Raw genomic sequence first — 72,089 nt, 5'->3', positions numbered from 1 at the left:
CTCTATGTACAGGTCAAGGTCAAGATCATTATCAATCAATCATATTTATTTTGACAGGTCTAGGTCAAAAAGGGTAATCACCAACGTCATTGGACAGATGTACTTAAAGATATTTATTGATCCATATTCTTAGCTATGAATTAATCATTGATTTTGAAAAGCCTAGGTCAAAAAGGTCATCACCAACGTCACTGGACAGACGTAGTTAAAGACTACCAGTTTATCAATAGTAAACATTAAATCCGGTTCCGGTCCATTCACACACACACACACACACACACACACACACACAGAAGATAGGTCTAGGTCAAAAAAGGTCATTACCAACGTCATTGGACAGATGTAGTTAAAGATATCTATTGATCCATATTCTTAGCTATAGATTAATCATTGATTTTGACAAGCCTAGGTCAAAAAGGTCCTCACCAACGTCATTGGACAGACGAAGTTAAAGATGCATATCAGTAGTAAACTTTAAATCCGGTTTCCGGTGCATTCCCACACACACAAACACACAAGTTCTTTCACATAGAATGTATTCATACATAGTATGGTCATGTGCATTCCACACACGCGCGCGCACACACACACACACACACACACCCCTGACCAATCAGAACAAAAGAAATTAAAATTGCTCCAACCGGTAGGTTTCGGTATAAACACCGCAAGTTTATAGAAGAAGAAGGACTCAACCACCCTCTAGGTTTAAAATACTCTGTACTTCGAACATCGTGTGTGATCTTACAACATGGCTGATTCTTGTCCTAATGCCCCAAAAAAAACACTCACTCTTTTTGGGAAGAATAGAGAAATGTTAGAGCATGAAAAAATTCAATATTAGAAGCTGTGCTACTGACACACGCAAGTTTTTTGATATTATTTAACCTCTTTTACCGGTAGCCAAAAAATGGCATTTTTGTCTGTTTTGGGGGTACCTGTGTTCAGCATTGATTTGTTTTGTGATCTCACACACCACAGTAGTGGTTAGTGGCTCATATGAAAGTAGACACTTAAGACTTTAAGGTTTAGCAGTTATTTCAAGTATTTCTTCTTTGACCTAGATTTAAAAAAAATTTTTAACTTTTAACACAAATGTTATATCTTCCCAGCAAATGTTGATATCAACCCCATTCCTGGTCTCAAAGATGCCCCAAGTACTTGTCCATGAACACCCAAAATATGAGGAAGTTATCTCTAACCACTAAAATTGTGTGTAAGGTTATCCAAACACAGGTAAAAACCTCTCCAAAATGACACAAAACGGGGGGGGGGGGGGGGGGGGGGTTAGATAGAGCCCCTCAACTCAATCCACATAGTCTTTCCCCAAAAAAAAAAAAAAAAAAAAAAAAAAGCCACTCGGAAATACCTGCTGTGTACTTTATTTTATTTTCGGAAATAACTGCTCCAGAATTTGTGACGCATTCAGGCTTTTTCGGGAGCACGCCGCCGCTATAACACGCCGATAAATCGCACGCTGAGCGAAAACCAGTAGAAAACCAGCGATCAGAAAAAAACTGCCAAACATGCAAAAACCTGCTGTATAAAGTTTTGCAGGAAGACCGCTTAAGCGGAGCTGCCATTTCCTGATAGTTTCTCTGCACGGCCCTGTAGCGCTGTGCTGATTGGCCTGTACCCGCTGACACACAACTCAAGACGCACGCGTAAAAGGTTTGGTTGTGCTGATTACGCGTTTGATTTTCTCAGCCTCTGAGTGGTCAATCATGTCGAGTTTGGGGTCGTTTGAAAGCTAGAAGTATCTACAATTGGTCCAAGTGGGTGTCAATCAAGTTAGACTGCCAGGATTATAATTTAGGAGGCGGATTGTTCAGCATAGCCAAAACAGATTAGCTTTTTTTTTTTTTTAAGATGGTGTCTCAATTCAGTTTATGGCTAATTACTAAATTCCAGAGGGGTGGGATACCAAAAGACTTAATGCATTTTGAAGAGGACATTTGAGACTAAATATGGAACTTTGCATTTGTTTTCTTCAATAAAGCTGATGGACTTTATACCAATGGAAATGTGCATGATTTATAAAACCGCGAGCGAACTGGATTTTCGTCTATGTCGTATTGTAAGGTAGTAAACGTTTATACAAGTCCGATCTTTGGTTTAAATGTTATAATTTTATTGTGGCAGTTGTATACGGTGTTTTACTATCAAAAAAGCCTTAGTCGTGCTCTCCAATTTATCTCTGTCCCAGTGTTTTTATGGAGAGGTGTGAATTGTTTGCCCAGTAGGGAGCTCAAACTCCGCCCCTTTCTCATCCCCCTGCTCACCAGCAGTTAAGCACACAGACCTAAAACTACACATACAGAAAGCCACAAGTGTCCTGACTAATCTTGTACCAGAACTGCGGTGATACAATAACTCATTTGTTTATACTAATTGAAAATGTCCGATAAGTCGTTTTCCATTCCGCCGGCGGAATGAACGCTAGTGTCGGGGCGAAAGGGGTTAAAAGGAAATAGCTTTCCCACAAATATCCCCTGTTTAGGCTAAAGCTCATGAGTCAGGCCTAGGTCAAAAAGGTCATCACCCATCTGGACAGACGAAGTTAAAGATAATTATTGTTGCACGTTCTTAGCTATAGATTAATTGATTTTGACAAAAAGGTCATCAACAACGTTATTATCTGGACAGACAAAGTTAAAGATGCATATCAGTAGTAAACTTTAAATCCGGTTCTGGTGCGCACACACATACACACACACACATGACCCTGTATATAAAAGTGAGCACTCTGTTAGTTGGACAATCAGCAAAGGTTTGACAGAATTTCCAGACTCTATCCTTCAAAATTTCCAGACACCACGGATTTCTCAGCAGGTAAGAAGATGTATTTTAAACAATTAAAATAGTTAATTATAAATTGAAATAGAATGTTTATGTAATTATCCATTTGATATTGATATAACCCTAAAACTAATCTTTCTGAGTACAACAATCATCATCCTTATCTGATCATTATGTAATCTGGTACGATACTGTTAGATTTCCATGTATCTCAGGAATCTCCAAATCTCAGATTATGTCTTCCAGACCTCCGTCAGCCCTTTCAGCCTGTTCTACACTTATTAACTATTAGTTCTGTGCTGCTATGAGCTAGAAAGTGTGGTTTACCACAGAGAGTTCCGGTGCACCTGGAGGAGTCTCAATGAACACATACTGACACATGCTATTCACAGAGACTTCTCGTCTATTTCGTCTAGAGCAGGAGTTTTTATACACATTGATAACAACAGTGCGTGGACCCTACTGGTTCAGGGGCCAGACAGATAGACAAAACAAAACACACAGTGAAAATAAGTCTTTTCAAGAGACAGAAAATACATGTACCAGCTATAAGAAAGGATGGCAGTTGATCAGCTTATTTAAAGAGGTAATTAAATGTATACATTAATCATAGGTATTTAATAGCACAGAGACACACAAACAGAAACTATAAGCCAGTATTCCCCGTATGCAAGTTGTCTTAATACAGTTCAAAATATGAGAGTACATGATATAAGAGAATTCCCTTTCATTCCTCTCTTTTATTCTAGTGTAGCATAGAATAAACCAAAAGGAATTCTCTAAAGTCATAGGTTAACATCACCCGTCCACAGAAAAGTCATGATATTGGTTTTGTGATGAGAGCTAATACAGGAAAAACTGTATGTATATGTGTAAAATGTGAATCAGGACAGCCAGCAGGACAGGACTTCCTTCTTTTGTAGACACGTTCACCGATGCTCAGACCTCGTCAGGGGTACAGGTATGTTCCCGAATGGGCAACCTGTCATAGAGAATAGGTGGAGGAAAAATAGAATGGGCAGAGCTCATTTGTTAACATCTTTTAACCAAATTGCATGTCTCTGGATCGGTCCTTCTGAGGTCATAACACCTGGTCTCCTGGAACAAAAGGAGGTGTGGGTTACTGTGAGGGATAAAGGTAATTTTAATTTAGCACGTACTTGCATGTCAAGCAATTTAGACACGTAGTCTTCTAGATGAATATCGACACCACTTCCTGTGGACTGAGAAAGGTTAGTAGACATTTTCCAAGCCATGGGGAAAGTCGACCGAATAAATAACACCTCAAAGGATGAAATGCCTGTGGTTTTAGATGGCGTCATTCGAATTTCAGTAAGAACGGCAGGTAAAAGGTCAGGCCAGGCAGTACTCTTTCGCCAAAATCCTGACGACAGTTTTAGCATTTCCCCTCGCACACGGAAAAGCCTCAACCCATTTAGAGAAACAGTCTACAATGACCAACAACATTCTATGCGGTCCAAACAGTTGGCATATGGGAAAAATCGACCTGCAGAAATTCAAAAGGCATCAAAAGGCCTCTGCTTACAGCAGAACCAGTGGCGTTGTTTTGTAGACATATCAAACATCGTGAGAGATGTGTGTTTATTTGAGGACGTAAGTCACGTATACAAAATTTGGAGGTCATATTAGACAACACTCCTGATAGAGAACGATGTGAGACGCCGTCTTTGTTTTTACGATCATGAGAGCTGTTGGTTTAGCACAGGAAGAGATTAGATTGTCGACTAGTATGGAATTTGAGATTGCCGGACTTAGAACACGATCCGTCTACAAAAACATACTTACTGTTAAACAAAGGAGTATCAGACAGATCAGATTGAATGCTACATGAAGAACCAATATCTTTTAAACAATCATGATTTTCAGGTAAATGAATGGTGTCATCCTGTGAATTTAGCAGACAAATTTAATGGTCAAATTTGTGGTAGCACAGAGAATAGTTTCATAACCACTTGTGCACTGAGCCGTCATGTGTTGTCTTTCAATGTTGGATAATACTAGTTTCACCTGATGGGCCGTGTGCAACACCAAAGGGTGTGACGACCAATCGTTCTGCATCTATTACCTACAGAGCGCTACTCCCAGCCACTGCCCAGCCACTGCCCACAGACAGCCAGGTAGTCCAGCATGTTCTTGTGCCAGAACGCCTGAGGTCACACTCCAGAGTGTTCATGAGTGGGCAGATGGTAAGGTTCCGTGTAGTCTCCAGGGCTAGAGAGGAACATAAAGCATTTTTTGCATAGTATGTGTCCCAGGAGTCAAAAGTGGATCAAATGTTCTACGATGGCCCTGAGCTGTTTTGTATCGGCCAGCTGAGAAGTCATCACAAGCAACATCCGGCCATCCGACAGCCTTCTCTGTCCTTTTGATAAGAGAAAACCCAAACATTTGACTTCTGTTTTACATAGGTTCAATTTTGTACGTGAAACCTTGAATCCATTGTGAGCCAGATGTTAAGCAGCCTCAAGGTTGCAGTTCAGCAGCTTCTGACTCAGCAGTGATAAGCAGATCGTCCAGTATTGCAGTACACAGATGTCGTCATGGAGATCTTGCAAGGAGTCTCACCACACGAGAAAACACGGGGTCAATGTAGCCCTTTGGCAGGCGTGTCCAGGTCAGCTGGCGTCCCAGAGCATGAATGCAAACAGTGGCTGAACACTGAAACAACAGAGCACAAATCCACCACGCTAAATCACGCATGGTGTGAAGGTATTAATGTAATGTAATAATAGAAGGCACATTAGAACAATAGGAGAAATACAACATTGAAATACAACTTCCGCCTGAGGTCCTGTGTTGAACAGGCTTGGGAACAGGATTTAACAGGCGTGTTATACGGGCTTACACAGGGCTTCAAAACACCGTGCTGTAACAGAGAATTAACAATAACATCATCAATGCCAAGGGTTTTCGATTCAGATAAGGGATATTGTTTTACATACACAGGATGAGAATATTTTTGACTTAGCTGATAGGACATTGCATGTCCTTGTGATCAGATCAGCCCACAGAGAATTAGGCAGTGTCTGTAACCTTCAATCTGATTTTGTGATAGAACAGAGAGAATGAGAGACATTGAACACATTGAACAGCTGATTTAGTATGGTTTACTGCGTTTCCACAATCAGAGGTTTAGAAATTTAGAGCCCGAGAATGCAAAATTAAAAGGACACTCTGGCATGTTTACACATTCATGCGTGAAAATTAATTCATGATCAAACGTTATAATAATTTGTACTCATATTCATAACAGTCCCTGAATATTATATATAATGGCAATAATAAGAAAGTCTTTCGTTTGCGTTAAAATGATGTATCAGCGTTAAAATGACATATCAGCACGCTGTTCTATCCGCGAGAGCAGCAGCAGAACACACATGTCTCTCCCTCTAGATGGGTGTGGGGGCCCCCTCCTAGAGTTCACCAGTGACATGAACATTGAGACAGTGTCCAGTAAGCTTCTGTACAAAGCCTGCGTGAAAGTTTTAAATAAGAAAAAACTGAATGGGAGAGTAGACACCCCATGGCGAAGTGTATTGGGTTTTAATGATGATATTAAACCAGAGTGGAGGGCACTATACAAACCACCGTTAACCAAAAAATTGGCTGACCACCAGTGGAGGATTTTACATGGAATTGTTTCTGTAAATTCTTTTATTTCCATTTTAAACCCTGAGGTCACACAGGAAAGTCCATTTTGTTCAGAGAGAGAGAGAGACTGTTTTTCATGCTTTTATACATTGCTCCAGGTTGCAGCCATTGTGTTTTTTTTTTCTTTTTTTAAACAACCTGAGGTCATTTTATGTGGATTTTACTTTTCAGTTTTACATCAGAAGGAACAGGTTCAAGTGTCAGCTGATCAATTTTATCGTTGGTCGTCAGGCAAAAATGGCGATATACCTGAGCAGAAAAACAAAGTGGCACAAAACACAGACTGTGATGCCATAAAAGTCCTCTCCAGACTGATAAAATCAAGAATTCTGATTGATTTTAACTTTTACAGAAGTTTGTTTTTTTATTAATGCTCCTTTAAATATTTATTTATATATTGAGTCACCTCGACTTTAATGGGTATAGTGTGACGTTTGATAAATAAAAGATTGTAAAAAGTAAAAAAAAAAAAAAATCTCGCGCGCGTGCTCTCCCTCTCTCACGCGCGCTCTCTCCCTCGCTCTGTGTTTAGATTAACATCATCATGGATTTCAAAACTCTTTCATTAAGTTTCCAAACAGGGAAACACACGGAATTAAAATTAAAAGAATTAAAAGCTACGTTTAAGTATAATCGGCACAATGGGTCACAAGAGCTCTGTGGGCATCCCTATTGATTGTGATAATAAGAAGGAGGAGGTGGTGGAAACGTATCTGATTGATGGTCTGGTTGGGACCTCGCCATCCCTGCAGCAGCGGGGACGGAAGGTGGGCCATACATATGAGGAGCGGGCTGATTTTGACCAGGCTGATAATATGGGACAGATTGTGCAGGAAAATACTGCAGGCCACCTCTTACCATAGAACCACGACCACAGCCACCTCTTCCTTGCTGCTGATCTCGTTTTTTAGCACGACAGTCGCGAGCCCAATGGCCAGGTTTCTTACAATAATGACATGATGTGCCTAAACAATAATCCAGACCGGTCAATTGGAGAAGAGCATGATAGGACAGCGCTCGCGCTGTGTATCTGGGCGGTTTAGCATGAGTGCGTTTTTGCTTCGAAATTGGAGCAGCAGCGGCGCTGGAATTATACGAAAGTGGAACTTTTAGTTCTACGTGGTGGTGCGCGAGGTGTCTCATAATCCCAATCCAGATCACCTTCCCCGTCATAAATCATTCGTTTGATCTGAGCAAATACACGTGGCTCAAAGGAGCCACGGAGTGAAATTATTTGAAGCTGCGGCGAGCATGCCTCTGACCAGCCGTGCAAACAATCTAAATATGGAACCGTATAGAATCCGCCTAACACGGTCTCAATCCAGTCTCTTGGTGTCATGCCAGGAGACGGAAGAGCCAGGCTGGACGGAGACCCTCCTATAACTTGTAAAACAACACGCACAATAACACAATAATAGTAAACAAACAATATAGCACTTGTAGGCAAACCACACAGACAATTTTGCAAATTATTCTACAAATATAAAATACAATATTAGGCAGGCATGACGTTACAGAGGATCATAGACCAGAGTACAGATTATTGACAAACAGAGATAATCACTCAATTCAATTTATTTATAATTATGGGTTTGGAATTACACCGCACCAGGGAAGAAAGAAAAACACTCACCCTGGTCCGGAGTAATCGCACTTCTTGACACCAAATTGTTCGATTTCCATGTATCTCAGGAATCTCCAAATCTCAGATTGTCTTCCAGACCTCCGTCAGCCCTTTCAGCCTGTTCTACACTTATTAACTATTAGTTCTGGGCTGCTATGAGCTAGAAAGTGTGGTTTACCACAGAGAGTTCAGGCGTACCTGGAGGAGTCTAAATGAACACACACTGACACATGCTATTCACAGAGACTTCTCATTTATTTCGTCTAGAGCAGGAGTTTTTATACACATTGATAACAACAGTTCGTGGACGGTTTCTACTGGTGCAGGGGCCAGACAGATAGGCAAAACAAAACACACAGCACACTATGAAAATAAGTCTTTTCAAGAGACAGAAAATACATGTACCAGCTATAAGAAAGGATGGCAGTTGATCAGCTTATTTAAAGAGGTAATTAAATGTATACTTTCATCATAGGTATTTAATAGCACAGAGACACACAAACAGAAACTATAACCCAGTATTCCCCATATCCAAGGTGTCTTAATACAGTACAAAATATGAGAGTACATGATATGAGAATTTCCTTTCAGATACTATATCTAAAATTTATTCTTCAATACACTTATATTACAGTGCAAGACCGAGATAAACTCATCTGATTCTAGTGTATAGGTAATTAAAATTTGTCTCTTAGATCTGTGTAGTGAGCTAAAAGGGAAATGTTAAGTTATTAAAAGTGTGTTTTATTAGCTTTACTGTTTTTAGACAACAGCGGCGTAATTATTTCTGATGATGAATTTTCCGAGACATCTGATCTAGGCCATTTGAATCTGAGCTCTACTAGTAAGTCATAACATTAAATTATGAATGTTTCATGCTGTAAAGTCTTTCATACGTGTATATATATTTTTGTTTGTATCAAACAAATGCGTTTCTAGTAGGTAATTAAAATTTGTCTCTTAGTTCTGTGTAGTGAGCTAAAAGGCGGACTGTTACGTTACTAATAGTATATTTTATTTGCTTCACTGTTTTTAGACAACAGCACCGTGAATATTGCTGGTGATGAGATTCCCGAAACAAACGCTCAAGACCTTTTGAATCTGAGCTCCACACGTAAGTCATATCATAAAATCATGAATGTTTCATGCAGTAAAGTCTTTCATACGTAATTATAACTTTGTTTGTGTCATATTCAGAAGTTGAGGACATCATGACTATCAGTGCTTACGATGGAGATATTTCAGGTGAGATGACGTATATTTTACCTTCTATTTACCCAGCACAAAAATATAAAACAAACAAACAAACAAAAAAAAATACAACCTCTTTCACATGTTCTGTGACTTATAGATACAAGTGATGCAATAGAAGACCAAGAGGAATTCAACTCGGAAGCCGACATTCAACCCGACCTCGAATTACAGGAGATCTGCACAGCGTGGCGTGAATTCTTCCAAGCAAAGACTGTTTTATTGGAAAACTTGGACAGCTTGATAATACATTTGAATCTTGTCGAGGTACAGAATTTGTCCCTTTACTGTACAACACACTTGAAAATTTGAATAGTTGCCTCACAGTGAAAAAAGTTTATTAGAAAATTGTATGATAGATATGGCGCAGAAACAACCGAAATGCAGTTTGGATATAGTGACTAAAAAAATTCTCCATTACCCAATGATTTCTATTATGATGGAAACCAGAGTTCTTCAAATGGTCCGTTACATCATGATCCATACACAAGCCTGAACCCATGTTTAACTGAAGCGATCAACCGGCTGAATGAAAGTTTAATTCCATCACAAAGGTTGTTAGTCAGAGACCTAATCAGAGTCCAAATTACGACGCATCAAACACACAGATGATGCCATACAATATATTTTCTGAATTAAATCAATGTCTGCTAGAGTTACAAAATAACCTAAATGAACAATTAAACCCTGATCTAATCGATGCAGTCAATCAGTTGAATGAAAATTTAAGATCGTCAGACCACAATACTCAAAATGAAAACCCCAGCCGAAATTCCAGTCAAACTGTATCAAGTACGCTGGTGACGCCACATGACATATATTTTGAATTAAATCAATGTCTGTTAGAGTTACAAAATAACCTAATCGAACAAAGAGAATCTATGCATATAAATCCTTGTTTAATAGATGCGGTGAATCAACTCAATGAAAATATGGCATTATCTCCTGATCAGAATATCGTCTCAACTCCAGAAAACGCTCAGGAACCTAGACCGTTATCTTCTCATAATATAATATATGAACTTAATCAAAGTCTTATGAGGATAAATGACAGTCTGGTTAACTTAATCGAAAACCCCACAAATATTCCACAAAATTCGGAAAACGATAATGAGTACAACCGTCCAATGGAAAACATGCAATCGTCTGATATCCAAGATTCTCAAATGGAAAACATGCAATCGCCCGATATCCAAGATTCTCAAATGGAAAACATGTAATCGCCTAATATCCAAGTTGAGCAAGATGAGGATGGGTTAGATCCTAATATTAGAATAATTAATTGTGAAAGATTCAACAACACTGAGATTAGGAGAAGAGTGAATTTTTCTTTGCAGATTTTTATAATTATGTTTTAGAGATTTTAAACAGTGTGATTGAAATCGCTAACAATTTAATTTCTGCTGAGGATTTCGTCACCGTTGAAATCAGAGGTGATACGATCAATGTTTCATCACGCGTTCAATTAGACAACAGTGTCATCGATTTCCATTCTTTTCTGACCATGCCCGAAAATGCAATTCAGAGTAAACGTGAAATTTTTACCGGTAATACCCTTGAAATAGTCGTCCAAATCGTCCGACCACCTCGGGGTGGTGGAATTAGAAGGAAAATAGGCCAAATATTCAAATCAGAAACCATACAGAAGAAAATGAAGCATCTATGCATTTTTCACAACAGAGACAACATGTGTTTCACCTTGTGCGTTACACAACTTTTGAATCGTGAAAAAAAATTATTTTGAAACTGAACAAATCGCTAGACAATTACAACACGATGTGGGATTATCCGTAAACACCGCAGTCAGCTTTGCTGACGTATCGAGATTTGAGAGACATTTGAATTGTAAAATTGCAATCGTACACTGTTCTGCTAGCAAAGCCGGATACTCTTTCTTTCAAACTTGCAAGACTCCCCACGAAAAAACGATTTACTTGTTTTTGCATGACACCCACTATTATGGGGTTAAAAGTATCACTGGACTTTTAGGAACGAGTCATGTTTGTCATTTCTGCCACTCGGGGTTTGACATTTTATGGAAACATAAATGCGATTATATCTGCAACGTTTGTCATGATACCGATTGTTACAAGCACCCTAAGAATGTAACTAAATGTCCAGAGTGTCAGAGACTATGTAGATCACAATACTGTTTTGTGAGGCATAAAGCAAAGATTCAGTCGAGCAAAGGCGAAAATTTCTATGTGTGAAACGGATTCTACTGTGCTAAATGTAAAGGTGTGATATGGGATAAACCTTCTAATCGTGAGAAACACGTGTGTGCACATTCGAAATGCATACTCTGTGGCCAAAAACTCGACGAAGATATCGAGCATAGATGTTTTATAGAGAGGGCTAGGAAAGAACGCGAAAAAACGGATTATATGTTTTACGATTTCGAGACTAGGCAGGAAACAGGAACTCATGTAGCTTATTTTCATATGCTGTATTGATTTTAAGGGATAAGAGTGGGTGGCTGAAGGGGATGATTGCGCCTGTGCCTTCTTTAAGAAGTTTCGGTGTAATACATACAACGGTTATACGTTTATAGTGCATAATGCTAGAGGGTTCGATTCATACCTTTTGTTAAACCATTTAGTGAAAGAAGGAATCACACCCGAAATCATAGCGCAAGGCGGTAAAATTTTGTGCTTCATCGATACCGCGTTTCGCCAGTCCTACAGTGATAGTCTATTGTTCTTACCCATGAAGTTGAGCAGCATACCAAAAGCCATGGGGTTTTCGGGAAAGCAAGAAAGGCTATTTTCCCCATTTCTGGAACACGGTAGAACAGTAGGACATACGTAGGACCGTATCCTGACCCTAAGTTTTATGGTGAAAAACTGTTGGCGCCTAAGGATAGAGAAGAATTCTTTAAGTGGTACAGAACGGTTTCTGACAAAGTCTTTGATTTCAAGAAAGAGATGGCCGAATACTGTGTGAATGGCGCAGAAATTTTGAGAAAGGGCTGTATAGCTTTCAGAGAAGAAATTCTGGAAAGTACAAAGGTCGATCCTTTTAAATGCATAACGATCGCATCTGTGTGCATGAAAATCTTTAGAACCAAGTTTCTGCGTAAAGACACTTTAGCTATTCCGCCACTTGATAATTACATCACCGGTCAGAAATCTTTCTCAACACCTTCCATACAATGGCTCGAATATGTTTCTAAAATGCAAAACCTACCCATTCGCCACGCATTGAATGAAGGTGAAGTCAGGTTTGGCACCTATTACGTAGATGGTTACTGTGAGGATTGGGAAAACCGTAAGGTTTTTGAGTTTCATGGATGTTTTTTTATTTTTATTTTTTAATATTTTATTTTTATTTTTTATTTTAAGTTGTCTTTAATTTATTTATTCATTTTCATATGGTTCATTTACATGAGATTCATTTACATGTGATTCATTTTCATGAGATTCATATTCAAGTGATACATTTTCATGTGATTTCATGGATGTTTTTATCACGGCTGTGAAAAGTGTTTTCCCTCAATGACCCCGCATCCTCTTAGCTCATCCAATACTACCTTCGGAGATGTCCGTCGAAAATCGATGGAGAGAATTAAGAATTTGCAAGACACTCTCAATTTGCAAGTCACTCTGATGTGGGAACACGAGTGGAATGAAATGAAGAAAAACCACAACCGCTTGCTAAACTTTCTAAAAGACTTTGACTTTCCTAACTTTTCCTAAAGATGTCAAACAAACACGTTACATTTGCATTATGTAGCTCAGCCCGGTGAGAGAATCGATTATTTCGATTTTACCTCTCTTTAATCATTTGTAAATAAGACAAAGACGTACCCGATCGATCACCCTATCATCATTTATCGTGACTTTAAACCTCTGAAATATTACTTCGGTATCGTCAGAGCCAAAGTATTACCGCCTAGGGGTCTGTGGGCACCTGTTCTACCGTTTCGTGTAAAAAGCAAACCCCTCTTTCCTCTATGTAGAACGTGCGCTGAGCATCAGCTAAAACAATCAGGAGAGAGATCTTACCGGAACATGGGCATCTATCGAAATTGAGAAAGCTGTCGAAAAAGTTTACAAAATTCTAAAAGTGTTTGAAGTGTGGCACTTTCCTAAAAAGTCTGATAAGCTTTTTACGAGATACACTATCTCACAAAAGTGAGTACACCCCTCACATTTTTGTAAATATTTGATTATATCTTTTAATGTGACCACACTGAAGAAATGACACTTTGCTACAATGTAAAGTAGTGAGTGTACAGCTTGTATCACAGTGTAAATTTGCTGTCCCCTCAAAATAACTCAACACACAGCCGTTAATGTCTAAACCGCTGGCAACAAAAGTGAGTACACCCCTAAGTGATAATGTCCAAATTGGGCCCAAAGTGTCAATATTTTGTGTGGCCACCATTATTTTCCAGCACTGCCTTAACACTCTTGGGCATGGAGTTCACCAGAGCTTCACAGGTTGCCACTGGAGTCCTCTTCCACTCCTCCATGATGACATCACGGAGCCGGAGGATGTTGGAGACCTTGTGCTCCTCCACCTTCCGTTTGAGGATGCCCCACAGATGCTCAATAGGATTTAGGTCTGGAGACATGCTTGCCCAGTCCATCACCTTCACCCCCAGCTTCTTTAGCAAGGCAGTGGTCATCTTGGAGGTGTGTTTGGGGTCGTTATCATGCTGGAATACTGCATACTGATCATGCTCTGCTTCAGTATGTCACAGTACTTGTTGGCATTCATGGTTCCCTCAATGAACTGTAGCTCCCCAGTGCCGGCAGCACTCATGCAGCCCCAGACCATGACACTCCCTCCACCATGCTTGACTGTAGGCAAGACACACTTGTCTTTGTACTCCTCACCTGGTTGCTGCCACACACGCTTGACACCATCTGAACCAAATAAGTTTATCTTGGTCTCATCAGACCACAGGACATGGTTCCAGTAATCCATGTCCTTAGTCTGCTTGTCTTCAGCAAACTGTTTGCGGGCTTTCTAGTGCATCATCTTTAGAAGAAGCTTCCTTCTGTGACGACAGCCATGCAGACCAATTTGATGCAGTGAGCGGCATATGGTCTGAGCACTGATAGACTGACCCCCCACCCCTTCAACCTCTGCAGCAATGCTGGCAGCACTCATACGTCTATTTTCCAAAGACAACCTCTGGATATGACCCTAGGCACGAGCACTCAACTTCTTTGGTCGACCATGGCGAAGCCTGTTCTGAGTAGAACCTATCCTGTTAAACCGCTGTATGGTCTTGGCCACTGTGCTGCAGCTCAGTGTCAGGGTCTTGGCAATCTTCTTATAGCCTAGGCCATCTTTATGTAGAGCAACAATTCCTTTTTTCAGATCCTCAGAGAGTTCTTTGCCATGAGGTGTCATGTTGAACTTCCAGTGACCAGTATGAGGGAATGTGAGAGCGATGACACCAAATTTAACACACCTGCTCCCCATTTACACATGAGACCTTGTAACACTAACAAGTCACATGACACCAGGGAGGGAAAATGGCTAATTGGGCCCAATTTGGACATTTTCACTTAGGGGTGTACTCACTTTTGTTACCAGCGGTTTAGACATTAATGGCTGTGTGTTAAGTTATTTTGAAGGGACAGCAAATTTACACTGTTACACAAGCTGTACACTCACTACTTTGCCTTGTAGCAAAGTGTCATTTCTTCAGTGTTGTCACATGAAAAGATATAATCAAATATTTACAAAAATATGAGGGGTGTACTCACTTTTGTGAGATACTGTATATTAAAATGTTCCTCAAGACTAAACAGGAATGTTCAGGTTATCCGTCCTGGGTCATTGATGAATCCTCTAAACGTGAGTACATTCACAAATATAAGGAGCACGAAGGGATCACGTTGGATCCGAAATTTATCACCGTTAATCCTGCCAAAAGATCCATGGCTAAACTTGCACTAAATTCGTTGTGGGGTAAGATGTGTCAAAGACCAGACAGATCAAACACGACCTAAATCCTGCCGAGTTTTCACAGTTCATGTTCTCCGATATTTATAATGTGAGTCAGTTCTCTTTTTTGAATGAGAAGGTGGCGATGGTGCAGTGGCGTTACACAGACGAGAGACTGATTAAACCGCTGAACGCTGATGTATTCATCGGCATTTTCACTACCGCATACGCTAGACTTGAGCTGTACAATTTGATTGATCGATTGGATCAGCGTTGTTTGTACACAGACACCGACAGTGTCATTTTTAAAAATAAGGAAGGTGACTGAATGCCACCCTTAAGCGATTACTTGGGTGGTCTTATCAGCGAACTAGATGATGGCGATCAAATCATAGAATTCATAAGTGCAGGTCCTAAAACCTACGGTAACAAAACCATAAAAGGAAAAACAACCATGAAAGCTAAAAGCATTACTTTAAATTATATCAATTCTGCAATTGTCAATTTTAAATCACTGACAGAACTGGTGGACGAGCGAGTGAAAAATCCGGTCAATCGGATCAAACCGATCAACTCGTAACCACGCATAACCAAATCGTGAGAGATAAAAAGGGGTTTCATTTGAGAAACAAATCACAGTTGAAAAGGTTTGGGGTTGTGTACGATAAGCGTGTTTTATTATCTGATTTTACAACTCTCCCTTACGGATATTAAGACTATTCCTGTATATAGTTTCTGTTGATGTGTTTTGTAATGGAAAATATGAATGTGACTGCTTTTGACGCTAGGATGCAACTTCCCTTTTCATGTATCGTATGTGGACCGAGTAATAGCGGAAAATCTTATTTTATCAAAATGTTGTTGGAAAACTGTAAAGAGGCAATGTCGGTAGTTCCCGAAAACATTGTCTGGTGTTATATGTGTTGGCAACCTCTGTACGATGAATTGATGACCAGAATAAATATAAAATTTCTTCAAGGAATCCCTGATTCTTTGTGTGATGACGAACTACTTCCTCCCAATAAGATAAACTTGTTGGTAATCGATGACTTGATGGAATCCGCCAATAAAAACGGCGAAGTAGAAAAGGCTTTTACAAAATACACCCACCACAGAAATCTGAGCGTCATCTACCTCGTTCAAAACTTGTTTTTTCAAGGCAAGACTGGTAGAACAATCAACCTGAACACCAACTACATGGTTCTTTTAAAAAACCCTATAGATAAATTACAGATCAGCATACTGGCTCATCAAATGTATCCGGGTAACGGCAAGTATTTTTTAGAATGCTTTCTCGATGCCGTCTCTAGACCTTATGGGTATTTATTTGTTGACCTGAAAGCACAAACACGAGAAGAACTTCGTCTCCGGTCGGGGTTGTTTCCGGGAGAGAATCCGGTTGCGTATGTTCGAAGAAGGAAAAAAAACTTTAAAGTATCGGCAACAAATGTCTGAAAAAAACCTTCCCATTACTGAAATCATTACATCTGTCTCCACCCCAAAGGAGAAAAGATATATTACGTGATGCACCCACAGATCTCATCCTGAGCATATGTGAACTAGCTTTAAACGTGCTCAGGGGAAACATACCGCTGACGACAAAACAGTACCGGGTTTTAAAAAAACAAAAAAAATGGATCAAACTATTTGCGCATAAAAGAGCGTCCGTAGAAAGAAAAAAGAAAGTTATTAATCAATCCAGAGGATTTCTTCTACCTTTGCTCAGTGTAGCCATTCCTTTTATAAGCAGCTTTAATTGCATCCCGCAACAATTAACATGGAGACCACAGAGAAAATGTATTTAGTCCCTCAACATCAGCTCGATAAACTTAGAAACATCACCACAGAGAAGGAAAGCTTAAGAAAGACTGTCGAAAACAACTTGGACGATGCAATACGAGGTATTTTGTCAAGGACTGATCTGAACGATTACGATAAGGCGAAACTCTACGCGTCGGCGCTACAAAATTTTTTAAACTTGGTTAAACTAGGAGAGCAGGAAACCGTTCAACTGACGCTATCCCTACCTAAAATACCGGAAAGCAAAACGGAAGCAGTGGTGACCAAGCTGCCCAAAGACGAGATCGTACAAGAGGTGCTCACTAACATTTCTGCGAGAAACAAAAGAAACGCCTCGTACGTTATGGAAAAACTTTGAAAAGCCGGTGCTTCATGGAACGATAACAGTGAATTTATTTTTAAAGGAAACACTATGAAAGTATTTCACATGGTGAATTTATTTTAAAATCTCATGGCTCCTCATCGAATATATGATGAACGGAGGCCTTTAGGCTGGAAAGAGTTCTTACAGACAATAGCCAACCTAAATATACCCTTTTCAACAATACCTAATGGAGGTGTTTGATGCAAAATATCTGACATAAAAAGATCTAAAGATACCTCTCACCTTGTTTCCCCACCTAAAAGCAAAGACTATGATTCTGAGACAGTTTTCAAATCCCCCATTTTTAACAGTTCTGACTGGTTTGGTTTTTGAAATGACGAGGGACAGTGAATGTTATATTGTGTTACCCTTTATTTCAATAAAATAACTTTTGTTTAAAAATTTTCTTGTGAAACGTCGTCATTTAACATTCCATTACACATGCAAATGAAACATATCTAGAGGGTTAACACTGTACACAAGTAAATAAATGCTTTTTATTTAATCTAGGGTACATTTTTTTAACAAAAGACACAACAGCATTCTCATTTCTATTTAAATCTTCGTTATACATAGACATAATACGGTTAAACGAAAAACCTTTAGCTTTGTGACACAGAAAAAACACACAGTGTTGCCCGCAGCAAACTGAAGTAAAGTTTTGAACTTGTACAGGGTTGTATTTTATTTTACAACAGTTCTTTGTCAAAAAATAATGAATTGAACAAGGAAAGCGTTCGTAGTCTGGAGGGTTTCCGTACGAGTCAAAAATTCTCCGGTGTTTTCGTAATTAAGGCATAAAGCTAGCCAGTGTCTTGGATGTGTGTTTACGATGAACAAAGCAGGAAACTTTCTCAGTGTACTCGCAGATAGTTCGTCACTGGCCATCACGCCGTGAAATATTTTATCTATTTCAGGACAACTTCTCATAACCTCCATTAGTTCTCTGGTATCCATGCGTTACTGGTAATCGATGAGCACGTTTGTTCGATTGTTTATTTCTAGAATACTGTCGAAACTGGCGTACACGATTAGATTCACCGTGCTTGGAATATAGATTCACCGTGCTCCAGTCGCATATTTCCCGACTTTATTAATGACAAATGTTGCCCACAATCGTCATCAGGATTCAGGTTGAATGCGAATAAAGTATATCCGTTCATGTACTCTTCTTTGTTTATTGACAAAGCCTGATCTTTCAGCTGCTTTCCTGATGCTAAAATTAAAGAATGGAATTCACGGACCACGTTACTGGACTGAAAAACAGGCTGAAACAGTTTTGCAGGATATTGAGTACCCTCTATGTAGAGCGCGATAAACTCTGCATCGTAATGTTTAAAATTAAAAGTGTTTTTATTGTATGACCTGCTGAAGGCATCGTTGTCTACCATCCCAAAGATAATGGTTTTAGGTAAAGGGCCGAGGAAAACCAGCTAGACTGAAGGTCTTCAAACAGACTCTTTCAATCAATCGGTACTTGACTGTGGCACTGAGAAGTGCTTGCCCGTGACTGATTTTTATAGACGGTGAGACGGTTACTTTCTTCCCAAAAAGAGAAACATTGAGTATTTTCAGAATGAAATTTGCATTTCCTTCCTACATCAAGCAGAATTCAGCTTTGCTGCGAACCATTTTAATCCTCAAATCGATACCGTTCAGTAAAAGTTTATTCTGAAAAAATATATCCGAGTGAATGTGTCCAATCAGGTCAAAGGTGTTGCTTTCAGCACTGAAACTGGCCCTTTTTTGAAACCTTCGTTTCGGCCGTCAGGGTCTGTGGCATCCATATGCCCGGCTGTGTGCTTGTAGAATAGCTCGGTGCAAAATTGTGTTTCCAGGGTATCTTTTCCATAGTTGAGAAGACTTTCAAAGGTAGCACGGTATGGGTATGTACTACTAGACTGAGAAATAAGATGATCCCCGAGCATGACATCCACTTGCGAAAAAAGTGAGGCTATGGGATAGTTAACGACCCCAACCTTTGCATTGTTAGCTAAGTTGGAACCGTCGGGTTCACGATTTTACAGGCCAGATGTAAAAAAGTGTTGTTCAAGTCGAGGTAATCCTCCCCATTTCCAGCCATGTAGAACTCCAGGGGCCCGTTGTCCGTAAGAGCGGAAAGTGAAGGTATTTCGACATAAGTGTACTTTTCAATACTCGTTTGGGTATAAGGTAATGTGAAAATATCCAATTCTGTCTTGGTACACTCTGAGGATAAACTGTGTAAGAAAGCCATGATGTTAGAAAATGTTCAGCCGCTTTCTCTTGTGAGAGATGGAAGGATGCCTGTTGCCTCTCTGCTCGGTCTTTTTCACACTGGTCTTGAGTTTAGTAACCATACGTCTTTTATTCGGAATCACGTGTCGATGTCCTGGGAGCCTTTAACATTTTTTACCCGCAATCAATGCAAGGTGCGATCCGTCTTGATTTTGTGTCTTGCTCATAATGTTTCTCACTACGTCACTTACGAAACCTTTAGCCGCTGTTTTTAAATGAGGTTTTGCAATAGCAAATCCCCTTTTGAGGAACGGAACCGCCATTCTAAAAAGACCCTTGAACAGACCTCCTGACCCCAGATCCATACATGGTGGGGATGCCTTGAAACCCCGGAAGGGGTTTCCAGCCTGGTGGACATAATAATCCACGTAGGTCTGTGGATGAACGTAGCCCCTATCCACCATTTACATACGGAACAAATGTTTAGCGGGTCTAAAGTGTAGTTTAGCTATAAATTTCCCATAAATAAAAGGTATAGGCTTGTCAAAATCAATGATTAATCTATAGCTAAGAATATGGAACAATAGATATCAATAACTACGTCTGTTCAATGATGTTGGTGATGACCTTTTTTGGACTTGGACCTGTCACAATAAATATGATTAACCTATAGCTAAGAATATGGAACAATAGATATCTTTAACTACATCTGTCCAATGACGTTGGTGATGACCTTTTTTGACCTAGACCTATCTTCTGTGTGTGTGTGTGTGTGTGTGTGTGTGTGTGTGTGTGTGTGTGTGTGTGTGAGTGAGTGAATGCACCGGAACTGGATTTAAAGTTTACTACTGATAAATTAGTAGTCTTTAACTACGTCTGTCCAATGACGTTGGTGATGACCTTTTTGACCTAGGCTTGTCAAAATCAATGATCAATCTATAGCTAAGAATATGGAACAATAGATATCTTTAAGTACATCTGTCCAATGACGTTTGTGATTACCTTTTTTGACCTAGACCTGTACAGAGAGTAATGTGTATCTTTTTCACCTTTGACCTAGACCTGTGAAAAATAAGGTTACAATATATACCAACTATTCATCTCTCTAACATACAAGTCAACCAAGGAAGACGCCAAACATCGGATAGAAAACTCACAGCAATATGCCTTGAAAAAACAACAACGATTCCAATAAAGTTGGGACACTATAAAATGTAAATAAAAACAGAATGCAATGATTTGCAACTCTCATAAACCCATATGTTTGTCACAATAGAACATAGAAAACATATAAAATGTTTAAACTTAGTAAATGTACCATTTTAAGAAAAAAAATAAGTTAATTTTGAATTTCATTCCCAACACCTCTCAAAAAAGTTCAGACAGGGCAACAAAAGGCTGAAAAAGTAAGTGTTATTAAAAAGAAACAGCTGGAGGTTAATTGGCAACAGGTCAGTAACATGATTGGGTATAAAAAGAATATCTTAGAGAGGCAAAGTCTTTCAGAAGTAAAGATGGGCAGTGGTTCACCAATCTGCAAAAATCTGCATCTACAATTTGTGGAACAATTTCAGAATAATGTTCCTCAACGTAAAATTGTGAAGACTATGAATATCTCATCATCTACAGTACATAATATCATCAAAAGTTTCCAAGATCTTCACCAAGATGTTATTCACCAAGATTGTGAATAACATGAGAGTTTATGAGATTTGCAATTCATTGCATCCTGTTTTTATTTACATTTTATACAGCAACCTTTTTTGGAATTGGGGTTGTAGAAAATGCACAACAAAAATGAAAAAAAAGAGGGCAGAAACAGGAGTCAATGTTTGTGACAGAACTGTAAGAAACTGGCTGAATGAAATGGGATTTATATTTATTTATTTTATTTGTTTATCCTTTATTTAACCAGGAAGATCCCATTGAGATATCACAAGCTCTTCTTCCAGGGAAACCTGGTCAAGACGGCAGCACATATTTTCACACAGAGATAATCACAGAAAACAATGAGTAAAATCATGAAAAGCACTTACAACACTCGTTTCACACTGTATTCAAAAGCCGTTCAAAAGTATTCAGAGGTGGCAATATCTCTAGTTTTACTACATTTTGTAGATTGTTCCAGGCCCAGGGAGCATAAGAAGAAAAAGCATGTTTGCCAAATTCTTAGTATACCTTCGGGACTTTTAACTGAATGTGTGATTGAGATCTACTACAATAACTATTTGTATAAAAAGTTAAGAGATTAGAAATATAAGAGGGCAATTTACCTAGAAGTGCCTTAGCAATGAACATATACATATGCAATTTCCTCCGATGATGCAAAGATGTCCATGCCAAGGGTTCATATAGTATACAGTGATGAGTACGTGAATCTGCACCACAAACAAAGCGTAATGCTGCATGATAGAGTCCAGTTTCCTTAATAAAGATAAACCTGCATGTATATAAACAAGGTCACCATAATCAATTACAGATTAAAAAAAACAAACAACTCTCCACTATTTTCATTCTAGCCTCATAAGGAAAGCAGTTTTTTAAAACGATTAAAGAACCCCAATTTTGGTTTAAGCTTCTTCAACAGATTATGTGTACATTAAAAGCTAGTTTTTCATCCAACCATATACCTAAGTATTTATAAGCGCTAACTCTTTCAATTGTCGTTCCATCCATATATAGAAAAGGTAAATGAAAACCAGCACCAACACCTAAACAGAAGAAAAAAAGGTTACAGTGGGCTAAAGAGAAGCAATCATGGCATGTGGATGATTGGATGTGATATTCAGTGCTGAATCATGAATCTGCATTGCCAAGGAGATGAAGCTGGAACTTTTATCTTTTGCGGTTCTAATGAAACATATAAAGAGGACTGGCTGCAGAAAACAATAAAATTTCCCCCACACATTTATGATATGGGGTTGCATGTCAGGTAAAGGACCAGAGGAGACCTCAACAGTCAAAGCACAGGTGTACACTAAAATTTTGGACACTTTACTCGTTCCATTGATAGAAAATAGGTTTGGTGATGAAGTCGTTTTTCAGGATGATAATGCATCTTGCCACAGAGCAAAGAGTGTTAAACTTTTCTTCAGGACAGGCATATCAACTCAATGACGTTAATTTTTTTTTGTTGATGATTCCATAATTCTCTCCTCTACTTGATCTTGGAAAAAATGCCATTAATTAAAACAATTTAATTTAATTTATTTTGTTTGAGGTATGTTTCATGAAGCCAGAATGTTCAGCTATTAAACAAAAATTGTTTGTCTCATATCTGTGATTTGTTTATTTATTATGAAATAAAAAAGCCGGGATGAGCATCCTCGAAGGGTGGTGATTCCATAATTTTTGCCAGGGGTTGTACTATGGCGCACTTAGCCTGTAAGAACACAAACTTTAATTTAAGAACAAATTAACACAGTCTGCTTTTCTACAGATATGCATTTAATACAACTGCTCAATATTAGTCATGAAATGATTTCAAACAGCACAGAAATTACAAACCAGAAGTAGAGTTCCATCACACATTTTTCATTAGTACTAGCAGCAGTCACTAAGTTCCATTATTGTGTGTACACTCGTGTAATGTTATTATATTTGCCATCAGGGGCCTCTTGGTTTGGAATAGGTGGAGTATAGCAGGGACCATGGTGCTGGAAGGGGAAAAGACTACTGTCAGGGCTGACTGCTGCTTTGTAAAGCTCTTCTGATTCCAGCTGAAGCTCTTTTAAAGCTTTTGTCTGGGCCTTTAGAGCCTCTTCAATAGCTGCCATCTCAGCCTGGTGCTGGGAGTTCTTGTATCTGGACCATTCCTTAAGCAGCAGTCCCCTTCGCTCACTCTCTTCAAAAGACAATTGGGGAGGGCTGCGGACTCTGAAAGAAGACAATACTGAAATTATTTAATGCAAAAGTTCAGCTCCACCCAAACTACCTTTGATCTACTGAGAAAATTCTGACTCTGATCCACCTTTAAATATTGGGTCTTTATCCAGTCTGTACAGGATTTTGTGGAGTTTTTTTTATGCTTGATTTTGACAGTTGTAAGTTAATGTGGATAAATAGATGAAAATATTTTTCATTGTAGTAACATTTAGTTATGACCACTAATGTCTCAAGCACAACCAACTGCCAATAATTCTCTTTCAATAATTCTGTTTAATATGCAAAATATCCATTTTCATTCATGTTGGAGTAGACCCATATGACTTACTTTTTTCTGCAGAAACCAAACTGTGTTATTCTGAAGATTTGTATCTCCACTCCTTCCCATGTAATTTCAGGGAGCTTTGAAGTGTCAGAAGAATTCAAATACCATAAAAGTTTTATAAAAAATAGTCTATCAGTGAATAACAATTAATTCTGTTCATCACACGAAGATATTGTATGACTTCAAAACACTTGTAATATATGCAAAATGTGACAAAAGATGTTGCTTATTTTAACCAACAAAATCCTGTGATTTTGTTTTCTTTATTGTCCCTGTAAACTACATTTGTTATTTTTGTCTTTCAGGTGCATTTCCTAAGAACTTTTAAATAAGAGAAAGAAAGAAACAAGTAACCTAGATTACCACTTATAACTAGAATTTACATTAGTGGTTCTCAAACCTTTTCAGCATGAGGCCCCCCCTCGTGTATGGCGCATCACTTTGTGGCCCCCTAGAGTAATCAAATTTTTGCAGTTTAATTTTTTTCACACTAGGCTCTTCTGTATGAACTTTCTCAGATAAGAGACTACACCTGTATCTAAAAACTTATCCATTTTAAATAGTCATTTTAAATAAATCAGCATGTGGCTAACAGTACTGTAACACTAGTATATCAACAGATGTCTCTGTTTGGTGTGGGTCTTAATGTGCTGTGTATAATTGATTTCATTTATTAATATTTCTCATTTTTATGTACATCATAGTGTAAAGGTTCACAATCCTGACATACATTTAAAAAAATAAATAATTTTTTTTTTAAAAATTCTAGAATTTCTGTGTGGCCCCCGGGTACCATCCCATTCCAAAGAAATCTGCAGAGGTATTTAATGGAGTTCTACAAATGGCCATTCTGTGATGCCATTAAGTGTACAATACCCAAGTGCCTGAAACATTTACAACTTCTTCAACACCAGCGAGACTTCAAAATAGTATGTAATATATAGGGGTGTAAGAGAAGCTACAAGACTGGTCCTAGTTTTAGAAACCACATCTACTACAACCATGCAACCTATAGGGGCTGAGCATGTGCTGAGCCACTTATAACATTTGGGAATGCAACATGTGGCAAGTTCAGTGTTTCCCATACATAGGCTCTACTTGGGCATGGCCCACCCAGGTAGATAAAATCCAAATCCCAATTTTTCTTTTTAATCAAGACGCGCAATTGTCAGTTCATAATGAACACAAACCAGCAGACCGTCAACCCCCCGCCACTCAAGACAATGCTGCGATTCAGTTGGTATTCAACAGCAGCAGCAACTTTTTTCCTAACTCGTGTCGCGACGGACCGACAGCCGGCGCGCATGGTAGGAAAGTCGCTCCTTCCCACAACCGGAAGGCCTGTCATGATGGGGCGGAGCCGCCGACACAACCCCGGCCGTCGATTAGGGAGTCGGGCGGGAGAATTCCACCACTCAGCAGACGGGGGAAGGGTATAACAGGACGCTCTTCCGCCCGTGCGAATTTGAGCAACAGCTCGCATGACATGTGCAAGTCGCTTCTCCTTAATCTTCCCGATATCCATACTTCTGCATTTTTTTCTAATCGCTCTCTCTCTCTCTCTTTCCAGAAGACTCGGGTGTAGACGAGAACGCAGCTTGGTGAGCTCGCACGCGGCGTTTACCGACGGCACGAGAAAGCCCTCAAGCTTCAGGGAAGTCCCGACACGCCCTGGAGAGCGCTGCCACGCCAGCCTCACACAAACCCTCACACACTCACACCCCCGCGCACCTCCTCACTTCTGACATCACCCGAGTAAGAAAAAATAAAAGTTAAACCCTTGGTCACTGCATCCAACGTCTCCTGCGTGTCTGTGCTCCGCCCCTCACGGGCTATTTCCCTACACTCGATAATAAAAACACCACACTTAGCAGTTTGTGTATTGGATGCCTAAAAAAAAGAATGCTTTTTCACATTTAACATGTTAATGTTAAGCGTTATTTTAACTTACGAGGGTACAGTAACGTTAGTTGGTCTGACTAGCTAGCTGTCTAAGGTTAGCGCTAGCTTCGACACCGAACTGAACACTCAATGCAAAGTGACGTAGCTCTAACGTTATCGATAAGTTAAGTCAACAGCTTACTGATGTTGGGTAACATTATCAAGAGTGTACAACTACCAACTTTTGTGGATGTTTTATTTTTCCCATTCACCAGCTTTCTCGCTACCACCACTCGCTCTCTTCATTCACTTTCTAGCTCGCTCAACCACCACTGCTCTCGTTCCCTCTATCGCTCCACGCTGTCAGCTCGCTTTCTCATCTTTTTAAAAATGAGTCAGGAAGCCAACAACAAGCCTGACTTTACTTTTAACGTTATCAAACGAAGAGAGACGTCCTCCCTTCGTCCTAGTAACATCTTTGTACTCATGACAGGGTTGTATTGCTCTGATCAGTCTGATTGCTAAACTCTGTTGTGACTACTGCTGTGGACAGTCATGGAGCAGACACTATAATTGTAGCATCCATCATCCAAATAAGTACTGATAATACACTTAGTATTTTACAAATTAGAGGTTTTTTTACTTGATAAATGTGGGTGTTGATACGCAAAATTAACTAAACTGGTTTTATTTCTATTTTTAAAAATAAGGAAAACGATGGTGGGCAAGCAGCGTAATCAGTTTATGGCCGAATACCTCAGAATCTCCATCAATGGGCCTGCCCCTGAAGCATACCCCTACAGATAGGCCTTGGAAAAGTTTTTTTTTCCAAGCCAAGGAAAATTAAATATTCCAGCAAGCAATGACAACTGTGCAAACAGGAACATTTGAAAATGTATTCCATAATGTAAATAGCTATTTATTTTCAAAGTTATTTATTTTAATATGTTCATCAAAAATCAGTCTGTGTTTTGTTCTTTAATATATTTTGAAAATGGAAAATATATTTTAATATGTAGTTATGCATTTCTTAATAGTTATTTATGCTGACAGATAGTTAGTTATTTTGAGTAGTTATTCGTTTGCAATAAATAGTTCATTCATAAACCTTTGTTTGACTAATTTATTACAGAAACCGCACCGTCATATGCTGCGCATCAACCACCACAACAAATAAATTCTCAACCTGTGGGAAACACTGAGGTTCAGTTGACATAATTGAGAACAAGATCAAACTTGATGAGTGTACATGTTCACTGTACATTATCCTTTACAAATATCCTTTTATAGTTCGTTTCAAACTGTGTGCCAAGAACATATGTTTTGTTTTTATGTTTACACTGATGTTGCGGATGTGGAGAAGAATGCTGCACTGCTCATTTTACCATCTTTATTTCAAGATAGCAAGTTTCTATTCTGTCTGGTCAATGTAAGTTTTGAGTGGTCTTGTTTCTGTTTTTTTTTATGCTAAAAATGAGAAAACTAAGAAAATTCTGTCATTTTCTCAACCTCATTTTATCTTGTATTTTTCTTTGATAAGTAGATGTTTGAGATCACAGAATTTTAAGGAATTGACAGCCACAGTCACCATTCACTTTGATTGTATGGAAAGAAGGATGCATTAAAAGTAAAATTATGGTGTCCAGGAAGGGTTAACTAAGTTTTGTTTTGGCCACAACATTTTAACTTATGGGAACGTGATATGTCGTTCCCTCAACACAAGATCTCTAGGCCACAACTTCACATTGCGTAGACATAACTTAAGGACGCAGTTACCTTGACAAAATGATCTTGGGCCTCAAAATATTATCTCGCGGCCACAACAGATCACGTTCCCATGAGTTAATATATCGTGCCCACAACAAAACTAAGTGAACTGATCCTGGCCCTTCCTGGGCACCATAAAAATGACTGAGGCCATCATTCTGTCCAAGATATTTTGTCTCACCAAAGGGGAAAAAAGAGTCAGGTTTGGGATGAAATGGGTTTGACTAAATGATAATTGAGTTTTGATTGTTGGTGAAAAATCCCTTTAACTCAAAGGACTTTATTGTATTCTCAGTTAATCAACAGATCTGTTCAATATTTTTCCCAATTTACAGAAATCAGCAAATCCAAAACCCACAATCATTTTTCATGGAGCTTCAAACCCGCTTGATGTGAAAAGAGCCAGCATCAGAATGGATGGTGTCAATATCATGACTGAAGACATGGAAGTGCAGAGGCAGTGGAGTGTCTCTTTGCTATCTATTTCATGTTCAGTGTGACCTATCCAAAACCCATCATTCGCACAATGAATTTCATTGTTTAAACATTCCAGTGGCCACAAAAGACATTCTCAAAATGTACAACCAACTATCATAGTATAGTATACTACAATATTAGGGGCAGTGGTAGCTTAGTGGTTAAGGCTCTGGGTTACTGATCAGAAGGTGGGGGGTTCCCAGCACTGCCAATGCGCCACTGTTGGGTACCTGAGCAAGGCCCTTAACCCTCTCTGCTCCAGGGGCGCTGCATCATGGCTGACCCTGCGCTCTGACCCCAGCTTCCTGACATGTTGGGGTGTGCGAAGAAAACTGTGTTGTAGTGTATGTGAGATCAATAAAGTGTCATCATTATAAACTGTTGTTGATGTATATAAATAGTTTAGCCATAAACTTTATTTGTGGTTAATGTTTTAATGTCAGTTTGTACATTTAAGAACTTAATTTTGAATGCTTTAACACAAAAATTACTTTGTGTTTGTTGTTTGCATAATAATAATTGTTATAGGTAACATACTTCTTACACAATGCACTATTCATTGTTCCCCCCCTATTATTTGAGTGACATTTGTCATGTTTACAGTCATTGAAATTGTCCCCATTCTGCGTTATTAAATAATAGTTATTAATTAAAATTTTAATTCTACTGTGGTTATTTAAGATGTCAATAACATGAAATATTTATTTCACATATCCATAATAGTTTCAGTAATGGACAAAGCAACAATATAATAATTTAATCCATGAAAATGAATGAACCCATAAGAGGTTTTATACAGAACCTTTTCATAGTTCAATCAAATGGGTTCACTTTTGATTGAACCCTTAACAAAGGGTCCTGTCTTTTAGGGGTTCAAAATATGAAACACCCGATAGAACCCTTTAAGGTTCTATATAGAACCGTTTCTTCTAAGAGTGTAGGATGCAACTCCCTCCATATATCAGTCAAACTTGTATCCTTACAAGCACTCTTAAGTAGGGATGCACCGAAATGAAAATTCTTGGCCGAAGCTGAAACCGAATATAATGAAAAACGAACACGTTTTTTTCACGTTTTTTCCATTTATTTTGCCATTTTTTTCACCATTGCATAAATTAAATAGTCAAAATGTGCTTTTTACTATTTTGTCTTGCTTTTCCAAGAAAAAAATCAATTACAAAAACTACAATTTCAAAATATTTATTTAACACTGAACATTTTTTTCATTCAAGCAGGCATAGGCAACCAACAAGGCACTATATAACTTTAAATAAATAAATTAGTAAAATAAAAATATTTTTATGTGGTCATATTTGAGCCCCCCTTGAATAGCCTATGTTAGGCCTATAACTGACTGCTGAAAGAATGTAACACTCTGTAGCCTACAACAAAAAAGTGCATTAAAAAGTGCATTGACAAGAGTGCAAAAAATGGTTATATTCGGTTATATATGGCTGATTATATTCGGAATATATACCGCTCGCGTCCCCGTACACCTCGCGGAGTATTATAGTAGATATAGTATAGTTAGATACGTTAATGTTATGTTCCTTGATAGATTTAGTTAGTTTAAACTATAGATTAACTATAGATTAGCGAAAGTGCTTTTTTTTGCTATTTTCGGCCGAATAATTTCAGTTGCCGAACATTCGGTGCATCCCTACTCTTAAGCGTATTTGAGGATTTACAGTTTATTTTTTTTAGATGCATTTCTGCTCACCACAGTTGTAAAGAATGATTATACAAGTTACTGTATCCTCACTGGCAGCTCAAACCAGTCTGGCAATTTTCCTCTGACCTATCATTTCAACGAGGCATTTGCACCCACAGAACTGTCGTGCACTCAATATTTTTTGTTTTCCACATCATTCCACACTTTGTAAACTCTAGAGACTGTTGAGTGTGAAAATCCCAGAAGATCAGCAGTTTCGGAAAATACTCAAACCAGCCCATCTGGCAACAACCATGCCACGGTGACCTGTATCTGCATGATTTTGTGCATTCTGCTGCTGCCGCCATATGATTGGCTGATTGGATAACTGTATAGATGACACGCAAAATGGAGAACTGCATAAATAAGCAGGTGAGAAGGGTCCGCTGTCGTCATACAGTACAAGAGCGGCCTCTATTGTGGTGTTTGATTTTGACACGTGAGACTACACTCTGCACAGAGCGGGATACTTCAGAAGCCGACTTAAAACATCGACAAACGAAAAGGAGTGTTACTTTTTAGATGTATATATTTTTTCTTCAGTATTCTTTAATAGTTTATATATCATTTTATAAAGTACAGTACATTTTCATGGTACAGAAAGGACTGTTTATTTATAAACTAATTTATTGAACTTTATAAAGTTCAGCATTATTTTACTTTGAGTGTTATGTTTTCATTCAGTACCAATATTAAAAACTATTGGTTATCAACAGGTACTGACCAACTTATCAGTATCTGTAAAATCCAATATCAGTCGACCTCTATTTATTTATTCATAACAACACAATCAGAAAAGACAGAGCAAGTATGGCTTTCATGGAAGGGTGGGTAGGAAAAAGCCCCTTCTCTCCAAAATGCTTAACTTAGGTTCACAAAATTATATGTGAACAAACCACAAAAGTTCTGGACCAATGAGAGCAAGTTGGAAATGTTTAGTCATCATGCACAGAGCCAAGTTTGGCAAAAACCAAACACAGTGCATCACCACAAACACTCCATATCAACGGTCAAGCATGGTGGTGGAGGGTGATTATTTGGGTTTGCTTTGCAGACAAAGGACCTGGGAAACTTCTAGCTGTTGAAACAACGATAGACTCCACTTTATACCAGAATATTCTTGAGACAAATTTGAGGCCAGCTGTCCAGCAGCTTAAGCTGGGATGAAATTGAGCCATGCAACAGGACACTGATCCCAAGCACACTAACCAATCGACACCTGAATAGCTGAAGAAGAAAAAAATCAAGCCGTTGGATTGGCCAAGTCAAAATCCAGACCTCAACCCCATTGAGGTGCTATGAAGGGATCTTAAGACAGGTAAGCATAAACAAATGCCCTCAAACGTCAATGAATTGAAGCAATGTTTTAAAGAAGAATGGGCCAAAATTTCTCAAAACTATACAAGACTGAAACTACAGAAAACACTTACAAGTTATTGTTGCACTTGTTCAAAAATCTCTGAGACTGTCACACATTTAAAAGGCAATAAAGTGCAAGTAAAAACAAAAGCAGCGGAATACTGTGCCTTTCAAGTAACAAATGAGTAAAAAAAACATGAAATGGAAGTAATTACTATTCTTACATATGCAGACATTCTCTACAGAGGGTACACCCATTACTTAGCCTAATGTTTCTTTGCAAATAGTTTAGCTTTGAGAATTACAACGGGACAACACACTTATCAACAACAGTTTACTGGGCCATCTTTAATGCGCAAGTGATGTTGAAATGAGAGCTGTTACCATCTGTATTGGCCCTTCAGGTGCTTTGCCAAATTAGTGGTGTTAGCACCTTTTGTTAGTACTGCTCTGTAGCAGCTAGGGCTGCACAATTAATCGAATATCGATCGCGATTACGATTTTGACTGCCCACAATTAAATGAACATGATCGACTGCGATATTCTGTGATGGATTGGCACCCTGTCCAGGGTGTACCCCGCCTTGTGCCCGATGCTCCCTGGGATAGGCTCCAGGTTCCCCCGCGACCCTGAAGAAGGAGTAAGTGGTAGAAGCTGGATGGATGGATGGACTGCGATATTGACGTTTAAAGTTCGTCCTCCGCTCATAGAAAACTCAGCTGCAGATCAAATCAAGCGCTTCCTACACTAAAGCCAATCACATAGAGCGGCGCAGGGATGACGTCATTTTGTAGTGCCAAAACCCCAAAACGGAATTAGCATTTTAGCCCTCGAGCTGCTAGCTTTGCTTCGAGCTCCAGCGCTTGCACGAGGGGAAATCATGAAATTAGCACGATGCTAAATAGCACTTCAGAGGTTGTCGGGGACATTAAACCTCATCACGCCGAACAGGAAAAAAAACTTTGCAGATAAACTCGGGGCTCTACAGTACGACCATTTCACTCGCATTTGTGACCGAAAAGTACCTTGTGCGACTGTGAATACATATTTATTCGCACCGGTGCGAGTGACCTGTTCGGAGTTGTATAATACAATCATACTTTCACACTGCTTTTCATCTCCTCAGTAAACCGAACAAGTGTTTAAATACTACAGAGAAGCCATTATGATGACGAGTAACACTGAATATGTGCTTCAACTTCCTGATCTCACAAACCGCCATCTTTTATTGATCCCGCAAAATAACCTGAACTTTCACCTGCTAGTGTAGAGACAGCTGCTTCACGCGGAGTAAATTAATAATAATGCTACAAGCAGGGTTTAATTCAAAATTCTTTATTAAATAATTCCTCACCAATCATAATCAAGAGAAGCAACTGTTCAGTCTGTAAACATACAGTACACTGCCACTCTCCTTTCACTAACTCTAATTCACTTCATTTAAACTCACGGTTGCCAGATATCACTAGAAAAGTCAACTCCAGTTCCCATGTTTTGATTTAATCCCCCAAAACACAATATTATCAGCAGACGTGGACACTGTACTGGGGGAACCAATCTAAAACTGATAAACAAAAACTACTAAAATATATAGACAGAAAATGTGCTTAGTTGTAAATAAATCATTTAATATAAAAATTGATATTATAATAACTTCATAAAATATAAATAAAATGAGAAATGAAAACGTTTAATTACTATGAGTTGCATTTAATATCAATTTGACATTAAGCTTAGTTCGCTATTTCCAGAGAAGTCTATTAGCCTTTTTCCGAATATGGATAATTTCTGTGTTAGTCTACTTTTAATTAGGACTCTCCATTGTTTAAGATATTTAAAAATAAATATTTTATGCTTGTTTATTTATCAATTAACCAACAGTATCTCATTGCTATTATTTTAATTCAATTAACAGTGACCATGAGCAGAGAGCTTACATTTAACTGTTTATGAAAGACTTCCTGATTAAAGTTTAAATAAAAAAGATTGATATCTGGATCATATCAGAAAATATTAAATTTAGTTTATCAGAAGGTAAATTAATGTGTCATGGCTAACACTATGTTCCTAAATTCTGTCATAATTGACCAGCTCAAGTTTTCTCATGCCTACTTGTGTGTTATATTGTGGCATGAGAAAACTTAATAAATGTGAAAGTGCAATAAAAATATGTTGTCACTAAAATCAATTAATAATCGTGATAAATAATCACGATCTCAATATTGATCAAAATAATCGGGATTATCATTTTGGCCATAATCGTGTAGCCCTAGTAGCAGCGCTTGCATATTGGCTTGCTTGTGTCCTTTGCCTTTCCGTGTTCATTTGCCTCAAATCCGAAATATTTCCAAATAGCACTCTTGCAGTTTTCTTTATTCACCAACACCGGTCACGGAGGCTCTGCACTTGCCATCCTTCTAACATCATAACAAAACACTATTAAACTAGAGTGAATGAGATGAGTGATGAGAAGACTGTGAGTGAGAGGGGGTGGGGTTATGAAATGGAATAATGAGTCCCTGAACAAGGGGGGGGGGGTCATGGGGGGCACATGGTTACATGTAATTTTCCACTGCAAGGACAATCAGCTGTCCTTCCTGTCTCCCTGTAGCACTGTCTTAGCCATCTTACATTACAGACATTGCAGTTTATTGCTCTGCCCACATCTGCAGTCCTTATGCCTCCCTGCAGCAGGCCTATGACATGTTCATGCAGGTGGGCAGGCACCCTCGACATCTTTCTTCTGGTGTTTTTCAGAGTCAGTAGAAAGGTCTCTTTAGTGTCCTAAGTTATTGTAACTGTGACCTTATATGCCTACCGCCTATGCCTTAAGGACTGTTCCATGTGTACATGTGCAATAATTGTTTATGGTTCATTGAACAACATGAAAAACATTGTTAAACCCTTTCCAATAAAGATATGTAAAGCTTATTTGGATTTTACAAAATTATCTTTAAAATACAGTCTCCTGAAAAGGGGACGTTACTTTTAGCCGAGTATATATTTCTTTTAGCAAAAGGGATTTTGAGTCTTGCCGATTTTTCCATAAAATGAGAAAATAAATCCTGAAGTGCATGTTGTTTATGTCCAGTGATCTTGTTTGCCTGATTAATTACTTGTGAAAGTTGATTCTTCTGCTTAAGTGTTAGATTTCCATGAAACAATGTTATATGTAAGAATACTTTCAATCACAGATCTATAAACCATGGTTAAAGTATTTGTGCTAATGTTAAAACTCCTCAATTTCCTAAGAAGACTATGGATGGATTCTACATGACTTTGGAAATTGAGTTCATCATAAATAATTGTTCCTAAATACTTAAACTTTGAGACCCGCTCTACCTTTTTTCCCTTTATACTAACTGGATTATATACAAGGCCTGTATTTCCCATTCCCACTTCCCATTGTTTGGTTTCCCAATCATAGTTCTTTTGTCTTTTCAATATAAAGGTGTAAAAAAAAAAAAAAAAAAAAAAACTATTGACAAACCAAAGAACCAGACTGTCAATATACTCAAAATATGAGGAGCTGTTAATTTCCTTCTGAAAGGAAACCAAAGCCATATCAGCAACATACTTTATAAGGGAAACGTTACTGTCATCACACTGCAGTTCACTGATGTATACAGAGAACAACATAGGAGACAATACACATCCTTGCCGTACCCCAGAATTTAGGACCAAACAATCAGACATGATGTTATTAATACAAACTCTCTGAGGCCGATCTTTTAGGAATTCCTTAATCCATAGAATCATTCAACTACTAACAACTAAATCACATAGGTACTTTAAAAGAAGATGAGACTGAACAGCATTAAAGGCAGAGGGAAAAGTCCATAAAGAGAATTCTGACATAAGCATTTTTTTAATCTAGATAACTTAACTTTATTTAAGAGAGTGAGAGGTGTCCACAGTGCTCCGATTAGCTTGGTAGACAAATTGTAAGGGATCAATGAATCTCCCAATTTGAGAGGACAGTTCTTTACACACTATAGAGGGGACAGTTCTTCACATACTATACGCGCCATACATTTGCAAAGAACTGATATAAGAGCAATGGGTTGAAAGTCATTAAAAGATTTTGCATAAGGTGTCTAAGGCACTGGAATTACAGTGGTATTCTTCCAGGCCAGTGGTACATTGGCTCATCTCCTGTTTTATTGGGGAGAAAAAGACTTCTCTTTTGGCATATTTTTGGTTGATAACTCATACTTGTGTACTACAATGTTATGCTGAGGCAGTAGCGGAGCTATAAGGGCCTGGGCACACCCATTTGGTGGCCTGGCCCACCCAAAAAGCACTCTTGTAGTTAGGAATTAACATTAGTGACGATGCTCAGGAACCAGTGTAAACTTATCCCTGAAATTTTCATTTTTGAGAATTTTATTAATGGTTCTGATTTTTTTTTTTTTTTAATCATAAAACCAAACCCAGTAATATAAAAATCCTATGTTTTTAAATGCAATAAAATTAATAAGCATATGTTTTTTTTTTAATCCCTAACAAGTTCAAAACAAATTATACTAAAAAGCACAACAAGAAAAAAAAATATTTTATTTAATGTGATATATATATATATATATATATATATATAATATAATTCAAATATACACATTTCATATTCAAATACTTTTGTATTTGTATATGAAAGCCATACTTTCTGGCTTTGTGAATTGCTCTTAGAAGAAAAAAGTTAAGATTCTTAAAATTAGGACTAGCACACCAAATTTAAACCTCTCTCCTAAATTGGTTAGGAGCTTTTGGATGGAAGCGTTTGTGTTACTGCAACCCCATAATTCAGCAGCAAATAAGGTATGGATTTATATTACCTGATCTCATCAAAGCACTTGGCTGGAGGTATAAAGTCTTCTATAGGAATAAGCTCGGGTGGGATTTTCTCAAGCTTCTTCACCTTTTTCTTCAGACGCTCTTTTACCATAAGATCACGGCGCGGGTCAACCTTTTTCTTTTTCTTCGGCTCCGCTCTGTTCAGGATGATAACAGAAGCCGAATTGGAATCGTAACTAAAAGCGTATTTAATTTAACATCACCTCACTGACCTTAAAGGAACCGAAGTCTTCAGTGAAATCACTGAGGTCATCCAGTGGCTGTGTCTTACAGAGCATACAGGCCTGCATCCGAGGACAGATCTAGAAATAAATGTGTAACGGATATCAACAACTTCAAATAAGAGGACACCATACATACACATTCTCATACAACTAGGCTATCTAAAAAGCTAACTCAGAATACTTACGCCACGTAGGCATGGCACGGGGGACGTTCTTTAAAACTATCGCTCAAAATTACACTAAACAAAACATTTTGTTTAATTGGTAGATTTTGCTTAACCCAAGCAATTATTACAGCTTCAGGTATTTCCGAAACAATGTACGGAGCGTATACAGAAAACTATTCTCCGGTCAGCCTACTTGCTAGCATGCTAACTACTTAAGCACGCCTTAATGAATTGTGGAAAGGAAAAAAAAAACATACCCTGTTAATGATACCGGTCTTGTAAGCATCTGCATGACCATTCGACAAACAATCTTTGACATCGCTAATTTCAGAAACATATGAACATTACTGAAAGTAGAACGCAAGTTACTCGTTTCTTTGACGTCTTACAGCGAATGGTAAGGGTATATGCAGGTAAGTTCTTACAAACGCAGTTTCGATTTTTTTAAACATTCTATACAAATTAAATGTTTGCAAAATATTAGGTTTTATTAAATAGATATTTTTTTTGTGATTCAGTAATCTGTTTTGCAAGTCCATCTATTTAGGCAAATATAGCGAATATTGAGTCTTGAATAGAAACATTGAATGTAGGTAAAAGGTCACATTTGATAACGACTTGCTCTCAGCCGCTCTGTTGCGAACAGAACATATTGACCTTCGTCGATTTTTATAGAAAAGTACAGTAATGTCGCTCTTAAGAGGTAAAATAGCGTTTGTTTGTTTGTTTGGTTTTTTTTCCACATTGTGCTATCAGCTAGCAGTTGTGACTGTTTATGCTACTGATAGCGTTACGTTATAGATCAGACTGCACCTTCAGTCTCTTTTTCTTTGTATTGCTTTATTTGGCCGGAATATGTAGCCTATATTGAAGAATGGAAAGTAGAGCAAAGGTGACTGATCCGAAAAGCTGGCAACTGATTCTCTTTGTAATAGTATTAATTCGTTTAATTTCTATCATTTATTTCTATCCATCATCAGTAACAAAATGCAAACTTGTTTTTGCAAAGTTTCTATACACTACACACTACACACTGGCTGACTTAGTAAGAGTTGAGTAACTGGGCCATGAAGGGTTTTTTCACAGTTGTGATTTAGTTCTGCTGATGACAAATTACTCCTGATTTCTTTGGTGTAGGTGTCTTTATTGTTTCAGCTAAGAGGACTCCTTTTGGGACATATGGTGGTGTTCTTAAAGACCACAGTGCCACAGACTTGGCTGAGCATGCTGCTAAAGCTGCCCTTGTTGCTGGTAATGTAGCTCCAGATCTAGTTAACAGTGTCATCGTGGGTAATGTCATGCAGGTGAGTTAATCTTATATGTTCAGACTGAACAGCAGATACCTCACAAACTTCACCAACATACTTATTTATGACTGTATGGTGTTAGTATACCTGTGTATATGTGTATCTCCTTTTCCTACAGAGCTCTGCAGATGCTCCCTATATTGCACGTCATGTGGGCCTCCGGTGTAGCGTGCCAATACCAGTTCCTGCTCTGACTGTGAACCGACTTTGTGGATCAGGGTTCCAGTCCATCATAAGCGGAGCTCAGGTAAGAGTTACACCAACAGTGATCAAACCATCACATGCACATTTCAACTAATTGAAATATATCCACCTTTTTCCTGAATATGGAAGTCTCGCCTGGCTTATACTGGAAGCCTATTTTCGTTTCCGGTCTCCGGTGTTCATAGTAAAATTACCATGTGTTCCTAGCTGATAATGTGAGGTTAAACTTGTGAGAATGGTTAATAAGTGCATATGGCTCCATAGTGCCGACACTTTACAGTGTCGCAATGACCATCTTTTGACAGTACCTCACCTGTCAAAGTTTAATGACTGGATAGATGACATGACGCTATGGCCCGAGGTTAGCTACATTGATATAATTAACTACTTCTTTTTCTCTGAATGCATTTATGGTGAAGAACTCCAAATTTACAGAAGCATATGCAGGTGCATCTAAAAAAAAATTAGAATATTGTGGAAAAGTTATTTTTTTCCCATAATTTAATTCAAAAAGTGGATCTTTCATATATTCTAGATTCATTACACATAAAGTGAAATATTTCAAGCCTTTTTTGTTTTAATGTTGTTCATTACGGCTTACAGCTCATGGAAATCAAAAATCCAGTATCTCCAAATATTAGAATAAAGAATTTATAGTACAGAAATGTTGCAGCGTCGGATTCCTAGTGTCAAGCCACTCCTGAACCAGAGGCAGTGTCAGAAGCGTCTTACTTGGGTTAAGGAGAAAAAGAACTGGACCGTTGCTCACTGGTCCAAAGTCCTCTTTTCAGATGAAAGTAAATTTTGCATTTCATTTGGAAATCAAGGTCCCAGACACTGGAGGAAGAGTGGAGAGACACAAAATCCAAGTTGCTTGAAGTCCAGTGTGAAGTTTCCACAGTCTTCTGCAGATGTTGGTCCACTGTGTTTTCTCAAGTCGAGAGTCAATGCAGCATCTACCAGGAGATTTTAGAGCACTTCATGGTTCCATATGCTGACAAGCTTTATGGAGATGCTGATTTCCTTTTCCTGCAGTACTTGGCACCTGCCCACAGTGCCAAAACTACTAATAACTGGTTTGCTGACCATGTGCTTGATTTGGCCAGCCAACTCGCCTGACCTGAACCCCATAGAGATTCTATGAGAGACACCAGACCCAACAATACTTATGAGCTGAAGGCCGCTTTCAAAGCAACCTGGGCTTCGATAACACCTCAGCGGTGCCACAGGCTGATTGCCTCCATGCCACGCCGCAGTGATGCAGTAATTCGTACAAAAGGAGCCCCGACTAAGTATTGAGTGCATAAATTAACATACTTTTCAGAAGGTCGACATTTCTGTATTATAAATTCTTTATTCTAATATTTTGAGATACTGGATTTTTGATTTCCATTAGCTGTAAGCTGTAATCATCACGATTAAGACAAAAAATACTTGAAATATTTCACTTTATGTGTAATGAATCTAGAATATATGAAAGTTCCACTTTTTAAAAATTAAGTTATGGGGAAAAAATAACTTTTCCACTATATTCAAATTTTTTGAGATGCACCAGTAATTACCTGCACAGCAATGAAATAGGCCAGGTTTTGTACAGGAAACACAGCGACAGTCAGAAAGTTAGCCAGGTTAAACACACAGCTTGGGTAACTAGCTTTCGCCGCTTGGTAACAGTTGGAAGTTAATTTCCTAGATACAGCTCCGGATCAGGGTGAATTTTGGAGAGAATTTAGATTTTTTTTTTATCACAAAATGATAAGAGCACACACACCTTCTTTAGGGGGAATTTTAACTTCAACTCTGCAAGCCATGCTCGTTTCCTCTCGTCAGTATTTAGCATAGAATGCCAGGCATACGATGCCGGACACCCTTTTCAGGTTTGCTGGTGCTCAAAACAAGTATTTTCCAGGAAATTATTTAGCTAATTTTTATTCTCACTAACACTCCAAAAAGTTTCTGTTTAATTAATTCAGGCAATCTCTTTAGCCAGTTTTAATAAGGGTTCCTATAGAGACCAGAACAGGATAACAGTATAGTAGAAGTTAGAATCCATCATGGCAGTGCTCATTGGTTTCTCGGGAAAAAGTTGGATTCAATTATATGTGCATGGTCAAGATCTGATTTTTTTGCCATTCTGTTGAATTGCAGAACTGAAGTGAAATATGATTGGTGAAAGTTGTATGTGGAGAATTTCACTAAATGTTTTGTATGTTTTGTAGGAGATCTGCCTTAAAGAGTCAGAGATCGTACTTTGTGGAGGGTCAGAGAGCATGAGCCAAGCCCCTTATGCTGTGCGCAACATCCGTTTTGGCACCAAGTTTGGCACTGATTTGAAGGTGTGTTTACTGACAACAGATTGGATTTATTTGAAAGAAAAAGGACATATAAATAATTAAATCTCAGCATTTTGGATGGAAAATAAAAGCAAATGTCATAATAGAATAAAGCTCTTCTCCTGAGTGGCGCAACAGAAAAGCGTTCACCCTATTCATAGTCACAGTTTTGAATCCTGATGATGCCACAACCATCTGTGACTGAGAGTCAAGAGAGCAAACCTGGCCATGCTCTTGGGAGATGGCATTACTCTTTCTTTCCCCTGTCGATCAGAGCAAGACTACCCAATTATTTACATTTATTCATTTAGCAGACGCTTTTATCCAAAGCGACTTACAAATGAGAAAATACAAGCAAATGGGCATCTATGAGCTCATGTATGCAGAACAGGGCAGATAGCTGTTTCCTCCAAATGTGTTGTCCTGCCCTGTGACACAGCAGTTCAAAAAGATGTGGAGGTTAGCTGCACATGTCTCTGAGGAAACACTTGCTCCACAATTCCCGGATAGGAATTGGCAAGACCAAAATGAGGAAAAATCCAAAAAATAAAGAAAGTGAAACATTTTCAGAATTAATTATATCTGTTGTTTCTTTGCTTGTTTTAGCTTGAGGACACACTGTGGGCAGGACTCACAGACCTTCACATAAAGACCCCTATGGGCATCACAGCAGAAAATCTGGCAGAAAAATACCAAATTACACGAGAGGATTGTGACCGGTATGCCCACCAGACACAGCAGCAGTGGAAAGCTGGTCAGTAAGCACTAATAGCAATTTTCCACAAGGCAGCATGGAATCCTAACTAATTCTCACCTAGGATTATTAATTTCCTGATCAAGTGTGTGTTTGTTTCCCGTCATATAATGTTGACAGTGAGAGTAGTTTCTTGGGGAATGTGGACTGAAAGTGGTCATGATCAGCAATATACAGCGTTAAAACTTAGTGCTGTTAGAAAGTTTGTGAACCCCATACAATTTTCAGCATAGAGTTGACCTGAAATGTGATCAGCTCTTCATCTAAGTCCTAAAACTAGATAAAGAGAACCAAATTAAACAAATTACATGAAAACATTATAATTTGTACATTTGTTTATTGAGCAAAATTATCCAACATTAAATATTCTTGTCGGAAAAAGTACATGAACCAATATGAGTACGAGTAAATTGAAAGGGGTACTTGAAGTCAGGTGTTTCAATCAAGGGGATGGCAATCAAGCATGAGTTTAGCAGGCCCTCCCATGTTTCGAGAACATAAACTTCGGTCTTCACTGTCAATGTCTGGTCTTCAGCACACGTTTATGGAAGTGTGCTAAGCCTTGATCAAAGGAGATTCCTGAGGATTTCAGAAAAAGTTATGGTTGGAAAAAGTTTTCACAACCATTTCTAAAGAGTTTGGCCTCCACCAATCCACTGTTAGGCAGATGATATACAAATGAAGAAAACTCAGAACCACTATTACTCTCCCAAGGAGTGGTCATCCAGCAAAAAATCACTCCAAGGGCGCAGTGAATAATATTATGGGAAGTCACAGAGAACACCATTGAACATCTAAGGACCTACAGGCTACTCTTGCATTGAGTAACGTCAGTGTTCATCAGGCAAACACTGAACAAGAATGGTGTGCTTGGCAGGATATAGCAAGGAGGAAGCCACTACTCTCTAAAAAAAAAAACACTGCTTACCAACTGAAGTTTGCTTAAGACCATGTGGATAAGCTAGAAGCCTATTGAAAGAATGTTCTGTGGACAGATGAATCCAAAATGGAACTTTTTTGGTTTAAATGAAAAGCTTTATGTTTGTAGAAAACCTAACAGTGCATTCCAACATAAGAACCTCATCCCAACCGTGAAGCAGGGAGGTGGCAACATCATGGTTTAGGGTTGCTGTGCTCCATCAGTTCCAGGGCGACTTGGACCTATGAATTCTGGGACTGTGTCAGTATCTGTCAGTGAACTGAAGCTTAACCATAAGTGGGTCATGCAGCAAAATGATGACCCTAAGCACATAAGTAAGTTGACAAAGAAATGGTTAAAGCAGAAGAAATTTAACATTTTGCCATGGTCATGTCAAACTAGAGCAGGGGTGTCCAATCTTATCTGCAAAGGGCCAGTGTGGGTGCAGGTTTTTATTCCAACCAAGCCACACCTGATTCCACCTGTTTAATCAGTTGATCTTTGCTTTCAGACTCGGGTGTGGCTTCCGCTTGGTTGGAATGAAAACCTGCATCCACACCGGCCCTTTCCAGATAAGATTGGTCACCCCTGCTCTAGAGCATAATAATAGAAATGTGATGGAAGGACCTAAAACAGAGCACTTCATGCAAGAAAGCCCACCAACATCATTAAGTTGAAGCAGTTTTCCAAGGAGAAATGGGCCAAAATTCCTCAAACCCGTTGGGCAGGATTGATCGTTAATTACCGGAAACTTTGGTTGAAGTTATTTCTGTGACAATTTGACAGTTAAGTCAGGCATAACAAGCAGTTCTGTGTTCATCTTCATATTTGCGCTTAGCTGTGCACTTCCCTGACTCAGCCATTCCCATTCGATTCAGATTCGTTGATTGACGACAATTTTTGTGTGATTCTTCAATTGAACCAATTTACGTGTAGCTCGCACCTGCACGTTTTTTGTTGTTATTAAGAAATATTTCCAAATGGGAATTCGGCATAGTTTGAAATGTATTTTCTTGATTTTAAAATTAGTTTAAATACATTTTTGAATATTTAAAATTTCATGATTGTAAACCCTGAAAACATGGATTGATAGAAGAGCCAAAGATGACCAGGCAAAGAGCCACATGCCGCTCGCAAGCCACCCCTGATCTAGTTTTAGGACTTAGATGAAGATCTGATCACATTTCTGATCAAATTTATGCAGAAATGCAGAATATTGTAAAGGGTTCTAGCGGCAGGTGTATGTGGTGCTGCCGCACTCCCTCACAGCGTGAACTATTAAGCATGAGACACAACGAGTTTCTTTGAATGTTAGTAAATGTGGCATTATTGTAATCCATCCATCCATCCTCAACCGCTTATCTGTTATCGGGTTGCGGGGGCAGCAGCTCCAGCAGGGGACCCCAAACTTCCCTTTCCCGAGCCACATTAGCCAACTCTGACTGGGGGATCCCGAGGCGTTCCCAGGCCAGTGTGGAGATATTATCTCTCCACCTGGTCCTGGGACTTCCCCAAGGTTTCCTCCCAGCTGGACATGCCTGGAACACCTCCCTAGGGAGGCACCCAGGGGGCATCCTTACCAGGTGCCCGAATCACCTCAACTGGCTCCTTTCGACGCAAAGGAGCAGCGACTCTACTCTGAGTTCCTCTCGGATAACCGAGCTTCTCACCCTATCTCTAAGGGAGAAAACCCATTTCGGCCACTTGTACCCGCGATCTAGTTCTTTCGGTCACTACCCAGCCTTCATGACCATAGGTGAGGGTAGGAACGGAGATTGCCCGGTAGATCGAGAGCTTTGCCTTCCGGCTCCGCTCTCTTTTCGTCACAACGGTGCGGTAAAGCGATTGCAATACTGCTCCCGCTGCTCCAATTCTCCAGCCAATCTCCCGCTCGCATGTCCCCTCACTCGTGAACAAGACCTCGAGGTACTTGAACTCCTTCACTTGGGTTAAGTACTCATTCCCCACCCGGAGTAGGCACTCCATCAGTTTCCTGCTGAGAACCATGGCCTCAGATTTAGAGGTGCTAATCCTCATCCCAGCCGCTTCACACTCAGCTGCGAACCGATCCAGTGAGTGCTGGAGATCACGGACCGATGATGCCATCAGGACCACATCATCTGCAAAAAGCAGCGATGAGATCATCAGGTCACCAAACTGCAACCCCTCCCCACCATGACTACGCTTCGATATCCTGTCCTTGAATATCACAAACAGGATTGGTGACAAAGCGCAGCCCTGGCGGAGACCAACCCCCACCTGGAACGAGTCTGACTTTTTGCCGAGCATCCGGACACAGCTCTCGCTTTGGGAGTACAGCGATTGGATAGCCCTAAGAAGGGAACCCCTCACCCTATACTCCCTCAGCACCTTCCACAGTAAACCCCTGGGGACCCGGTCATATGCCTTCTCCAAATCCACAAAACACATGTAGACCGGATGGGCATACTCCCAGGCCCCCTCCATGATCCTTGCGAGAGTAAAGAGCTGGTCCGTTGTTCCACGACCAGGACAGAATCCGCAATGTTCCTCTTCAATCCGAGGTTTGACTATTGGCTGAACCCTCCGTTCCAGCACGCTGGAGTAGACTTTACCAGGGAGGCTGAGAAGTGTGATACCCCTATAGTTGGCGCACACTCTCTGGTCCCCCTTTTTGAACAGGGGAACCACCACCCCGGTCTGCCACTCCTTGGGCACTGTCCCCGACTTCCACGTAATGTTAAAGAGGCATGTCATCCAAGACATCCCCTCCACATTTCATCCACAATCCACAATTCGAAGACGACTTTGAGAGCAGAAATGTAGAGGCCATACCACAAGATGCAAACCACTCATCAGCAATAAGAATCTGAAAGCCAGATAGGAATTTACAAAGAAATACAGAGATGAGCCACAAAAGTTTTGGACCCAAGATTAATCTCCACCAAAGTGTTGGAAGGGCCAAAGTGTGGAGGTAGTGTCATGGCTTTGCTTGGCATGGCTGCTACTCGAACAGGCTCACTAATCTTTATTGATGATGTAAGTCATGATGGTAGCAGCAGAATGAATTCAGTAGTTTACAGGAACATTTTGTCTGCCAATTTACAGAGAAATGAATTGAGTGTGCATTTCACCTCCTTAAGGGAGAAACCCCCTAAACCATAGACATATAAATACATAGACGTCTCTTGTCCGGATCAGTATGGCGGTCATCAGACAGAGATGACAATGCCAGAAACTGATGTAAGTCTTTTCTGGGTGATTAAAATGCTTCAGCTTCACAAGAAGTAAGATGTTGGGAGAATCAGGAGACCAAGAGCCAGGGTATAGTCAAAGAGATTGTTTATTGTGTGCGCAGAGACACCTTGGGCACTACAGCGTTGCATAGTCTCAATCTTAGTCTAAACATAATACAGTTGGCTTTTGTACGTGCAAGTAACATACCCAAGGCCAGTTAAGGAAAACATTAGAGAAAAACATAAAAGACAAAAGACAAAACACCTTGACAAAAAAAATCACAAAAATCACATTGAACTGATTTTAAATGATTGAATCATAATCATGGAAAATAAGGAAAAATATTTCACACAGACAATTACAAAGATATATTTAAGAATTATAAGATAATCCTTTATGGATCCGGTAAAACATTTACAGTTACAGTGGTAAAACATTTATCTGATGATAATAATAATAATAATAATAATATATTGAGAATATCGAATAGTATATGTAGTGTAAACAGTAGTATAATATAGTCAGTAATAAAATAAAAATAGTAAATAATATAGTGAGTAGTGAATAGAATATTATTAGTATAATAATAAACAACGAGCCACGATTTGATGACAAGCTATTAAATCATTATAGCCTATCGATAAACTTACTTTTTGGAGATGGGTTTGGAAACCAAAGACAGATGGTTTAGTTCCATCTCTAATCCTGACAGTCTGTCCTGTCAAAGTCCTCCAGCTTAAAGTGCTCACGGAGGACTCCCTTGTAGACAAACCTTCCCTTCTTACAGCTACTTCCCACTGCCTCCTCAACTGTTTCTCTTTGGGGAAAACTTCAAAGTGCAGTGTCTATGTATTTATATGTTTATGCCCGAAACAAAAAACAACTGAAAGAGGCTGCGGTAAAAACCTGGAAAAGCATCACAAAAGAAGAAACCAACAATTTTGGTGATTAGTCAGTGACTCACAGGCTTGACGCAGTTATTGCAAGCAAGGGATATGCAATCAAATATTAAGTGTTATTTGCTTTAAATAATTACTGCAAGACTGATCTGTTCCTATACTTTTGTTTGCCTAAAAATTTTGTGGTCTCATACGAAAACTTTTATGTTGTTTAACAAATCTAGATGTAAATATCAGGAAATAAATGCTGAAATCCTAAACTCTCATTTAATTTCCATCTTTTGATCTCAAACCCAAATGTCTTTGGTGTCTAGCACAAACAATGAAAATAACATTAGGAAATAACATTTACAGAATATGGATTTATATTCTGTAATGTGTGATTCACACACAAGCAAACAAACAAACACACTACAGCTTATTTGCTAATTGGGGATATCTGTTGTGTACAGTTCCACAACAGGAACAGAATGCTGATTTATAGCCTACTTCTGTGTGCCCGTCTCTGTGTACACGTCAGGATGTCATGCCCCGACACTCAACAAGGGTGAAGTATTTATACTTGCAGGTAATGTACGCGTGTCCTCTAGGAAGCACTGTTTGCGTTTACACCGTGAAGAAAAGCTGAAAACCAATGTGAGTTCTGTTTACTCTAGGAATAATAAAAATAAGATAACATGGCCATGGGCACACGGTGGCTTAGTGGTTACCACGTTCGCTGCACACCTCCAGGGTTGAGGGTTCGATTCCTGCCACGGCTGTGTGTGCGCGGAGTTTGCATGTTCTCCTTCTGCTGCGGGGGTTTCCTCCGGGTACTCCGGTTTCCTCCCCCAATCCAAAGACATGCATGGTAGGCTGATTGGCATTTCCAAAGTTGCCGTAGTGTATGAATGGGTGTGTGAATGTTTATGTGATTGTGCCCTGCGATGGATTGGCACCCCGTCCAAGGTGTACCCTGCCTACTGCCCCATGCTCCCTGGGATAGGCTCCAGGTTCCCTGTGACCCAGTAAGGATAAGCAGTATAGAAAATGGATGGAACATGGACATGATGTTTTGAAGAGTGCTGAGATTATTTATGATTATTTATACACCAATGAATTCTCACTGGAAACAATGGTGAAGTGTTTAACTTGTCTGTATTCAGCAGTATGAGCAGGTCTTGTATCGAAGCACTTCAATTTAATTACTGTTTATATACACAATTCTATCAATCACTGATTGACTGATGAATTAGATTTTATTTTTATTGACTTGCTGTGGTTTACATTGCCTATGCTATGTGTTTATTGGGAGTCTGTTAGAAGGAGTAAGTAAAGTATGCGATCCTGCAGGGTTAAACTGGCCATTATAATGAGCTGCAGCCATTTTAAAGCATCACATTTTATATATTATTTTTATATGAACACATTATCATGATTGTAGTTTTCCATTAAAACCATTAATAAATCCATTATACATGTGATCATATCACTGTGTGTGAAGCAAACATGAAATGGGGAAAGATTGTATTAATTTATACTCCCCAGTTCAAGAGTTTAATCATATACGATATAGCATGGTTACTTGCTTAACAATTTAAAGCTGTCCTTGATATTTGCAGCACAAAATATTTGACTGAAAAGATAAAAAATTAACGGTTATTTTTGTTAGTTGTTAGTTGCATTCTGCCCTCTCTAAATCATACACCGAGATAAAATAGTGCGATAAGATTAGATTTATTTGAATGAATTATAATAAATAGTTAGTCGAGAGAGAGGGGGGGAATTACCTGCATCTGTGCCACTTGTCTACTAATAATGAAGCTGTGAGTTTAACTGTATGTTACTATGGTTACTGTTGTTTATAGGTAGCACATTAATTTAGAACCATGATTCAACTGTCCGGAACTACACTACTGGTCAAAAGTTTAGACACACTCATTCTTTATTTTTATTTTTCCCCCCACATTTTAGAATAATAATAGTCATCAAAACTCTGGAATAACACAAATGGAACTCCAAAATAATCAAAATACAGTGGGGAGTAAAGGAGATCCCACCTATGCTGGACACTTATTGGCTGCTTTTTGGAATATTTTGCTCCAAGTCATCCATTTAAAAAATATATTTTTTTTTTGTAAATACAATGTTAGTTTTCTAATGAAAGAAATGAATGTTGACACAAATATTTTTTTGTCTACAACACCAATTTCAAACATTTAATCATACACATTCAGATCAAAAGGTTTTTAAGATCATAAGAAACATTTCGGTCAAGTGTCTCCAAACTTTTGACCGGTAGTATACCTGTGGAGTATTATGGTTTTTTTAATGCACACCTTCCAGCTTATCAGAATCGAGTATACTGACAGACCATGGTTTATTGAAAGGCAGTATGTTACATGAATTATCCAGAGATTAATGAATGTTATGGTAAATGGCACTTGGCACATATATGGTATATGGCACTACAAGTGTAAATTAAACCTATTACAAGTAAATAGTAAAGGTCTTTGCTTGCAAGTTGATCATACCTCTGAGTTAACAGAATAATTGCTTAATAAATGTACATGAGTCTCTGATGCAGTAATGTCACATTCCAATAAAAGCTTAACATATTTTAAAGCTGGATAGATTAAATGTATAATTGAATGCAGAGATATTACAATTCCAACAATAACTGAAAGGTTATTGTTTGGAATCAATTACATTAAGTTAACCTAGTAAATTAGAGTCAGATAATTAAGTTAACTAATATTCGAGTCAGATCATTCATTATAAATTGTGGTCAGATATTTAAATACTAATAAAATTAATACACAAGTTTAACTTTCACCAATTTCCAGTGTTGGTTTTAGGAGAGCAGTGAATTAAATATTAAAGTTTTTACCATATGAAGTTTTTACCATGATTTACCATATTAATGGTGATTGCTTTTCTATTACCTACCTTTTAGCTTCTGTCATTTTGAATCATTCTTAAATCTAGTTGTTTTCTCCTGCAGCTTATGAGGCCGGATACTACAATGCTGAAATTGCACCTGTTGATGTGAAGGCCAAGAAAGGGAAAGTGTTTATGACCCACGATGAACATCCTCGACCACAAACTACACTGGAGCAGATGACGAAGCTGCCACCTGTGTTCAAGAAAGGGGGCACGGTCACTGCTGCCAATGCTTCAGTAGGAACCAAAGTGCCTTGCTAATAGCAAAGCCATTTTTGATTTTCATTATTTATATATCTAATGATTAGTATATAGGAGTGAGATACTGACTTTAAAATGCATTTAATTTAGTCCATTCTGTTACGACCCTGGTCTAGGGTCGAGGTGTAACATAAATAATTTACTGAAACCAAGATAGTCGTTCCTTAGATATTTTACTCAATTAAAAGTGCATAAAGACTTCAGGGTTGAGCCAGGCCAAAATAATAAACAAAAGAAGAACAAAAAAAATATTAACTTGTCCCAACACAACTAACTTTTACTAACGATCCAACAAAGGAAAAATGACATTGTCTTACCTAACTCCCTCACTAACCACATAAACCGGAGAAAAGGTAAAGATAAAAATAATGACGCTCAACTCCTATGGCTTCTTTACTTAGCAGGAATGAAATAAGGTAAATAAGTAACAGCATAACATAACAGAAACAGTTTGGAATAAAAACATGAGCATTGGTAGACGAACACTGGTCAGATGTTACTAAGCATGGACACAATGATTATCACACACAATGATTATAACACACGAGGATAACTAATCATACAATCAAAACAAACTTTCACACACACAACATAACACCAAACACATCAATCCTGCTTAGCCAGGTAATGTCTGTTTTTACAACAGAAACAACCCCGTTCTCAAAGTAAATTCGCGTCTCCCTCATGATCCAGCTTCGGCGTACTTTTTAAAGCTTCCCATCCAGGCCACAACCAATCAGTAGCTCCAGTGTGTATCCGAGTATAATCAATTTGCGAGAGAGAGAGAGAGAAAACACAGAGCAGAGTGCAAAAATCCTCCTCCCGATATAACAATTCTAATTTCATGAATAATGATTTAATGTTTTACAAATTGTTTTCTATATGTATAGCCAAGTCTGAACCAGAGGCAACCAGGTTTTGGGCTGAAATTTCCTGTTACTTAGCAGAACTCACGATGCATCATGCTTTATAATAGCCAATCTTGAGACTTCCTGCACACCTACTGTATAGAAATAATTCTAAAGACCACCTTCTCCCAATTTTTTAAACAGTTTTCTGTACCAACTGTGTCTCCCACAGGGTGTGTCAGATGGAGCTGCAGCTGTGGTGATAGCTAGTGAGGACGCTCTTAAGGAGCACAAGCTCACTCCATTGGCTAGAATTGTAGCATATCACATCTCAGGCTGTGACCCTACAATCATGGGCATTGGTGAGTAATGTATCAATCTGTCCACACACTTGCAGATATCTGAAAAAAAATTTCCACTCTAAAACACCATTTCACATCTCTTTGCACCAGGTCCAGTACCTGCTATAACAGGGGCTCTAAAGAAAGTAGGGCTCACATTGAATGACATGGACTTAGTAGAGGTATGCGCACCACAAGGCATGTCAGTAAAGGCTCGCATGTAATTATGGCCTCCCCAGAACATGAACAAATGCTGTAAGTAAGCAAATGTATTACATTGTATTGCTGTGTTTTATGATTATCTGTTATCAGGTGAATGAAGCATTTGCTTCCCAGTATTTAGCAGTTGTTAAAGCTTTAGGACTGGACCCAGAAAGGACTAATGTCAATGGGGGAGCCATTGCAATTGGCCACCCACTAGGAGCCTCTGGGGTCAGAATCACTGCACATTTGGTTCATGAGCTCAGGTACTCCCTACACTTCTGTATAATCGAGATGGTATTCCTGCAAGAGCAGATAAGGTTTAAATGAAATGCTTTTGTTAACTGTCATATTTTGTTTTTTGTTTTAAGGCGGCGAAGTGGTAAGTATGCAGTGGGCTCAGCCTGTATTGGTGGTGGCCAGGGCATTGCTGTAATTCTGGAAAATACCCAATGAGCAAAAGGAGAAACATGCATGTAAAAGCAAAATGGATCCAAAATGTGCAATCAGGGATTGAAAAGTCTTTGATGTATTTACAAATATTCACATGTTACATAGAATTTCTAGCAGACTTGACATATTAAATAATGCAATTTGCTTAATGATATTGTAATAAGGTGTATTCTTTACCAAAAATGTTAAATTAAATAAACATATGTCCAGACATGTTTCTCAAGGTTTTGTTAAGAATTCAACAGTAAGGATACAAATCTGTATCAATCTGTTATCAATCTATAAATCAGTATAGCATCTCTTCCTACATGAAATGGTATTTTCTGGTAGCTATTTTGTAGAAACCTTTTACAATATATTTTGCTGTTCCAGTGTATAGTCCTTGAGAGACCTTAAAAGTACTTCAGAAGCATTAAAAGAACACTGTACCTTTTAATGTAACTGGATGACTAATTTATAGTCATGTAAGGAGTAATGAGGAGTAAAGTGCCTGTTTTTCTTTTTTTTTTTCTTCTTTTTTTTAAACTATTAATAGGTCATGTGTTGAATGTCTTTTTAACTCACTCCCTTCATTCTGACATATTTGTAACATAATCACTCCAATGTGAAGCACATGCTGTACATCATGGATTGAGAGTTTGGAAACCTGTTGTGCCCTCTGGATTCATGATGATAAGTGTCATATCAAAGTATTTAGAAAGCCTTCTCAATTCACAAATAAAGAAAAAAAATGAGTAGCCACTGGACATTCTGCTTGTTTAATTTTCTTCTTTCAACCTATGAGACAAAGTTATGTTCAATTGATACAATATATGCTTGACTGCAAAAGTGTGCATCCTCCATGGTTTTGGAATAGAAAAACAGAATGTACCTTTATTTTTCAATTTAGGATGAAATTATATGAAGTTCAAAATAAAATAAGTTTATATATATAATATATATATACACACACACACACACACACACACACACACACACACACACAGTATCTCACAAAAGTGAGTACACCCCTCACATTTTTGTAAATATTTGATTGTATCTTTTAATGTGACAACACTGAAGAAGTGTCACTTTGCTACAATGTAAAGTAGTGAGTGTACAGCTTGTATAACAGTGTAAATTTGCTGTCCCTTCAAAATAACTCAACACACAGCCATTAATGTCTAAACTACTGGCAACAAAAATGAGTACACCCCTAAGTGAAAATGTCCACATTGGGCCCAAAGTGTCAATATTTTGTGTGGCCACCATTATTTTCCATCACTGCCTTAACCCCCTTGGGCATGGAGTTCACCAGAGCTTCACAGGTTGCCACTGGAGTCCTCTTCCACTCCGCCATGATGACATCACAGAGCTGGTGGATGTTCTAGACCTTGTGCTCCTCCACCTTCCGTTTGAGGATGTCCCACAGATGCTCAATAGGGTTTAGGTCTGGAGACATGTTTGGCCAGACCATCACCTTCGCCCTCAGCTTCTTTAGCAAGGCAGTGGTTGTCTTGGAGGTGTGTTTGGGGTCGTTATTATGCTGGAATACATGCTGGGATCATGCTCTGCTTCAGTATGTCACAGTACATGTTGGCATTCATGGTTCCCTCAATGAACTGTAGCTCCCCAGTGCTGGCAGCACTCATGCAGCCCCAGATCATGACACTCCCACCACCATGCTTGACTGTAGGCAAGACACACTTTTCTTTGTACTCCTCACCTGGTTGCGCCACACATGCTTGACACCATCTGAACCAAATAAGTTTATCTTGGTCTCATCAGACCAAGGACATGGTTCCAGTAATCCATGTCCTTAGTCTGCTTGTCTTCAGCAGACTGTTTGCGGGCTTTCTTGTGCATCATCTTTAGAAGAGGCTTCGTTCTGGGACGACAGCCATGCAGACCAATTTGGTGCAGTGTGCGGCGTATGGTCTGAGCACTGACAGGCTGAGCCCCCACCCCTTCAACCTCTGCAGCAATGCTGGCAGCACTCATACGTCTATTTCATAAAGACAACCTCTGGATATGACGCTGAGCACGAGCACTCAACTTCTTTGGTCGACCATGGAAAGGCCTGTTCTGAGTGGAACCTGTCCTGTTAAACCGGTGTATGGTCTTGGCCACCGTGCTGCAGCTCAGTGTCAGGGTCTTGGCAATCTTCTTATAGCCTAGGCCATCTTTATGTAGAGCAACAATTCTTTTTTTCAGATCCTCAGAGAGTTCTTTGCCATGAGGTGCCATGTTGAACTTCCAGTGACCAGTATGAGGGAGTGAGAGCGCGATGACACCAAATTTAACACACCTGCTCCCCATTCACACCTGAGACCTTGTAACACTAACAAGTCACATGACACCGGGGAGAGAAAATGGCTAATTGGGCCCAATTTGGACATTTTCACTTAGGAGTGTACTCACTTTTGTTGCCAGCAGTTTAGACATTAATGGCTGTGTGTTGAGTTATTTTGAGGGGACAGCTAATTTACACTGTTACACAAGCTGTACACTCACTACTTTACATTGTAGAAAAGTGTCATTTCTTCAGTGTTGTCACATGAAAAGATATAATGAAATATTTACAAAAATGTGAGGGGTGTACTCACTTTTGTGAGATACTGTATACACACACACACACACACAGTGGGGGAAATAAGTATTGAATGCATCAGCATTTTTTTCAGTAAATATATTTCCAATGAGGCGATTCACATGAAATTTTCACCAGACATCAGTATTAACTCAAGAAATCCAGAAATATAAAGAATTCACAACATTAAAGTCCATAAATAAATTTATGTGTAATAAAGAGGAATGACAGGAAAAAGTATTGAACACGCTAACTGAAATTTATTCAATAATTAGTGGAGAAGCCTTTGTTTGTAATGACAGCTTCAAGATGCTTCCTGTATAAAGAAATTAATCGGCCGCAGTATTCAGGTGTGATTTTAGCCCATTCTTCTAAACATATTGTCCTTAAATCTTGTTCAATTGGATTCAAGTCAGGTTATTGACTGGGCCATTCTAACACCTTGATTTTTTTTTTTCTGAAACCAATTGAGAGTTTCCTTTGCTGTATGCTTTGGATCGTTGTCCAGCTGGAAGGTCCACCCATATCTCATCTTCATCATCCTGGTGGATGGCAGCAAATTCTTCTCAAGAATCTTCTGGTAAAGGGCTCCATTCATCGTACCTTCAATTATATGAAATCTGCCAGTACCATGCAATGAAAAACAGCCCCACACCATGATGCTTCCACCTCCAAACTTCACTGTTGGTATAGTGTTTTTAGGGTGATGTGCAGTGCCATTTCTTCTCCAAACATGGTGTGTAGTATGACAGCCAATAAGTTCAATTTTGCTCTCGTCTGACCAAACTACACTCTCCCAGTATTTCATTGGCTTGCCCAAATGAGTTGTATCAAACTTTAAATGAGCTTCGACATGCCTTTAGTAATTTGAGTCTTGTGGGGTAAGTGTGAGCAGTGGAGTGCATTGCCTATTTTCTCTGTGATGATGGTGCCTACTGCCTCCAAGTGTTTCTGGAGCTCTTTCCGAGTGGTCCTTGGCCCTTGGGCAGTTAAACTGCTCACTGTTCTTCAGAAAAATCCTCCAGATCCTTCACACTCTTTGCTTTTCCAGTATATTCTGCATATTTGACCCCTTTCCAATGGTGGATATATGATGTTGAGATCCATCTTTTCACACTGAGGACAACTGAGGGACTCGTACACAACTATTACAAAAGGTGCAAACATTCACTGATGCTCAAGAAGGCAACACGATACATTAAGAGCCAGGGGGATGTAAACTTTTGAACAGGATGAACAATGTAAATTGTTATTTTCAGCAGTTTAACTGCTCAGGACAAACAAAGGGCTCATGAACAACTATCACAAAACAAAAAAACAGTCGTAGATCATCCAGGTAACAACACACAGTATTAAGAATCAAGGGTATGTAAACTTTTGAACAGGGTAATTTTTTATAAATTCAGCTATTGTCTTTTCTTGTGGACTATATGTAAACATCTCTTACGTGAAATAGCTTATTCAGGAGAGTACTAAATAAAAAACAACATGGAATTGTTATGATCCCTCTTATTTTGTTAACAGTCAGTGCATTTACATGGACAACAATAATCCACTATTAACCCGATTAAGACAATACTCTGATATAGAAACTACCATGTAAACAGCAATCTTTAATTACCTTAATCCAATTAAGGTCATACTCGAAGTACACACAAATCGAATTAAAACATGTGGAGTAGTCCCGTTTTAGTCGCATTATCGACGTGTATTACAGACATGTAAACACCTTAATCACACTATTAACGCCGTGTGAGAGTTTTCACCGCATTTTGCGACAGGACACGATCATACACGGCAGTGCTCGACCATTTTATGGCAAAAAAAGAGCACGGCTGTGTCCCAAGCCGCGTACCGGCAACTACTATAGGCCTGTAGTAGGAGAAATACATGTATCTCGGCTACTATGTAGGCGGTAAGTACGCGGTTTGGGACGCAGCACACAGCTTCAAGCAGTTGTTTATTTGCATGTACAGCATGACAAATTATTAACCACACTTGAAGCGTTCGTAAAACAAATTAAATAAAAACAGCCAAAACTGTCTATGGTACCATAACGAAGACGAACTGTATGTTGATATGTGAAATTCTGGAGGGACGTCGGACGGCGTAGCGCGGTGACATAATGCCGTGTGCTGTTAATCGAACTATGTTCTATAACGTAAAACGGGTACATGAGAGGAGTATTCTAAAAGCGACTCATGTAAACACCTTAATCACAATATTGTCTTATTCAGAGTAAGGTCAATAATTAGATTACTGCTGTCCATGTAAACGTAGTCAGTATTAAGATTTAGCAGATTCTGCAAGGAGTGTAGTGGAAAATCAATCTTTCCAGCCTAAGTCAAAAAACTTCAGAGACAGAGGGTTTGTAGATGTCAAAAAGTAAATTAACTTTATTGAAACAATAAAGTGAGACAGTCTGCAGAGGGTCCGAATTATACATACACAAACATGTCTTTATATACCTCTCTGAAGCAGTAAAATTATCCCTAGGTGGGGCTTTCACCTTTTCTTTCTAGAAACAGACCAATCTCCATTGCCTTAACTAATTATTCACATCCATATGATACCTTATATTTGTGGCGCATGCCTAGTCAGTGGTATGCTCTTTAAAAGTTTTACCAGACTTGGGTTTTTTACTTTGTCACATAATTCGACCTATAATTCATCTTGGTACTTTCCTCCTGGAATTCTTATCTCTTCTTTTGACACTGATTTGCAAGTTTAGGGGGCTTTTGTTTAGAAACCCAGTTACTGGTATGTACCTAATTGCTCTTTAATTGCCACAAAGTGAAGCTGCTTTAGACAACCACAAGGTTCTTAATTTACTGCCATAGAGTGAAGCTGCTTTAGACAAACACAAAGCACTTAATGTACACACTTAGAATACCACTTGTTAGAAAGCGTTTTATATTTTTAGATTATGTTTGCTGTGCAGAGGTACGGACTGACACAGAAAACAGTTAGGCCTACTGTTAGTAAGCCACAGAATTCTTCTAACTCAATACACACTTATAACTTGATCAACAAGTGTACTATGAATGTAGATAATGCTTCCCACAAGTAATTCGTAACTGTCGGGTATACATACCAAATTATACCTGATTAACATATCCAAGCATTGGTAAACTTTGTAGGTACACACATTGAAACATTAGTCAACTTTGTAGTTACATACATTGATTACACTTTATATCCTACAGGAGTATGCAAACTTTTGGGCACAACTGTATATTGTATTAAGAGAACATAGATTTATGTGTCATATGGTGAAAGCAGATAATAAAATAAGCAGAATGCACAATGGGTACTGGATTTCTTCTTCACTTGTGCATTAAGACGTGGTAGGGATTTTTTTTTTTTAACCAGGGAGGGGAAGTTTTCTACCTGTTGCCGTAACTCCAGTCTATAGAGTAAATTGTATGAATGGGTGTGTGAATGTGTATGTGATTGTGCCCTGCGATGGATTGGCACCCTGTCCAGGGTGTACCCCGCCTTGTGTCCGATGCTCCCTGGGATGGGCTCCAGGTTTCCCCTTGACCCTGAAAAAGATAAGCGGTATAGAAGATGGTTGGATGAATCTGCTGCCCACACTCCAGTCCAGTAGGTGGCGGTAATGCACCTTAAGTTGGTTTGCCAACCGCCATTAAAACCAAAAAAAGAAACTACAGACGCAAACGTGGAATATTACGTCATACTATATATGCGTCCACTGCCCGGATGTAGGTCTTTTTTTTCCTAGCTCGAGGTAATTGTGGCAGTCGTGTTTAGGTTCTCGGAAATTTAATCGGTTGTCATCTTATATATATACATCAGTGTATAGAGCCGAAGTTTTATATAAATGTAATTCGTCACCAATAATAGTAAAATCTGTGATGATTTTAAAGAAAACATTTTTCACTGCTCTAATATTTGTATTTTAATAACGGGCCCGAAACCACAGCCGAATGTTGACTGTAACTTAGTTGTAACCTTAGCACGTTTTCGGTTCTTTCAGAATTGCTTATATATCATGAAAGCTTCGAATGTGTTTGTGTATTGTGTTTCTCGATTACTTAATTTATTGGTGGTTCCTTTATGCCGGAGGTTTTCGGTGAGACGCGGTTAGCTTGTTAGCATTGCTAAAGCTAGCTGCGTTCACCAGGGAGCGAGCGTCTCATTAAACTGATTCAGTTGTACGTTTATATTTCGTGTGTATAGATGATGGGCAGGGTGATGATTATTGCAGGGCTCTGAGCAGTATGTTATTGCGTCGTAATTGCTATAAGTTTTGCGAAGTTTGCTGTAATGGCTAAATTAATCTGCAGCGATTAGTCAGAACTTTAAGATGTCCAACCATATTTCCTAAATCTATTGTCAGAATCGAGATGCTACTTTGTCCGTTTCTTACTTGGTAATCACACAAACGGCCCTCTGGTTGTAAAAATGTTTCAGATGGCTGAGGATAATAAAAAGAGGGCTGCCCGCAAGCGGCACTGCAGTCGCAACCCTGTACTGGCCAGGGGTATCGGACGCTTCTCCCGCTCGGCCATGTTTGCCCGGCGCGCCATGTACAAGAGGAAGACTAAGGCACCTGAAACCAGGGTGAGTGCAGATCACTGAAAGAAACGCATGCAGCTATTACATTTGCCACAGCATCTGGTATGGATTGGAATTGACACAGTATGCTTACATGGACAACAATAATCTGATATTAACCTGATTAAGACAATACTCTAATTAAGAAACTATCACGTAAACATAGATTATTGATTACCTTAATCCGACTAAAGTCATACTCAAAGTAAACACAAAAATCGAATTAAGACAATTGGAGTATTCCTGTTTTAGCCACATTATTAAAGTGTGTTATAGACATGTAACACCCTAATCACACTATTAACGTCCTGTGGGAGTTTTCACTGCATTTTGCGACAGGACATACACATGGCAGTGCTCAACCATTTGACAGTAAATGAGCGCATGGCTGTGTGCATGTATTTCAGCTATTATATAGTAGGTAAGTACACGGTTTCGGATGCAGCCCACGGCTTCAAGCAGTCACCTATTTGCATGTATAGCATGACAAATAATTAACTGCACTTGAAGCTTTCGTGTAAAAAAATTAAACACCCAAATCTGTATACGTTTCCATGAATGCATACGTTTCCATGAATACGAACTGTATGCTGATGCATGAAATTCTGGAGGGATCGTCAGACGGTGTGGTGACATAATGATGTGTGCCATTAATCGATTTATGTTCTATAACATGTAAAACGGGGACGTGAAATGAATATTCTAAAGGTAACTCATGTAAACACCTTAATCACAATATTGTCTTATTCAGAATAAGGTCAATATTTACATTTTTGCTGTCCAAGTAAACATAGTCACTGTATAAATGGAGTGCAAAGGTTTTGGATGAAATTTGTTGCTTGTTAAAACAGATTGAGAAGAAGCTGAAGGAGAAACCCCCTACCACCGTGGTGAAAACTGTTGGTGGAGACAAGAATGGAGGTACCCGTGTTATCAGACTGCGCAAGATGGTGAGGCCCCCCACTTAAAACAATAGTGTTTCTCTCGTCACTAAATAATACTCTTAAGATGGAAATATTGCTGGCAAAATTATTGATCAGAAGACTATACAGTTCCATTGAAGTTCTCCTAAAATCAAAATGGCTCTTTCAGAGGTTTTGTTCCTGTTCCGTAATATTATGGACACTGATTCAATGCTCCATCTAGGGGTATTAAAAAAAACAACTAACTTTTGGAGGTATTCTCATTTTAACTCAAGTTGTTAATTTTTGGGAAAGCAATAAAATATTCAGATGGGTTATAACTAGGCACAAACTGATCTAGCTAAATGTATCTCCTGTCTGAGTTTTGGCCATGGCTTCTTCCTGTACTCTTTTCTGTCTATCCATTGGTTTGGGGGAAACAAATGGAGTTTTTTGCTTATTTGTTTTGAAGAGGGTTGTATTTGTATGAGGTTATTGATATTTGACAGGCATTTGTCAGAGGTGTTTAACATAGGGCTTTTCAAGACTGGCATATGTTACTTTTCTCAGACTGAGTGAGAACATGATTGTCTTTATGTACAGTTGGAGCATCTCAATCAATAAAAGTACATGGCTCCCTGTAATCTCGTTTTGTGTTCTTCTTATTTATCTACCTTGCTAAGCTTCTCAAATGTTGTTAGCTGTTGTGTAAGTCAGTCTTGCACTTTAATACATAACTCTGTCTGCCTCTTTCAGAAGGAAACACAAGAAACCATAACTAAGAAGATATTTAATGGGGACTTTAATGCCCAAAGATTAGCTAGCTTGAATTCAGTTTCACTGTATTTTTACCTCTTTCCCTTGATTTTTTTCAGCCACGTTACTACCCAACAGAAGATGTGCCCCGGAAGCTGCGCAGTCATGGCATCAAGCCCTTCAGCCAGCACAGGAGGAAACTGCGCTCTTCCATCACGCCTGGAACTGTACTCATCATGCTAACCGGCCGCCACCGTGGCAAGGTAGTTATAATGCTTACTGTGAATACACTTTATTCAGTGTGATGGGGCGGTCATACTATGCTTTAAGCATGCATATTTTTGTCGGATGTCACTTCGAATATGGGTGGGAACAGGGTATGACCTCATCTGTCAACTTAAAGTAAAATGTCAGACAATATTTGAAGCAATAAAAAAAATGCATGTTTCTATCTGGATAAGGTAAAGTTATAAACATTTACGTGTATTTGTGTCATGATGCAGAGAGAGGGATCATGGGTAAACATGGTGTGCAGAGACTTCCACACATTAACTGTGTGTGTATCTTTGTTGCTATGCAACGTTGAAGCGACGTTGACTTTTTCCTCAGGTTTAATCAAATTCTGATTAACATTTAAGTTTGTATTACTGTTCAAAATAGATCTGAATTATAAACAATAAAATGCTTAACAGTAAAGTGGTAAGCAATAACATTTTCTATCACCGCATCTAAACCTTTCACTCTTTTATAGATGAGCTTGTGATCTGAAGCTGCTATCTGAAAGTGTATTCCATTAAAAACCTTAAAACAGCTTAATTGGGCACAACATTAAAGCCACTGACTGGTGAAGTGAAGAACGTTAATTATCTCATTACAATGGCACATCTGAAATGGTGGGATATGAAATGGTCGGGAGCAACTTAGGGTTCAGTGTCTTGCTCAAGGACACTTCGGCATGTGGAGTCATGTGGGCCGGGAATCGAACCGACAACCCGCACTACGACCTGAACACCAGCCGCCCCGCAAGAACAGTCGGTTCTTGAAATTGTGTTGGAAGCAGGAAAAATGGGTAAGTGTAAGGATCTGAGCAACTTTGAGACGGGTCAATCTGTGATTGCTAGACAACTGGGGCGTAGCATCTCTAAACAGCAGATCTCGTGGGGGGTTCCCAGCATGCATTGGTTTGTACCTACCAAAATTGTTCCAAGAAAGGACAACTGGTGAAGCTGTGACAAGGTCTTGTGTGGGGAGCGAAGACTGGTCTGGTCCCACAGAAGGGATCCTGTAGCACAAATTGCAAGAAAAGTTAATTCTAGCTATTATAAAAAGGTGTCAGAAAACACAGTGCATCGCAACTTGCTGCATAACCGCACACCGGTCACAGTGCCCAGGCTGACCCCTGTCCACTGCCGAAAGTGCCTACAATGGGCACCTGAGCATCAGAACTGGACTATAGAGCAATGGAAGAAGGGGGGCCTGGTCTGTTGGTCTTTCATATCATGTGGATGGCTGGGTGAGTGTGCTAAGCTTACCTGGGGAAGAGATGGCAGCAGGATGCACCTTGGAAATAAAGCAAACCGGCAGAGATGGTGTGATGCGCTGGGCAATGTTTTGCTGGGAAGTCTTGGTTCATGGCATTCAAGTGGATGTTACTTTGACACGTAGCCTGTACCTGAACATTGTTGCAGACCCAATACACCTCTTCATGGCAATGGTATTCCTTAATAGTGCCAGCTTCTTTCAGCAGGATAGTGTGCCCTGCCACACTGCAAAAATTGTTCGGAATGGTTTGGGGAACATGATAGATTTCAAGGTGTTGCCTCCAAATTCCCAAGATCTCAATCTGATCAAGCATCTGTGGGATGTGCTGGACAAACAAGCTTGATCCATGGAGGCCCCACTCTGCAATTTACAGGACAATATACAGGATCTGCTGCTAATGTCTTGACATGTTGGTGCCGGATACCACAGTACACCTTCAGAGGTCTTGTGGAGTCCTTGCCTCAATGAGTAAAGTTGTTTGGCGGTGCAAGGGGGACCTACGCAATATTAGGCATTTGGTTTTAATGTTATGGCTGATTGGAGTATACGCAAGTCGTTAAAGCGAAGGTGTTTGTGTTAACAAGCAGCACTTTATGCACTTGTACCATACCATCACATTCAAACAGTCATCTTGGCATCTTGCAGCTGCAGTCCTCCCATGCTAAAATGCTAAACCACCCACATGCACCAGTTTCACTCCTGTCTTTCTGGTGAAACCAATGAAAAATTGTAGCTTATAAATCAGAATGACTATATTGGTTTGACTTTAGTCGCCATATAATTAGTCAGTAAAAGCAAAAAATGGTAAACAAATGGCATTATCCCCCCCCAAGTTAAATCTAATTTAATTACAGATGCTTGTATACATCTATCAGGGACCAGTCTAAATAGGTTTACAGGATAATGTGTAGGTTTCACTATTTTACATGTTCCAATCAATGTAAAATTATAGGAGCTTGACCCTTGGGTCAGACAAATTATTCAAAGTAGTGCATGTCTTTCTAATGTCAAGCTTAATCACTCTTTGGGCAATATTCTCTCTTGGGGCATTATCCATCTGACTAAGAGTACCCTTGTGACATGTTTCAGAAAAGTGTGATGTGAAATTTAATAGAATACAGTGAACTTCTGGTTTTTGGCTAATGGCTGCTCATACTGTGAAGGTGGGAACAGTGATAGAGCAGTTGTTTGTCATTGACTTAGTGGAAGTGTCATTGAAAAATGTGCACTTTTCTTGAATACAGCATGATTGTTTTGGGCTGAATTCTGGAATAACAAGTATAGTATATTGCTGTTTGATGACTGTCTTGCCTCTTTCCTATTTCCAGCGTGTGGTTTTTCTCAAGCAGCTGTCTAGTGGCCTCCTCCTTGTCACAGGTATGTTTTTATTTGATTGTTGTGCTGCCAAGATGAGCTTTCTCTAGAAACTTGGCTTAGTCTGGTCTAGAAATTTTATACCCAAGTTTTTTGTGCCCTTTTTTCTAGGTCCTTTAGCATTGAACAGAGTTCCTCTGCGTCGAGCCCATCAAAAGTTCTGCATTGCCACTTCCACCAAGCTGGACATCTCAAGCATGAAGCTTCCCAAGAACCTGAATGATGCTTACTTCAAGAAGAAGAAGCTCAGGAAGCCCAAACACCAAGAAGGGGAGATCTTTGACACTGAGAAAGAGGTACCAAATAATTTTTCATGCACTATATGGCCAAAAGTATGTGGTCATCCAACAGTCACAGCCACATGGCCCCATTCCAAAACCATGGGTATTAAAACAAAGTTGGTCTCCCTTTGCTGTTGTAAGAGCCTCAAATCTTCTGGGAAGTCTTGCCTGTAGATTTTGGAACATGGTGCTGGGGATTTGTTTTTACTCATTCAGCCACAAGAGCATCAGTGAGGTCAGGCACTAATGTTAGGTGAGAGCCTGGTGCTCAGTCTGTGCTTGAAGCCAAAGGTGTTGCGTGGGGTTGAGGTCAGGGCTCAGGCCTCTTGGGTTGTTCCCTGGCAAACCTGTCTTTATGGACCTTGTGTTGTGCATGGGGGCATTGTCATGATGAAACAGGTTTGGGTCTTTTAGTTACAGTGATTGGAATCTTAATGCTACAGAATACAAAGCCATTCTAGACAATTGTATGCTTACAACTTTGTGGCAACAGTTTGGGGAAGACCCACATAGGGATGTGATGGTCAGGTGTCCACATACTTTTGGCCATATAGTGTGCCGCAAGGTGCACATGACTAAAAATGCATTGAACAGTAAAAGACATGGAAAGTGTTGCTTTTCTGCATGTCAGCATTCAGAGTTTAGAGTAGCTGTTATAAACACAAGTTTCTTTTCACTGCATACTTGCAGACAGTAGCCTGGGAGAGTGATTTCTAATTGCATGTAGATGCATGTAAATGTATCTGTATCAAGACTCTGAAGGGGGTGATGGGGGAAGTTGAACTTGCAGAACTTCGCAGAGAAGCTTACCTGCCCAACTGCCATATCTCCAGTCTTGAAGTTGCAGGGCTGTGGGCCCAGCAATATGTCACTGGCTAAGCATGGGAAAAATAATGGGAGCTTAATGGGAAAAATAATGAAAATCTTGGCCGCATAAGCTAGTGAGGGAATGACCGTTTATAGCCGCTTTAACATAAGCGATAAGTATTAACTTGACTCTTAGACGTTCCAGTTTGCTAAGGTATAAGTGGAATAACGCTAGACTAGAGCTGCAACAACTAATCGATAATAATTTATGAAAGTCGTTGTCAACGAATCTCATTATCGATTAGTTGGTCTGCATGCGGCACGGGGTACTCGTTACCTTACTTCTGTTCCGAAAACACGCTTTGGAGAGTAAATAGTAAAGTTGGGTCCCAAATGAAGTACTATACACTTATAGTATGCACTGTGTACTCTACCATCTACCATGGTACTCTACCATCTAGTGTATGCTTTTTTGAGATATTGCCTTTCTAATAGAACACTAGCATGTGGTGTGTTGATATTAAAAAAAAAAAAAAAGAAAAAGTTTTTTTTTTTTTTTTTTTAAAAAAACACTACTAACCGGAAGTATAAGCCGCCTCCTAGTCGATGGCGCATAATGTCATACGCACGTAATGCGACGCTGGTAGCTTTAGCCTAATACCCAGTCTCACTGGTATGACTTGACATTGACAATGACTTTCTTCAGTTTACTGTTTGTCAATGTTGCATTTTATTCCCAACATGACATCAGTCACCATCAGACGGAGGCGAAATTGTCAAGTGACTGAGGAAGAAAGTCCTCTAAGGCAGGAGAGCATTTTATATTAAACACCGCGGAGATCAAACAGTGATACAGGAGCACAAACTTATGTTTATATCCAAAATGCTCCACTGTGTGCAAGGGGCAGGGGAAACTGGTGCAAGCAGCTTAAAAGGTTTAGTTTAATTCCAGTTTGTCATTATGTTGTATATGGACACTTGCGGTGTAAATTGTTGTTTATTATAACGGAAGTGATGTGTTCGTAACGAGGCCGCATTGCTCCTCACTCGGGTTGTAGATGCACTGATAGGGTGGGAGCGCATGTAAGATCTGTAAAGTCGAATTAAAACATTATGATCAAAAGTAAACGGAATTAAAATGATGTCTAAAGGCAATGAGTAACAAACCACAAGGTGCAGTGAAAGGGAGTTTTTATTATTAATTTAGGATTGTAGTTTAATTCAGTGCTTTTTGTGCATCCATAAAAAGTAACGCATATGTGTTTATAAATATTTCTGCATTATTTATGGATGCACAGAATTAAACTACAGTACTAAATTAATATGTTCTGGTGTGTCTGTGTATTGGGTTCTTTTCTGTTTTGGAGGAACAGTTTGAAAGTTCTGAAGTTTATATTTGTAACACTGATTTTATTTTAAATAAACAATAAAAATGGTACCGAAAGCCGACGCGCCCCCCCCCCCCCCCGATTAATCAAAGAAAATATTCAGCCAGCTAAAATGATCGTTAGTTGCAGCAGCCCTACACTACACTATAAAGTATTGTTCAACAGCACAGCCTGCTGTGTGTAATTCCTTGCTTATTAGATTATAGTGAATGCATCCTCAGGCTTTTGTTTTCTAATAAAAGTAACGGTTAAGTATGGTTTATTTATAGTTTGTATACTAGTGTGTGCTATGACTATTAATCTGGTACACTGATTGCAATTCTTAACATAGGGATTTTGTCTATACCATTTATATATTAATGGACCAACATTACATGTCTGCATATGAAGAGTTGGGGCGAAAAAGTAGAGAACATGCTTTGATTTTAGTGTCTAAATGTGGCTCAGCATCTGCTCTCTTTTGCATGCCTTCAAAATAGTTAGACATTGATGTGTGATTCTGTGAGATGTAATATCTATATATGTAAATAAATTTGTATATTTTTTCTTAAAATAAATTTACTTGAATTATTTCTCATTTTCAGTATGAGATTAAGCTAACTGACAGTTCTGTAGCTGACTGCTTTTAGCTAGCATGATTGGTTTTGTGTGTATATAGAGATGCACCGATATTAAATTTCTCAGCTGATACCGATAACTGATTATTCAGTGATATCGGCCAATACCAATAGTTCTACCTTTTATGCCTTCTTTTAAATTAATAATAATTAATTATTAGACTCGATGCAGCATCACTGCTGCAGCGTCCGGTGTAAAATTTTTTAGCAGTACAGAGCTTACAAACTGCAGTTTTGTCATCATTCCACACGAGACATCTTTACAAAATCGATGTTTTCCCGCCCTGATCATCAGATGTTTTTAAACTATCGGCCGATAACACGAAAAATAGCCTTTATCGGCCGATACATTGGTGTATACATCTCTAATAAATATTATTTATTTTTTTATTTCTAACTTTTTTTACTTCTGAAATTTCAGCTGATTTTTTTTTTTCTTATTGACTGCAGAAGTACCAACTGACAGAGCAGCGGAAGGAAGACCAGAAAGCTGTTGACTCTCAGCTGTTGCCTCTTATTAAAAAAGTTCCTCAGCTGAAAGGGTACCTGCGCTCCCAATTTTTCCTCTCCAATGGGGTGTATCCCCACAAACTGGTTTTCTAAAGAAATAAAACTTGGTTATTCCACCCACTAACTGGACTGTGTATTAAATCATGTTATTGAGTTTTAGATAAGTAATAATATTTATTTTGTTACAGAAGTACCTATACTGCCCAGTTTGTTTTTGCCTAACATGACTCCAAGGTTGTTGATAACTAGCTTATGAATTTACTTATAACCTATTGGGCTAAATGTATGTGGACACCCCACCCTCTGCTGTTAGAAAAGCCTTCTGGGAAGGCTTTCCAATAGGTTTTGGAATGTGATTCTGGGGATTAGTGCTCATTTAACCACAAGAGCATTAGGCACTGAGATTGGGCAATGATGTCAAGTCAGAAGGCTTAGGGCCTGTACCATGAAGCTGGTTTTGGTGGCTAGCCAGGTAAGTTTCACTTTAGCTTGTGCCAACCCTGGGTTTTAGGTGCCACAAAAGTGGTTCGGCTTTTACTAGTGTTCATTGCCATAGTAACTTGCGCTCCATGTCTAACCTGCTCTGGGGCAGGTTATGTTCTGAGTAAGAGAACTCAAACCCAGCTTGGACCGATCAACTGTGAGCCAAGTAACGCAACTAATTCAACTCCCTAGCACAAACGAGCACTTCACAGAGAAACATTTAATTAAAGCAATTTACATGAATATTAAATGAAATTACATGAAAAATGTTGGTTATAAGTTTGCAATCTGTCATTGTAAAAGTAAACTTGCTCACTTACACAATTGGCAACGTTCCAGAGGTTTGGCAGCTGCAATGGTGTTGCTTTTTGAGGTTAGTGTAGGTCTAAATCCCTCCCCATATTTCTGCAAAATAATTTCTTGCTTTTCAACTGGAAGTATGCACACCTGCTTTTAACCCCCCCCAATGTTGAACGCTAATGGCTGTTCAGTGCCAAAGTCACATGTTTATGTGCACATGGACTAATCATGGCTTAAGGATCAAAGCCTGAGTTGACAGAGTATGGTCATAACCAGTGTCATGGTACCAGTGAAGCTGGATTAGATTGGTTTGGTTTTGTCAACTCGAAACTAATCCTGCAACCCTGAGTTTGTTCTATTAGCTTCATGGTACAGGCCCCTGGTGCACAGTTGGTGTTACAATTCATGTGGATATCGCACAAGGGCGATGAAATGGGCTTTGGGCTATTTAGTTCCAGTAAAGGGAAATCTTAATGCAACAGCATACAAAGACATTTTGTGTGTTAATTTGTAGCAACAGCAGGGGGAAGAACCACATATGGGTCACGTGTTAGAATTTATGTTTATGTATGGAATTTGGCGGATGCCCCTATCCAGTGCTACTTATATAACAGGGTTATGGCCACAAAAATCTGTTAAGGAGCAATTGGCTCTTAGAAGAAAAAACAGGTGCCAACTTATTTAAATGTCACATAAGAATTAACTTGTTTAAAAAATTTTAAACACTTACTTTCAGTCATCCTGTCACATTTGCCCTCCTTTTTAAGTGTTAGCAGTTTCATCCATCTTCTGGATGTCCTGGGAATTAAAATTCACTTAAAATGGGAACTGAATGGTTTTTCCCAACTTGAACTATATACATTCACAAAGAATTGTTTTGGGGTTTTTTTCCACACAGAATCTGAGCCAGTGTCATTGACGACAATTATGTTAGCATCACTTGGCTGCCAAAAGCCAGTGTTTGACACGTGGTTCAGGATCAAACTTTAAGTTATTGGCCCTCTGTGCTGAACCTGATGAAGTCTTCCAGGATTGACATATGGAGTGAATTGTGTACTTTTGAGTTTATCCTGTTGAGCTGAAAAGCCATGTTCACACTGAGCAGCTGAATTTGGTAGGTCAAGCAATATCTCAATTAGATGCAAAACATTCTAATCAAAGCATGTGCTGTTTCATTGTCATATGTTTTGCACACATCCAGTCTATTTTTCTAATTTCTCCATCTGGAGATTAATAAAGTCTTATCTTATTTTTCATTAGTAATATCAGGAAATTTGGTGAAAGACAGCTCTTCACATGCAATCATATAGGCAATGTTGAATTTTATTTTTAGCTCCTTCCATTCTTTCTCGTCATGTAGTTTGCATGTATGCTTTGGAACAAAAGTCACAAAACATTTTCTGTGTACCATGATCATGCCTGAGCCATACAAACTCATGAATCCAAGAAGTTTTAAAATGCCTTTCTGCACTTTTATTTGGGTGTTCATTGATTGACACGGAAAGATGATGTGTGTTGCCGCTGTGTTTGTTTTTTTTTTTTCTATCTCTCTAATGCAATCACAACTGGAGCCTGTTTTTAAAAGAAAATTTATTAACAGGTGTGCCATCAGCATTGGTGCTTGAAGAAGCTGGACTGTTTGGGAAAAGTCTGATTTTTCGTTTTGATGTTTTTCTGATGCGGAAATCTATCCTTGCTTTCCCCATGTATATTTTGGTGTTCTGGCTGAAGGTGTTACTGTCGTCCCCCCCTCCCCCTGAAACTTTCATGTGCAGTGCAATTTTAGTACATCAACACAACATATGATGTGACAGGCTACTCCTCAAAGAACACTCAAGTAAAAAGACATTACATGCAAATTTTTAAATCATAACCTATAAATTTATATCATCGAAATTGGTGACTCCAGCAAAAATATCACTTGCAAATTAATATTTTTCGTTGCATATTTCGGACCGTTTTAGGTACAGTCTGGAGCCCGGCAAAAGTGCTTTGAAGGTCTTGATCAATAAATACATCCTCATAAGTGGTTCACTAGGTCAGGGACTAAGTGTACTATCAGGCTGAAAACCCTGTTGGTAGTATATTATGAAAAAAGCTATATATATATATATATATATATATATATATATATATATATATATATATATATATATATATATGTATGTATATATATATATATATATATATATATGTATGTATATATGTATGTATGTATGTATGTATGTGTATATGTATGTGTGTGTGTATATATGTGTATATGTATGTGTGTGTGTATATATATATGTGTGTGTGTGTATATATATATGTATGTATATATATATATGTATGTGTGTATATATATGTATGTGTATATATATATGTATGTATGTATATATGTATATATATATGTATATATATATGTACAGTATCTCACAAAAGTGAGTACACCCCTCACATTTTTGTAAATGTTTGATTATAACTTTTCATGTGAAACCACTGAAGAAATGACACTTTGCTACAATGTAAAGTAGTGAGTGTACAGTTTGTGTAACAGTGTACATTTGCTGTCCCCTCAAAATAACTCAACACACAGCCATTAATGTCTAAACCACTGGCAACAAAAGTGAGTACACCCCTAAGTGAAAATGTCCAAATTGGGCCCAAAGTGTCAATATTTTGTGTGGCCACCATTATTTTCCAGCACTGCCTTAACCCTCTTGGGCATGGAGTTCACCAGAGCTTCACAGGTTGCCACTGGAGTCCTCTTCCACTCCTCCATGACGACATCACAGAGTCGGTGGATGTTAGAGACCTTGTGCTCCTCCACCTTCCATTTGAGAATGCCCCACAGATGCTCAATAGGGTTTAGACCATCACCTTCACCCTCAGCTTCTTTAGCAAGGCAGTGGTCGTCTTGGAGGTGTGTTTGGGGTTGTTATCATGCTGGAATACTGGCCTGCGGCCAAGTCACCGAAGGGAGGGGATCATGCTCTGCTTCAGTATGTCACAGTACATGTTGGCATTCATGGTTCCCTCAATGAACTGTAGCTCCTCAGTGCCGGCAGCATTCATGCAGCCCCAGACCATGACGCTCCCACCACCATGCTTGACTGTAGGCAAGACACACTTGTCTTTGTACTCCTCACCTGGTTGCCGCCAAACACACTTGTCACCATCTGAACCAAATAAGATTATCTTGGTCTCATAATCCATGTCCTTAGTCTACTTGTCTTCAGCAAACTGTATGCCAGCTTTCTTGTGCATCATCTTTAGAAGAGGCTTCCTTCTGGGACGACAGCCATGCAGACCAATTTGATGCAGTGTGCGGCGTATGGTCTGAGCACTGACAGGCTGACCCCCCACCCCTTCAACCTCTGCAGCAATACTGGCAGCACTCATACGGCTATTCATTGAGGGAACCATGAATCCCAACATGAACTGTGACATACTGAAGCAGAGCATGATCAGTATGCATTATTCCAGCATGATAACGACCCCAAACACACCTCCAAGATGACCACTGCCTTGCTAAAGAAGCTGAGGGTGAAGGTGATGGACTGGCCAAGCATGTCTCCAGGCCTAAACCCTATTGAGCATCTGTGGGGCATCCTCAAACGGATGGTGGAGGAGCACAAGGTCTCTAACATCCACCAGCTCCGTGATGTCATCATGGAGAGGTGGAAGAGGACTCCAGTGGCAACCTGTGAAGCTCTGGTGAACTCCATGCCCAAGAGGGTTAAGGCAGTGCTGGAAAATAATGGTGGCCACACAAAATATTGACAGTTTGGGCCCAATTTGGACATTTTTACTTAGGGGTGTACTCACTTTTGTTGCCAGTGGTTTAGACATTAATGGCTGTGTGTTGAGTTATTTTGAGGGGACAGCAAATTTACACTGTTACACAAGCTGTACACTCACTACTTTACATTGTAGCAAAGTGTCATTTCTTCAGTGTTGTCACATGAAAAGATATAATCAAATATTTACAAAAATGTGAGGGGTGTACTCACTTTTGTGACATACTGTATGTGTATATATATATATGTATGTATGTATATATGTATGTATGTATGTGTATATATGTATGTATGTGTATGTATGTATATATATATATGTATGTATATATATGTATGTGTGTGTGTGTATATGTATATGTATATATATGCATATATATGTGTGTGTGTATATTATATATATATATATATGCATATATGTATATATATATATGCATATATGTGTATATATATATATATATGCATATATGTGTATATATATATATATGCATATATGTATATATATATATATATGCATATATGTATATATATATATATATGTATATATATATGCATATATGTATATATATATATATGCATATATGTGTATATATATATATATATGCATATATGTGTATATATATATATGCATATATGTATATATATATATATGCATATATGTATATATATATATATGTATATATATATATGCATATATGTATATATATATGCATATATGTATATATATATATGCATATATGTATATATATATGCATATATGTATGTATATATATATATGCATATATGTATATATATATATATATATATGCATATATGTATATATATATATGCATATATGCGTATATATATATATATATATATATGCATATATGTATGTATATATATATATGCATATATGTATGTATATATATATATGCATATATGTATGTATATATATATATGCATATATGTATGTATATATATATATGCATATATGTATGTATATATATATATGCATATATGTATGTATATATATATATGCATATATGTATGTATATATATATATGCATATATGTATGTATATATATATGCATATATGTATGTATATATATATATGCATATATGTATGTATATATATATATGCATATATGTATGTATATATATATATGCATATATGTATGTATGTATATATATATATGCATATATGTATGTATATATATATATGCATATATGTATGTATATATATATATGCATATATGTATGTATATATATATATGCATATATGTAT

The 72,089-nt window shown here is 38.7% G+C and overlaps 3 protein-coding genes across 4 annotated transcripts; 2 read left to right on the top strand and 1 right to left on the bottom strand.

The window, feature by feature from the left end:
- Nucleotides 1-23,057: 23,057 nt before the first annotated feature.
- mrpl40 (mitochondrial ribosomal protein L40) lies at nucleotides 23,058-36,692 on the bottom strand. Its single transcript, XM_053624808.1, has 4 exons — nucleotides 36,536-36,692; nucleotides 36,100-36,189; nucleotides 35,869-36,024; nucleotides 23,058-23,507 (listed from the first exon to the last, which is right to left on the bottom strand). Exons 1-4 carry the CDS (start codon nucleotides 36,613-36,615, stop codon nucleotides 23,198-23,200), a joined length of 636 nt encoding a protein of 211 aa, XP_053480783.1. The 5' UTR covers nucleotides 36,616-36,692; the 3' UTR covers nucleotides 23,058-23,197.
- A 157-nt stretch (nucleotides 36,693-36,849) lies between these two features.
- Nucleotides 36,850-51,682, top strand: acaa2 (acetyl-CoA acyltransferase 2). 2 transcript variants are annotated; one of them, XM_053624801.1, is made up of 10 exons: nucleotides 36,850-36,981; nucleotides 37,416-37,582; nucleotides 37,704-37,832; nucleotides 40,009-40,125; nucleotides 40,729-40,876; nucleotides 48,894-49,069; nucleotides 50,174-50,303; nucleotides 50,394-50,464; nucleotides 50,595-50,749; nucleotides 50,855-51,682. In XM_053624801.1, the coding sequence occupies exons 1-10, from the start codon at nucleotides 36,966-36,968 to the stop codon at nucleotides 50,937-50,939; spliced, it is 1,194 nt and encodes a 397-aa protein (XP_053480776.1). In that variant the 5' UTR covers nucleotides 36,850-36,965; the 3' UTR covers nucleotides 50,940-51,682. The 2 variants fall into 2 exon arrangements, with proteins under 2 accessions (XP_053480776.1, XP_053480777.1); XM_053624802.1 differs by lacking the exon at nucleotides 36,850-36,981 and adding an exon at nucleotides 36,998-37,170.
- Nucleotides 51,683-57,556: 5,874 nt separating this feature from the next.
- Nucleotides 57,557-66,387, top strand: rpl6 (ribosomal protein L6). The gene is made up of 6 exons (XM_053624807.1): nucleotides 57,557-58,092; nucleotides 58,938-59,036; nucleotides 59,864-60,007; nucleotides 62,615-62,663; nucleotides 62,772-62,956; nucleotides 66,204-66,387. The coding sequence occupies exons 1-6, from the start codon at nucleotides 57,934-57,936 to the stop codon at nucleotides 66,354-66,356; spliced, it is 789 nt and encodes a 262-aa protein (XP_053480782.1). The 5' UTR covers nucleotides 57,557-57,933; the 3' UTR covers nucleotides 66,357-66,387.
- Nucleotides 66,388-72,089: the final 5,702 nt, after the last annotated feature.

Source organism: Ictalurus furcatus, chromosome 5 (assembly GCF_023375685.1).
Source record: "Ictalurus furcatus strain D&B chromosome 5, Billie_1.0, whole genome shotgun sequence".
NCBI lineage: Eukaryota > Metazoa > Chordata > Actinopteri > Siluriformes > Ictaluridae > Ictalurus > Ictalurus furcatus.
The sequence above is the reverse complement of the archived record's forward strand: the minus strand, read 5'-3'. Positions and strand labels throughout refer to the sequence as shown.

What these genes read in the sequence shown, in the direction of transcription:
- mrpl40 (XM_053624808.1), bottom strand. Translation starts at nt 36,615, where the DNA reads ATGTTTCTGAAATTAGCGATGTCAAAGATTGTTTGTCGAATGGTCATG. An exon ending in AAGACTTCGGTTCCTTTAAG is followed by an intron (nt 36,025 to 36,099) that starts GTCAGTGAGGTG and finishes CATCCTGAACAG; the next exon opens with AGCGGAGCCGAAGAAAAAGA. An exon ending in AAGTGCTTTGATGAGATCAG is followed by an intron (nt 23,508 to 35,868) that starts GTAATATAAATC and finishes GTCTTCTTTCAG; the next exon opens with AGTCCGCAGCCCTCCCCAAT.
- rpl6 (XM_053624807.1), top strand. Translation starts at nt 57,934, where the DNA reads ATGTTTCAGATGGCTGAGGATAATAAAAAGAGGGCTGCCCGCAAGCGG. An exon ending in CTAAGGCACCTGAAACCAGG is followed by an intron (nt 58,093 to 58,937) that starts GTGAGTGCAGAT and finishes TTGTTAAAACAG; the next exon opens with ATTGAGAAGAAGCTGAAGGA. An exon ending in TCTTTGACACTGAGAAAGAG is followed by an intron (nt 62,957 to 66,203) that starts GTACCAAATAAT and finishes TATTGACTGCAG; the next exon opens with AAGTACCAACTGACAGAGCA.
- acaa2 (XM_053624801.1), top strand. An exon ending in TCACTGCTGCCAATGCTTCA is followed by an intron (nt 49,070 to 50,173) that starts GTAGGAACCAAA and finishes TGTCTCCCACAG; the next exon opens with GGTGTGTCAGATGGAGCTGC. An exon ending in CATTTGGTTCATGAGCTCAG is followed by an intron (nt 50,750 to 50,854) that starts GTACTCCCTACA and finishes TTTTGTTTTAAG; the next exon opens with GCGGCGAAGTGGTAAGTATG.